Source organism: Mytilus galloprovincialis, chromosome 5 (assembly GCF_965363235.1).
Source record: "Mytilus galloprovincialis chromosome 5, xbMytGall1.hap1.1, whole genome shotgun sequence".
Taxonomy (NCBI): domain Eukaryota; kingdom Metazoa; phylum Mollusca; class Bivalvia; order Mytilida; family Mytilidae; genus Mytilus; species Mytilus galloprovincialis.
In genome coordinates, this window is record NC_134842.1 from 3,709,456 (window position 1) to 3,770,403 (window position 60,948).

Genomic DNA, 60,948 nt, shown 5'->3' on the forward strand with positions numbered 1-60,948 from the left:
AATACTCTTGTTTGTGAACTTCAAATTGAAGAATTAACTTTTTTGCAGTTCCTCCGAATGTTCAAAAACGGGTCTGAATAATCTATGGTTAGCAATATCCATCACCATGGCAACTATTTCATACTTCGTAGATCGACTATCTGTAGTGTAGTATTTCTTCACACGCTTTCAATAGAGAGTTCAGTCTAGAAAGTGGAATGACACTATAAAAAAGAAGATGTGATATGATTGCCAATGAGACAACTGTCCACAAGAGACCAAAATGACTCGGACATTAACAACTATAGGTCACCGTACGACCTTCAACAATGAGCAAGGTCCATAACGCATAGTCAGCTATAACAGACTTGAAACTTGACGCTATTATTCACAAGTTGGTAATCACATGTTTATGGATTAGTTCTATATTGGTTTTCCTATACTATATCGTACTTAAAAAAGTAAAATCACATAAACTGAACTATGAAAGTCTTTAATCAAATAGCAAAATTAAATGCTCAAAACATCAAACGAATGGATAACAACTGTCCTATTCCTACGGAAGCCGGTTAGTGTCAGGGTAGAGTTTTATTTTTAAGTCGTTATAACGACTTAGCTAACTTGTTTAAACGACTTAGCTAAGTTGTTATAACGACTAAGCATATTTATCTTGTTATAACAACTTAGCTAACTTGTTTAAACGACTTAGCTAAGTTGTTATAACGACTTAACATATTTATCTTGTTATAACAACTTAGCTAACTTGTTTTAACAACTTAGCTTATTTGTTTAAACAACTAAGCTAACTCGTTAAAACGACTTAGCTAACTTGTTATAACGACTTAGCTAATTTAACTCGTTATAACAACTTAGCTTACTCGTTTTAACGAGTTAGCTAAGTAGTTTAAACAGTTTAGCTAAGTCGTTAAAACAAGTTAGCTAAGTTGTTAGAACAAGATAAATATGCTAAGTCGTTATAACAACTTAGCTAAGTCGTTTAAACAAGTTAGCTAAGTTGTTATAACAAGATAAATATGCTAAGTCGTTATAACAACTTAGCTAAGTAGATATAACGACTTAAAAATAAAACTCTACCCTGACACTAACCGGCTTCCGTAGTTTTCATTCATTTCGTCTTTGTGAATATTTTTCTCTACAAATGATAAATATAAGAAGATGTGGTATGGGTGCAAAAGAGACAACTTTCCATCCAAGTCACAATTTGTAAAAGTAAACCAAATTTTCTTATATCTATATAAGTTGTTTGTACAAACTTCTACACGTATTAGAGAAGTACTGACACAAAAGACAAAGACAAAACAAATGATGAAAAAAATGACAAAAAAATCCATGAGCATCTAAAAGCTAGTAAATAGTTAGATTTAAAGTGCATATTACAGATAAGCAATGTTCGCCAACGCTAGTCTGTGTACCAATAAGTCTCAGAATGATTAAGTATAACGGAGTGGTGAAATTTCGTTTTAACGCTGTCCATTGGTCTTCTCATTTAAATTGTTTCTCGTTTTGTCAAGTCGATGCCTTTTATATCATACCATACACAATACAGTTTTTGTGAGGTTTTACGCGCCAAACAGTTAAAAGAAGAACAATGACTTATATTGCTTACTTCAAAGTCCGTCTTTTGGATTCGCGTTGACTCACAGGCTATCAAAACATATATATCCTTATTTCTATATAAACCAGAAGATCGCGGTACAATTGTGCAAGTGTTGAAACAAAAAGTTTTTTTAATTCCGCGGGCAGTATGTCGACTGGGCATGTAAGACACAGATCGATAACGGTTTCCGAATTGCGTTGTTTCATTGAATTAAAAAATTTCTTTGGAGAAAAAAATGTGTTAAGGTAGCACAATGCAAAGATTTGTTTACTTCCAATCACTAAACTTTAAAAAGCTGTAACTTTCTTATGAATGCATACAAAATAATAAAAGAGGTATATATAGATAGATAAAAGATTAAACTTTTAAATGAATGCAATATTTTTATTATGCAATCATTATGTAATCAATTATTATGTAATTAGTGGCAAAATCTCGGTCAGTTCACTTGAACTAATTTAGCTCTTTCATCTCTTTAACTATACAGAAAATTTTAACGAAATCTTAATCAACACATCATGGGATTCAAAAGGGTGTCTCAAATTGTCCCTATGGGATTCCATTCTCTCATAAATCCCTTATTAGTGTGAACATCCTAACCACATAAAAGAAGATAATGTTTAATTAGGTGTAAAGTTTGTTCTATACATTCTATCTGAAATCTGAGACACCCTTTTGTAGATAATGGCCATAGGAACAACATATAATAAAATCAATTCTCTAGGAATACCTATGAGGAAGCTAATTTCAATTGAAAGTGGAAATTTGAGGAAAAATATTTTAGACACAGTTAACATTATAATTGGTTACATAATTGTTGCATCATACTTATATTGCATTTATATGAAAGAGTAATCTGTTAGCTATCCATGACTACCACTTTTGTAAATTTTCAAGGATTATAAGGAAAGTTACAGCATTCTAAAACTTGGGAGTTGGAGTTATAAAATCTTTGTATTGTGCTACCTTAAGAGGAATAACCGTTTCACAAATGATATCGGATATGTTCCTTACGTCGTAACTACAATCCCCTTCCCTTTCATGAATATGACCTACCGAATTAGACTATTTACCGGATTTGTAATCACTTAAGCAACACGACGGGTGCCACATGTGGAGCAGGATCTGCTTACCCTTCCGGAGCACCTGAGATCACCCCTAGTTTTTGGTGGGGTTCGTGTTGTTTATTCTTTAGTTTTCTATGTTGTGTCGTGTGTACTATTGTTTTTCTGTTTGTCTTTTTTATTTTTAGCCATGGCGTTGTCAGTTTCTTTTAGATTTATGAGTTTGACTGTCCCTTTGGTATCTTTCGTCCCTCTTTTAAGACAAATTTAGGAAGTTCAAAACACTGCATTTATGAATATGTCATATCACAAATATTTCCGACTTCATATTATTTCAGAGGATGTCCGGCTCAATGAAAACTGTCTCCTTTTTTAGTTTTATAGATAAGAAATATATCTGAAGTATGTTTTCTGGATAAACCCTGTTCTATAGATAGAAACATGACTTGATCTAATTTGTCAACTACTAGTATGATACCTTCAGAAACACCTTTTAAATCTATAATCCGAATAAAGCGTCATTAATGATATGATGCCGTTATTCATCCCTTTCTCTTTAGTAACTGGCTTCTTAAATGGTCTAAAAGGTAATAATTCATACTAATTGTCTCGCTAACAAAGCCTAACATTTTGATTTATTCTTCGAAGTAACACGGTAACATCCGGGACACTGTACAAGAAAAGTAAAGCAAAGACAATACATAATTACTCATCTGATATTAATAGGACAAAACATCGTTGTTTTAATTCTTAATATGATTGAAATGTATTTTCATATTATTACATCTCAGAGAGATAACAATCCGACCAAGATCTAGAGCAGATAACAGTCGAAGGCCAGCAATGAGTCTTCAACGCAGCGGCAAAATCCCGCACCTGGAGGTGGGCCTCATCTGACTCCTAATTAAAAACGCTTACTAGTTCATTGAAAATGGCCGTCATTTAAACTTAAAAAATAAAAATGAAGTAAAATTTAAAAAAAAACATACAAGACTAACAAGGCCAGAGGCTCCTGGGCATTGCTTGTCGGGGTTAAGTATTTTTGTGAGATCTCAAGAAATAAGACAGCAACCAAACGAAAACCCCACCAATACAGATCTCGAGGTATACATGCATTTATAACAAGTACGTCTGTCGTGTAGTTGTCACTTGCTCAAACTTATTATCAAACACTTATTCATGTGACTGCATCTTACGATCCTTTACGACAGATAATTAAGCTCATCCGAAATAAATGTCATATTCATGCCTACTATATCATGAATTTGTTAAAACTCTAGATTCTTCTGACGAGAAATGATTATAAAAGCTATATATAGGCCATCGGCATTGGAATTTTGAGTTCAGTCTAGGTTGCCGAGAGTTCTGGTCATTCTGAAGATTACCACGATATGTCTCAAAGACAACTTTATAGATATGTGTTTAACTAGGGATCTCGATACCTTGTTTGCACTTGCTAAGATAATTTCATTTTTCGTATTTGTAATAATATGACACCCAATTCTTTTATTTTCTATTGTCATTTTGTCGTATCTCTACTTGACAATCATTCATTTTTTCTATCGTTCCGGAATAAAAATTTGATATAATTTAAGTTCTGATTTTACTGGAGGCAGCTTTTTCAATATTATTCTAACGACATTTCTTATGTTTGATGGTTAAAAATTGTTGTTCGTGACGTCAAACAAGAGCAGCAAAAGTAGACCATCATTCAATAGAAAAGTTTATGAGGTTAAGCTTGAAAGAAAAAATGTCTCCTGCTGAGCGTATTTTATCTCTATTTGAATTTTTTTTAAAGTCTAAATATAGACCATTAAATCACCAATCATATACAAGTACATTTACATTAATCATTTCCTTTAATTAATGGAATAAATGTGTATTAAAAATCCTTTATTCAAACCATCTTACAGAAAATACCATCGGTAAAACGACGAGCAATCATTTATTGAATTCCGAACACGCAACGATAAAGGATTACTGATCACGTTCACTAAAGACTCGTGTGCTTGTCACATATATCATACCGTGTTTATGTAACATATCTAATAAATTATAGTGCATTTCTCTTATATGCTGGAACTACTTCTTAAAAAAACGCACAAAGTATGCTTTAGGATTACCAATCACGTTCACTAAGACTCGTGTGCTTGTCACATATATCATACCGTGTTTATGTAACATATCTAATAAATTATAGTGCATTTCTCTTATATGCTGGAACTACTTCTTAAAAAAACGCACAAAGTATGCTTTAGGATTACCAATCACGTTCACTAAGACTCGTGTGCTTGTCACATATATCATACCGTGTTTATGTAACATATCTAATAAATTATAGTGCATTTCTCTTATATGCTGGAACTACTTCTTAAAAAAACGCACAAAGTATGCTTTAGGATTACCAATCACGTTCACTAAGACTCGTGTGCTTGTCACATATATCATACCGTGTTTATGTAACATATCTAATAAATTATAGTGCATTTCTCTTATATGCTGGAACTACTTCTTAAAAAAACGCACAAAGTATGCTTTAGGATTACCAATCACGTTCACTAAGACTCGTGTGCTTGTCACATATATCATACCGTGTTTATGTAACATATCTAATAAATTATAGTGCATTTCTCTTATATGCTGGAACTACTTCTTAAAAAAACGCACAAAGTATGCTTTAGGATTACCAATCACGTTCACTAAGACTCGTGTGCTTGTCACATATATCATACCGTGTTTATGTAACATATCTAATAAATTATAGTGCATTTCTCTTATATGCTGGAACTACTTCTTAAAAAAACGCACAAAGTATGCTTTAGGATTACCAATCACGTTCACTAAGACTCGTGTGCTTGTCACATATATCATACCGTGTTTATGTAACATATCTAATAAATTATAGTGCATTTCTCTTATATGCTGGAACTACTTCTTAAAAAAACGCACAAAGTATGCTTTAGGATTACCAATCACGTTCACTAAGACTCGTGTGCTTGTCACATATATCATACCGTGTTTATGTAACATATCTAATAAATTATAGTACATTTATCTTATATGCTGGAACTACTTCTTAAAAAAACGCACAAAGTATGCTTTAGGATTACCAATCACGTTCACTAAGACTCGTGTGCTTGTCACATATATCATACCGTGTTTATGTAACATATCTAATAAATTATAGTGCATTTCTCTTATATGCTGGAACTACTTCTTAAAAAAACGCACAAAGTATGCTTTAGGATTACCAATCACGTTCACTAAGACTCATGTGCTTGTCACATATATCATACCGTGTTTATGTAACATATCTAATAAATTATAGTACATTTATCTTATATGCTGGAACTACTTCTTAAAAAAACGCACTAAGTATGCTTTAGGATTACCAATCACGTTCACTACATATGGACTCGTGTTCTTGTCACATATATCATACCGTGTTTATGTAACATATCTAATAGATTATAGTACATTTATCTTATATGCTGGAACTACTTCTTAAAAAAATGCACAAAGTATGCTTTAGGATTACCAATCACGTTCACTACATCTTGTCACATATATCATACCGTGTTTATGTAACATACATGTATCTAACCGTGTTTATGTAACATATCTAATAGATTATAGTACATTTATCTTATATGCTGGAACTTCTTTTTTTTCAAAAACACACAACAAGTAATATTCTTGAGGACGACCATTTGATTTTCCTTTGGGAAGGAATTTTTTCAACAGAATATTTATGTTCACCTAAAACTTAAACGGGTTTTTGGTTTCGCGCGACGAAATCATGTTAATAAATATTTGTACAAATTTATTTACTTCATTCTGTTTGTAAGATAATATTATATTCTTTTCAGCAAGACCAGGATACTCATTTTCATATCCCCATATCTGTCTGGTTATAATTTAACCGAATAATTTCTTTGGGCGTATCTGCCAGCTTAGAAGTAATCGTCTACTCCCTTTGAACACATCTTATTGGCAATAAGCTTCTAATACATTTGTAGGGACTGACGTTGTTAATAATATCTATAACGTTTTATAGTTATTGTAGTCTTTTCTTTGTCTTTGTGAATATTAATTTTACTGTTTATTCCATTTGACGTGACTTGGTACTTTTACATCCCGTCATTTTGTTATTTTGCTATGGCGAATTTTTGTAATGTTATAGTTTGTTTTTGCTAGTTTGCTTTGTCTGTATACCTTTTTTGTGTTTTTTTTGGCGTATTTGTTCGTTTTTGTAGTGGTTAAGTTTATAACACAATGGTGACTGTTGTTCTCCCATTTTTAAGATGTTTACCTAATATGTCTGTGTTTTGTTCACACATCGTTGTCAATACAATAGAATTTTATGCGACTACCATACAAGTGAGAGGTTTATCTAGCTTCACGATTTTCTACATTTGAAAACGCCTGTACCAGGTCAGGATCATGGCTGTTGTTATCCATTCGTTTGATATTTTTGAACTTTTTATTTTGCCATTTGGGACTTTCCGTTTTGAATTTCCTCGGAGTTCGTTATCTTTTATCATTTTAACATTTTTCTGGCTATAAGTCTTATTCTTTTAAGAATACCTGTCAGGGTATAGTTTCAGCGGCTAATTTCTTTGGACATATTTGCCAGGTTAGTAGGTAAGCGTCTGATTCCTCTGGGCAGGTGTTTTTGAGCTTTTGATTTGCCATTTGATATTATAAGGGACTTTCCGATTTGAATTTTCCTCGGAGTTCAGTATTTTTGTTATTTTACGTTTGACAACACAAACTTCAACAGAAATTCATCTTAAGACCTAACGTGCACATGGTACATCTCCGAAAAATTGTATGCTACAACATTATTTGTAAGTAGTTTTGTCATTTTAAATTATTTTAGAACCAAACGCTTCCATGTGGTTCAGACAGTACAATTGTTAATCGATTTAAATTCTTATGATTTAAAGGAAAATCTGAAGTGCTTCCTCATTATCAGATGGATGTTCGTCTGAAGTGAATGCAGTAGTTGCTAAATGCATTCAAACAAAACTTCCGGTATTTACATGCAAATTGACTACTATGACAAGTTATATAAGAAGTGATTTAATCCATTAACAAAGAATTATTAAACATTATGAGATAAGATACATCAAGTACAAAGCTTCCTTTACAGCAGATTTCAGTCAGTATGTAGCTAATGGTAATATCTTTGGTTAGCTTGCTTGTTAGCTGAACCGTGAAGTCATTGTCAGGTAAGGTATACTAACCTCCTTTTAAAGTAGCTTAGTCCTACAGAGATAGATTTTTTTATCTGTTGGGCTAGTCTACTATTAAAGGAGGGAAGTTTACCTTACCTAACAATGACTTCACGGTTCAGCTAACAAGCAAGCTAACCAAAGATATTACCATTAGCTACATACTGACTAAAATCTGCTGTAACATTATGTCAAAGTTTTTCTTTGTTTATTAATTAAATGTTTTTTTGGCGTGTACCTTCTTGTACTTGTTTGTTGTTCTGATGGTTCAGATGCAGTTGACCTTCTTGTACTTGTTTGTTGTTCTGACGGTTCAGATGCAGGTGACCTTCTTGTACTTGTTTGTTGTTCTGACGGTTCAGATGCAGGTGAACACAAAGATGTCCAAATTATATAAACCTGGAATATTGGTAAAGCGCGAACCATACATTCCAGAACTGGACACTTTGTCTGAATGTATCATAGATATTCAATCTTGCATTCAGAAACTATGATGTTCTATGAGCACAAGGGTTTCTAACCTAATCCTCTTTGCATGACAAATATGTCGTTGTTCCAGCAGATAAAACCTCAAATAATGTCTCCGTATGTAAAAACAATTGTTTACAATGTCTCACAAAACAGCTTGGAATAAACAGCACAACTGTAATCCTACATGTTCTTTAACATCATTTATTTGGGAAGTAATTTTGCAAAATCACAAATCTGTCCTTTTTTCATATGTTATTAACATCAAAGAAAACGAAGAAAATCTGCCGTCATTATAGTGGATAGCGAAACTTCACAAAACCCCGTATACAGAGCTATACATAGCTGGATCATCAAGATGTTCGAATAAACATCTTTCTTAATTGTTGGCTTATATTATTATAGAATCGTATATACAGATACACATTACTTGCTTTGAGTTGTAATGATTTATATTTTGTGGAGAAGCGGCCTGGTTCTATCAGAAAATACGGTGACGATGATATTTTTAAAATATATTTGTTGAGGTTGGATAATTGATATTTCAACAGGCAGTGGGTTTTCCAATGGATACTAATTGTGCACCCCTTCTGTCTGACAAGTTTTTTTATGAAGCATAATTGATTCAGGACCTCTAGAAGACAAAAACAAAAACCACCTTGCAAAGTGTTTAAATTTACTTTCACATATATAAATGATGTCCTATCATTGAACAACACATATTTCAGTCAGTACTTGTACCTCATATATCGCCGTGAATATGAAATTAGGGATACTCCTGATGCAAGAAGGACTGCCTCATACCGTGATATTTTCCTCAATACTGACAGATGGACGACTTCAGACTAAAATCGATGACAAACAAGATGATTTCAACTCCCCACTCGTCAGTTTCCCCAGTTTCTAAGCTGCTCCGTCGTATAGGGTTCACAGATCATTGATCATGCTCGTGAATGTCAACTTTATACTGATTTCATAAACAGTAGTGTGCTCATTACGTAGAAACTGCTCAAAAAGAGTTGTGATGATTAAAGATTAAAAAATAAACACTCCGTAAATTTTATGGACAGCATCACGATCTATACAATGTATTTTTGTCTAATTTGACTAATGAAAATTTTACTCCGTCTTAGATGCGGTTAAACAAAACATGACCTATCCCTGAATATGACTGTCATATCGAGTATGCATTTGCATTGCTATACAACGTGTCTTGGCATTTTGCACATCCAACATTCATGTATTTATTGTTTATGTTTCTGTTATGGTACAGTTTAGATAATGTGTCTTATCGTTTGTAGTCCATATAATTTTAAAACCAAGTTTGAATACCAGCATTCCCATATTCCCGAATATGACTGTTTTACCGAGTGTGAATTTGCATTGCTATACGATGAGTCTCGGTATTGTAAACATCCAACATTCATGTGTTTGTGGTATGGTTTTGGTTTGAAAAATTGTTATGGCATTTGCAATCTAAATAATTAAGAAATTGCCTTTCCATACTATTATTGTCATGAAAATTGTTTGGACGAGTATTGTAAAAATATACATGTTTAGAGTTCGAGAATGCTTGTTATAAAATTAACGGTACCAATTTTCTTGCACCAGATGCGCATTTCGACAATACATGTCTCTTCAGTGATGCTCGTGGCCAAAATATTTGAAATCCAAAGCTTATATAAAAGATGAAGAGCTATAATCCAAAAGGTCCAAAAAGTATAGCCAAATCCGTGAAAGAAATCAGAGCTTTGCATGAGGGAGATACATTCCTTAATTTATAATAATTTCTAATATTTTGTAACAGCAAATTTTAATAACATAAAAAAATCCGTATTTTCATGCCAGTACCGAAGTACTGGCTACTGGGCTGGTGATACCCTCGGGGACTAATAGTCCACCAGCAGAGGCATCGACCCAGTGGTAGTAATGTTAGTTACGTTCGAACGTCACTACTGTTTGTGCTATTCCTTGGTGTCTGTCGTTGATGGAATATATTTGGATCTATTGTGTCCTTTTCTTTATTCAATATGAACACGTCTGTGGATCTTCCTTCCTGACATCCTGACACAAATGTTTAATGAATAACCATTAGGATATGTTTATCGCCTGTTTTATATTTCTAACCACCTGCTGTAAGTAATATTGATATAACATAGAAATGTTAAGTCTGAGGATTTACATTTAAGATCATCATCTTACAAGTTCAATCACATCGTTTGCTACATACGGAAATGTCTGTCCCTCGTCAGGAATGTGACAAGTGTTTTCCATATGTTTGATGATTTTGAGCTTTTGATTTTGCTATTTGTTAATGGCCTTTCTACTTTGAATTTTCCTCGGAGTTCCGTATTTTTTTCTATTTTACATTTTACAACACACACTTCAATAGAAATTCATATTAGATCAAACGTGCACAAGGTACATGTGCAGGTACTTTCTATAAAAAAAAACTCTCCGCGAAATTGTATTATACAACATTATTTGTAAGTAGTCGTGACATTTGAAATTATTTCAGGACCAAAAACTTTCCCATGGTTCAGATAGTTCAACTGTAAATCGATTTAAGTACTAAGGATTGAAAGGAAATTACCAAGTGCTTCCTCATTCTAAGATGGATGTTCGTCTGACGGAATGCAGTGGAAACTTAATGCATACAACAAAACTTCCGGTATTTACATGCTGATGGACAACAAGGACAAGTTATATAAGAAGTGATTAAAACCCATTAGTAAAGAATTATGAAATATTATGAGCTAAGATCCATCGAGTGCAAAGCTAAATTTAAAATAATTCCAATTTTTTTTCTAATTTGTTTTTTTGTCATATTGCTTGTTCTTCCTTGAAGTTTTTTGTTGTTCTGATATAATTTAGTGTATGATGTAACGCGTCTTCTGATTGGATCACAGTATTTAGTCTATCATCTTATGATTTAATTCAGTATGTAACGCGTCTTCTAATTGAACTAAAACTGCGGGAAACGCATAAAATATCAGACTTGAACTTTTACCTTATATTTGCATTGGTATTATTTAGGTCTCAAATCAAAAGAAAAAAATAAGAATCTGCTTAAATTTTGTCATATGACCTTTTATGAGCTATTTAGTCTAATGTTAAAAGATAAAGAGGGGTTATGGGGCAAAATATTTTACCTTGTATCGTATGGATAAACACTAAGGAGTCCGAACATGTGACACTTATTCCAAAACCTTACCTCAGTACATCCTTAAGTAAAACCTAAAAATAAATAAAAAAAAAAAGATAAACCATGTTTTTTAGACTATTTTTTAAATAAAAAAAATTTATGATTTTTTAAGCACATTTGAACGCAAAGATGTCAATTTGTTTCTATATTTTTGGTTCTTAATAAATCATTGCCGTGATGTTAAGTATGGTAATGGTACACAATGTATCATTAATCGTAACATGACGTTCTTAATAAAAAAAAAAATTCTGGTGTCTCATTGTAGATCCTATTCTGTACGCTATCCGGAAGTCTCGATTTTCGAAGCGAGGATTTCCAACTTGCTAACAGAACATGTACAGTTTTGCTTACTGTGCTTTTTCTCATCATTTGTTTACTCCTATATCTATAAAGTGCTTTGAACATCTTAAATGTATGTATAGCATCATAAATATGAGTAACTGTAACAAAACCATGAATTAGAATATAAAATATACGTGTGCATCACACCAACTTCATAGAAAAAAGTGAAATCGATGGACAATTTTGCTCTCGTAGTACAAAGCAAATAATCTTTTATTGCAAATATTTGCATCAGTTTATAGTTAAATATATACTGTTTAGATATTCTTACCGTATTTAAGTGAAATGTTCGTATTTCAAATAAAAAATATGTTTTCCTTGAGGATCCCAAAATAAATTATTGTACGATCAGTTTAAAACTGACTGTATTCTAGAGGCGATTTCAGATTTTTTGTCTGTATGAACAGTCGTGATTTTGAAGGAAAAAAAACAACGGCAATTTGAAGGTATAAACGTGTCTATGTGATATTATAAACTGTCCATGGAACTATAACGTGTAATTTCTTTCATCAGACAATACTAATATATTACTGATGATTTTTGTAGACGGCAAAATAATTATATTTTTGTTCCGTCAGTCTTTTTTAAAATCAAATGCCTTAAAAGCAATACATGATTCGCTTTTGGACTTTGTATTAGTGTGTCGTTGCAGTTATCTGTTTAGCTATTACATTTTGTAAGGCTATTTACACCGTCTGCCGTTGACCAATTGCTGATAACATAAATCAAGCTTGCCTCTTTTAAAATTACAAAAAATAGATAGAGAAAGCTTAATTTAAAAACTTGAGGTATTGAGGAAAGAATTAACGAAATTATACCCCGCCACTTCTGAAGTCCATGTTTTGGAAAAAAATAAACCGCCACAAAAAACTAACTTATAGGTGCATCTGTATAGTTTTAAAAGACCCAATAAATTCAAAAGTATCATTTACCAACACCTTAGGAAGCACAACCATCCTTTTAAATATTTAGCAGTTCAACCTTTAGAAGCAGTAAATAAGCAGCCTGGTGAATCGCATTCCAAGTTTGTACGATCACGGAAAATAATTGAATTAAATTGGATTAAAAAATTACAGACAGTTTACCCTCTCGGTCTAAATGATAATATCATGGGAATTGGTAATATATCTAGAACCAATTCCGTTAACATTTTGGATATAGTTTCTAAAACTGTTCGTAAAAATCGTTCTCACGGTCGTAGAACAAATCGCAATCAAAGAAAATTTCGGGCCAATCATACCAATATTTCGGACCTAATTTCTATTTCAAAAAACAACGGCAGACATTATCTGTTAACAAAACTCTGTTCGTTACCGGTTAATAAGTTAAATAAGATTTTGGAGGATTGCAACACAATTTCATATAACAGTCCTAAGTATGAAATTGTTCAAATTATTATTGCATATTGTTATTCTAAATTATTTCCCAAAATTGATAGCCCTGAAGATCATAAAAAAACATTTTATAAAAATTAAGTATGTCAATAAAGGCTTTGATTTTGTAAATATTGCCGGTATATTTAACGACCATTCTGTTAAAGAACAAATTCCTGGATATTTTGAGAATACTGAGCTACCTCTTATTTGTTATATGTACAAGAAATCTACCCGGAAATTTGTGTTTAATTATAGTCAATTGTGTAAAGATGTTAATATCAGTGAAAATACACCTACTTCATGTAATTGCAGTAATTCCGAATATATTTATGGACCCATTTCCCATGTGATAACAGGAGATCTTAACATCGTTCAAGACCGAGAGTTAAAATCATTCCTCAGTAAAGGACCTAAATATCGTCCCCCGTCTATTATTAATTGGAATGGGTGTCGTAATATCATCCACGACTCACTCCATACTTACTGTATGAAATGGATAAAACGGGGAAAAAACTGACAAAAAATCTTTTGACTCTTTTTTTAATTCAGTAATGAAGATAGTTGATATACGTATTCAACATTTTATAGAACATTTTACTATTAACAATAACCACAATAAACCTATTTCTCGTATCAAACATAAACTAAGAGAACTAGCCAAGGAATTTGTTTTTGTCCCGGCCGATAAAGCTGCTAATAATATTATTATTGTTTGACGTAAATTTTACATTGAGGTTCTGAAAAAGGAAATCACCAATTCACCAACATTCCAACTGATTCCATTTTCAGAAAACGAAATCTGTAACAAACATAAACTTTTAGCCACCGCTTTACAAGCAGAGCCAACTACAATGAAAGTCCCAACTATGTATTGGCTTCCGAAGCTGCACAAAACCCCTTACAAATATAGATTTATTTCGTCTTCAAGCCATTGTTCAACTACTAAATTGTCTATTCTTCTTACCAGCACACTTGGTACAATTAAAAACCTGATAATAAATTGTTCAAATAAGGCCTTCGAAAATAGTGGAATAAATTACTTTTGGAGTGTCAAGAACTCGTTGGAAGTACTTGATAAATTGCATGCTTATATTGGTGATTTTGAATCTGTTCAAAGTTTTGATTTTTCTACCCTGTATACCACATTGCCTCACATTCTCATTAAGAAAAAATTCACACACCTAATTAAATGGGCATTCAAAAAATCAGAATGTGAATATATATGTTTAAACTCTTTTAGGTCATTTTTAAGTAGCAATAAACAAAAAAACTATGTTAATTGGACATGCTTTGATACTATATATGCCCTTGAATTTTTACTAGATAACATTTTTGTTCGCTTTGGGGATTCCGTATATCGTCAGATTATCGGAATTCCAATGGGGACTAACTGTGCACCACTTATTGCGGACCTGTTTTTGTATTGTTATGAGTTACAATTTATGACAACAATAACCAAAGACCCATCGAAACAACATCGGATAAACAAATTTAATAATACTTTTAGATATTTGGATGATATTTTGGCTCTCAATAATGACGACTTCAGTATGTATATTGATGAAATGTATCCTGTTGAACTTACTTTAAATAAAGCTAATACTAACAATGACCACTGCCCTTTTCTCGATCTTGATATCTATATCACTAATGGAAAGCTGAATACTAAAATTTATGATAAAAGGGATGATTTTTCATTTCCTATCGTTAATTATCCGTTTTTAGATGGTGACGTTCCCTTGTCACCATCTTACGGTGTTTATATATCTCAACGTGTACGATTCGCTCGTGTATGTAACAATGTTTTAGATTTTAACGAGAGAAATGTATGTATTACTGAAAAATTATTACACCAGGGTTTTCGATATCACAAACTAGTCAAAACATTTACTAAATTTTATCATCGGTATAAAGACATCATTCGTAAATATAGCTCAACATGCAGACTTCTAATACGTTCAGGTATTTCACATCCAATTTTTTATGGAAATATTCTTTATAAAGCACAAAGGTGTCAGTATTCACCTCAGAAACTTACAAAACCTTTGAATAGACTTATTAAGAAGGGATATAATTACGATACTGTTGTCAGGTCATTAAAGATTGCATATTTTGGCGTTAATATTGAGTCACTGATAAGGTCTTTGCATCGGAACTAAACACATTTATTCTAAAAACAGTTGTTGGCATGACACGGGTTGTGTTCTTCTCATATATGTTATGATGGTATGATACTAAACCCCTAACGGGAAGGATTGTGCCTGATGTTCATATGATGAAATCATAATCTTTCAGTCAGTTTAATTGAAGTCTGGAGCTGGCATGTCAGTTAACTGCTAGTAGTCTGTTGTTATTTATGTATTATTGTCATTTTGTTTATTTTCTTTGGTTAAATCTTCTGACATCAGACTCGGACTTCTCTTGAACTGAATTCTAATGTGCGTATTGTTATGCGTTTACTTTTCTACATTTGTTAGAGGTATAGGGGGAGGGTTGAGATCTCACAAACATGTTTAACCCCGCCGCATTTTTGCGCCTCTCCCAAGTCAGGAGCCTCTGGCCTTTGTTAGTCTTGTATTATTTTAATTTTAGTTCTTGTGTACAATTTGGAAATTAGTATGGCGTTCATTATCACTGGACTAGTATATATTTGTTTAGTGGCCAGCTGAAGGACGCCTCCGGGTGCGGGACTTTCTCGCTACATTGAAGACCTGTTGGTGACCCTCTGCTGTTGTTTTTTATTTGGTCGGGTTGTTGTCTCTTTGACACATTCCCCATTTCCATTCTCAATTTTTTTTTTTTTTTCGTCAATTCAAATTACAAAATCAAAAGCTCGAACACATCAAACGAATAGAAAAAACTTGTCATTTCGCGATAGAGTAAAGGCATTTTCTTACATATAATATGTTAGATTAATCAGGATGTTATAGCTAGCGAAACCTTTGACAAGGCAATCAGTCAAATTAGGTTTCAAATGTTAAACATTTAAGGAATGACTGAAATATGTGTTCGGTCTATGACGAAATAACATAAAATGACATAACTGAATAACGCGGGTAGCGGGCTATTTAACAGTGTGCACCACATTTTTTATGTTATTTCAAATAGACTGACAAAATATTACTGTAATTTCTTATAATTTAATTCTAAATTTCATTCTAAACCGGCGAAAATCATGAAAAAACGTTGATGACGTCAGGGTCACATGACAAAATTGTCTATGATATGATAAACAAAACGACTCAGCCAATCAGAAGACGCGTTAAATCCAAATTTAATTATTGGGGTATATCAGTCAACTTTATGTTTTTATTCTAATAACTATAAAACAATTAACTATTTAATAAAAAAGATGAATAGATACTCGAGCTCGATAGTCGAAATACGTTAGCAAAAATTAAAGACAAGAATACAATAATGAACAACTACAGCCTTTGGCCTTTGTTAGTCTTGTATTATATTTAATTCTAGTTTCTTGTGTACAATTTGGAGTTTAGTATGGCGTTCATTATCACTGAACTAGTATATATGTTTGTTTAGGGGCCAGTTGAAGGACGCCTCCGGGTGCAAGAATTTCTCGCTGCATTGAAGACCTGTTGGTGATCTTCGGCTGTTGTCTGATGTATGGTCGGGTTGTTGTCTCATTGACACATTCCCAATTTCCATTCTCAACTTTATTTCATGTATAAATACCGTGCAAAACCAAGTAGACTAAACTGTTCAGGTTAAATATCTATGCAAAGACAAACAAAGAGAACACTATAACACATCATTAAGATGACAAACAACGACTCTACCTACAATGTATTGGCTAAAAACTATACTTCAAGACCATCGTGTATTATTTGTGACGTTGATACGGATATTTTTCAACTATTCATGATATCTTACAATGAGATTTTTGTAGAAAAAGAACTTTGAAATAACCCTTGATCATTATCTTTCTGCTAAGACACTGGTGACGTTTTATAAAGTGTGATAAGCAGATGCTTCTTGAATTTTGAATGAGTTTGGAGATGTATATTTTATATGCAGATGAAGTTGATATATTGCTGCTAAGATGGGAGGAACGGGGTGGATTTATTGATTTAAAATTTCAAATCGTGTTGTTTGTCATAGATTCTTGAACTGAGATGATGTCAAATTCGATGAATAAGTATAAAGATGAGTTGGAATGACGCCGTGTCGATTTTTTCTTTATTCTTCTAGCTGGAATCAAATAGATCAAATTTGTTTGTAAATGGAAAGAACATTTTTTTATCTTCTTATGATCATTTGTTCTTCAGTGTAGCATGTCTAACTGTTTTGAATTAAGCAATAAATGTATCGCGTATGCTATCATTTACTTTTATGGATGATATTTGACTTTCACTTTGGGAATAGTGGAATACAGGGTTCAACAAATTTACAGTTACTTGTTGTCATGATGCCATGATTTTAAAAACTCTAGTCCCCACTGATGATATAGCATCTTTAATGTTGTTTTTTTGTTTTCAGAGGAGGTAGTAGAAAGACCCTGGCTATGAGTATGTAAATCCCATTACTTGGTACATGCAAGAAATACTAAAAGCTAAGCTTGGAAAGGTTGATCTTTACTGATATTTATTTTTGCTTTCTGCTTTTTTTTTTAAGTAGTGATTCTAAAAATGAAATGACTGCAAAAAAAGTCGGAGTAAGCACACACATCTGGTTTTCTATAATATTAGTTGTGATACCAGATTTAGGATACGTATAATTCTTTTGGACAATAATTAAAAAACAAATAATTAAGAGAATAACTGACGCATCCTTAGATAATTCTTTTTGCTTTGTTTTTTTTAATTTTCACTAATTTTTTGTTGTCTGATCTATTGTCTTTTTCTTTATTTCGATATGAACATGTCTGCGGATCTTCCTTCCTAACATCCTAACATCCTGACAAAAACAAATTTGCATTATGATATTTTAATCGCCTGATTTATATTTCTAACCACCTGCTGTAAGTAATATTGATATTACATAGATATAGTAAGTCTGAGGATTTACATTTAAGATCATTATCTAAATTCATCAGCCCAGAAGTCCATTAGAACACATAAATAAGCCATTAACTATCTGTAAGTAGTAATTAATTAGTATCATCACATGAATTCTGTGTTGTTCATTTCATCAAGAAATATCCACTCCCTAATAATTTCTTTAAAAATATTAAGAACCAAAAATCTGAAATGTCTAACAAATAATTAGGTGAAAACGGTTTAAACTCATAATGAAAACTAGGATAAAAACGTTGTTCACTAGACGCTCGTTTCGTCTACAAAAGATTCATCAGAAACACTAGTTTCAAAAGACTAAAAATGGCAAAATACAGTACGAAGTTGAAGAGCATACATGTGGACAGGACGTTAAAATATCGAAATGTTTTTGTGAAGAATAGGTCGCCCTTCTCTGTGTATGCCCGCTGAGTCAATAGGGCATTGCGTGTTACCCTTGTTCGTCTGTACGGTCATTTCCTTACCTTAGTTTGCCTCAACCAAATGTAATGAAACATAATTATGCACAATGCTTATTATCATAAAAATAACTAATTTTGAAATTCGAGTCAGTTTTCAGTTCTTTTTTATTGTTATATGCAAGCATGGGCATCTGCTATGTCCCGTAGACACATTCTCCACTTCTTTTTACCTTAATAATCATATTCATATTCTTCATATATTTCATCCATATTCAAAAATGATAAAGATTTTACATCAAGACATTTCAAGCTTAATATGCAGGTCTGTTTGACTTTTATGAACAGTACATTTTCTAAGAGTATGAATCAATAATACTGAAAGTCAGCACAGGTGTATCCTCCGAGACAAAACACCGGTGGCATCAATTGGTCATCCCCAGTTTTTGATGGGGTTCGTGTTACTTATTCTTTAAATATTTATGCTGTGTCTTGTGTACTAGCATTTGTCTGTTTGTCTTTTATTTTAGCCATGGCTTTGCCAGTTTATTTTCGATCTATGCGTTTGAATGTCCATCTTGTGCTTGTTGTCCCTCATTTCAGGTGTATTTGTAAAATATTCATCAGAGATACCAGAATTTTAACTCAGTGAGTATGATTATAACACAATGTTGACTGTTGTTCCCCATTTTTGACATTTTTGTCTATTATGTCTGTCTGTTTTCTACACATATTGTTGTCAATACTTGTGTATAATGGAATTTTCTGCGATTGTTATACAAATGAGAGGTTTGGCTAGTCTAAGAAAGGTTTTAAAACCAGGTTTTGTCCATCATTGTCTACACTGGAAAATGCCTGTATTTAGTCAAGAATATGACAGCTGTTATAAATTTGTTCGGTGTGTTTTGACTTTGGATTTTTCCATTCGATTTAGTACTTTCCGTTTTGAATTTTCCTCGGAGTTCGGGATTTTTGTTATTTTATTTGTTAGGAGTCCCGTCAACATAAAACTCATTAGTGGTGGTCACAGTTGAAGGAAAAATTCAAAAGCATTAACATAATTTTTTCATCATAGTTTATTTTCAAACATAACTGGTTTGTTTAAAGCTTTCTCATCACATAAACAAAACTTAATAAATACATATAGCATATGTATCAAAACAAAAGGTTACATGTCATCAGTTAAAATGAATTGTATAAAATTGATAAAATGTTTACCATAATTGATATAAAAAATGATTATCAGTGCCCTAAGGTAAAATTGAGATTGGAAATAGATAGTGTGTCTAAGAGACAACAACCCGACTAAAGAGCAGAAAACAGCACAAAGGGTCTACAACACAGCCAGACAATCCTGTAACATGAAGCGGGCTTCAGATGGCCCCTAAACCAAAATCTGTACTAGTTCAGCGAAAATGTACTCAACACGTGTATGATATATACAGGGGCAGGTTAAGGGTAATGGTCAAGCATGTATATATTGTTATTTTCAATCCTTTGTTTGACTGTGGAAAATTACAAAACCAGAGAGACAGGCTTTATAAACTGATAAGTCAATTTGAAGAATAAAGATACAGCCTTGCTTTTTTCAAATGAATTTTCATGAAATGCTATAATTAAAATTATAACTGAAAATATCAACTTGAATTATATGTCTTTATATAAAACTTTTTAACACAAAGTTCTTTCTATTCTGATTTGAGTTTCGCTTTAACATAACTTACTTCGTGTAAAATATATGTCCTAAATGTGTTTGCCTTAAAGTGTTTTTATATAGATTAGACCGTTGGTTTTCCCGTTTGAATGGTTTTACACTAGTAATTTTGGGGCTTTTCATAGCATGTTGTTCGGTGTGAGCCAAAGCTCTGTGTTGAAGGCTGTACCTTGACCTATGATGGTTTACTTTTATAAATTGTTATCTGGATGGAGAGTTGTTTCATTGGCACTAACACCACATCTTCCTATATCTATTAAAGACAAATCCGATTTTTAAGTTTTTGATAATTTAGTGAGCAAAAAAGTTGTGTCTACGGGTCCCGTTTCTGGTGCATATGAAGCCATGGAGTGAACGACTAGTAATGTTTCAATTAATAGTATTGTTTTTAATTATCAAAAGTTATTTTTCTTATCTTAAAACTAAATGACATTTTTTTTTCCGGACATTAAAACAGAGGGATTGAAAGATAATATTACCGTAATTAAGTAAAGTTGCCTGATGAAAACAACTAAATTAGCAGAAAAAAAGAAGGTTGTAAAGTATCAAATTTATCAATCTTTTATGGTTTGTGGTACTTTTATTGGCATGAATTTGTGTGATCACATCACCTAATAGATGACTGATGGGGGTGAAAAAAATGTATGATGCATTTTCTGTAAAAAAAAACATTTTATCCAGCAAGAGTTTTGACTGTAAGCTAATGTAGCTATTTATAACAAGAATGATACCTAGGGAGGCAAACCTTATTTTCTATCCCCATTTTACACAATAATTCTATATATTACTAGATACTAGTAAGCAATTATTCGTTCCCCATAAAAAAAATATCAAGCAAAATACATAAGAGTTACAAAATATCAAGGAACCAATGAAATTGTGAGTAGCGAAGTTCCTTTTATCAAGGAACCAATGAAATTGTGAGTAGCGAAATTCCTTTCATCAAGGAGCCGATGAAAATGGGAGAAGCAATTTTCCTCGATACAGCTTTATGCCATTTTGCAGAAGAGACGTGGAAAGCTTGCCCAAATCTGATTAAATTACAGATGATATATGTCCAAGCTTTGCTTTAAAGAATCTTTCAGTTTCAAGTACCTTTTGGAATAATCTGGTTTTGTTAGATTAATACACTTTTAAAGATTTGAAGGTTGAAAATTCATTGATGTAGTAATTACCAGAACAGAAATACACCGGATGTTATCAGATTCTTGTAAACAAGGTTTTACACAGTCTCTGTATTTATATTAGATTTTGTAGTTCCTTCAATTAACTAATAAAAAAGCATCAAACAAGAGATAAATACAATTCATTGCATCGATGAATACGATCTACCTCATACGCCATTGATTTGTTAATGTTCTCGAAATATCAGAAAGCTAGCACAAATCCCCTTCACATTTTAGACTGTTTCATCTTCTTTCATTACATTGTGCACCCTTCGTTATGAAGTTGATTTGTCAAAACAACGAGTGTTTAATATAAACTTAACCACTCTTACACATATTGTTTTCCGGTGCGAAGAAGTAAATGTTTGAAGTACAAATTTATAGAATTATGAATTAATGCCCAATGAAATTTAAATAATTTCCGTTAACGTTGTACTGCCATTTTCAATTATTATAGAATCTTCCCTGATTTCTTTCATTGGCAAAACATTTTGTTTTTGCGCATGCCCGTTTTGATGAGCAGTTCCATTTTTGAAACTTGTGGTAACTTTATCATTGTTTTTTGATGACACAGTAAATATTTTGGGATAATTTGTTGCTGATTTAGGAAGAGGTACAGGATGGTCATTGTCCTCCATTTTATTTCCATTTAGTCTTCTCTCAATCTTTGGTATAATATTTGAACTTGTTCCCTGTCCGACAGAACTAGTACCATCTTTCTTCGGCAACAATACCTTTATTGCCTTAAAAAGTGAACCGCCTTTTGATTTGTCAATGAACTTCTTCCATTTATCCTTGTTGAACTTCCGCTTCCGTTCTCGTAGTTTCTGTCTTGATTGCGCATGAGTATAGTAAAGAGTGAAATTGTTTACTATGGCGGGTACCGACAAGGCAATCGTAAGCACTCCACTAATTGCACACATTGAACCCACAATGTACCCTAGAGCTGTTTTCGGTACGATATCTCCGTATCCGATTGTTGTCATGGTGATGAGAGCCCACCAGAAAGCAAGAGGAATATGGTCAAAATCAGAAGCCTGGTCCGAAAATATTTCCATATAATATTCCATACTGGCAAACACAAGCACTCCTATAATCACTACTAGAAGTAACAAAAACAGCTCTTTTGTGCTAGCTGCGATAGTATACATAAGTATTTTAAGTGCTAGAAAATGCTTCATTATTATAAAGATACGGAAGATTCTGAGAACTCGTAACGCTACTAGTACCCGTATGAGCTCGAAGACTTGTATTGGATCTGGATGAGCAAAAACAATAACTATCGCTATATAGTATGGTATTAAACATGTCAGTTCTACAATAGACATTGGCGACCGGAAGTAACGCCGTTTTGAAGGTGCTGCTATAAGTTTGATTAGGAATTCTGTAAAGAAGAATAAGTTGCACAAATTATCAATGATTAAAAGAACATCATATGGGCTGACGTCATCAAATATGTCGAATTCCTTTCGAAGATCGTCACTTGTAACATTACTGTTTTTGGCATGCACTGTTATGGCGCCAAAGAATGGCAATGTCTCCAGAACAAACACTGTGATGGACACTAGTACGACAAGCAACGAAATTACGGCGTAGACCTGAAAAAATAAAGAACAACAATGTAAGATTTTTTACGAAAATAAAAGCAATGATAACAAGAAGAATACGCATTAAGAGGGATAAGTTCCCAGCTCTTCTTACTAAGATAAGTTTCAAAGGGAAGGAAGTATGAAAAATCAATCGGAAATGTATAAAAACGAAAATACCGGATCCACAATCATATGATCAAACGAAAATACAAATTATGCAGTTTTAGATGTCAATTTGTAATAAAATTGTGTATAACTTTATAACAAAATGTTCAGATACTTGGGACATATTTTGTTGTGGTTATATATTACTCATAGTGACCTGAAGTTATTTCAACATCGGCCCTTTAAGTTTTAACCTTTGTTGTATGCTTGTCTCATATTACATCTCTTTATTCTATATTTGCATAACAAGATAAGCAGTCACTTCTTTTTGTTCTGGTCATTTATATTTTAAACATATCTTATAATATTCGGATAATAAAAGAAACGGATAAAAATACAGTCAAATCCTTATATAGGTCCCGGTCACTCAGTGGTGGTAGAACTCGAACTACTATATCACTAGCCTAGTTCGAATCCCGCACGTGACAGGTGCATTCGACTTTAATCTAAATTCACTAATAAAAGTTGTTAGTTTCCTACTGAAGATCTATTGTTCCCTATAGGAACTCCGGCTTATTTTAGCCATAAAAACTGGCCACAACAAAGTATCAGAATTGTGCTTAAAGTTGCGTTTAATACCAACCAGTTAATCAATCTCTACTCCTTCATACATCCTCACCAATAACATGTATAAATACATTTTTTAAAACGCTTTCGTTTTGGCCTTTCTTTAATTTATTGTTGTTTTGTTTCTTATATGCCACTTAACTATTTTTTTTATTCTATTATCTATGTTATCGTAGATTTGTACCTGTAACTTATTCCGATAAATACAATTTTCTTTTCTGTTTCTTTGAGTTAAAAGTATTCTTACCCAACAAGACATTCGGAAATAGGCAACTCCTTATTCATTACAGTTGAGTAGAACATCATTCAAATAATGTTTAAATCTAGAAACATTTACGAATGTATATATTGAACTAATTTTAAGATTTATCACCTGAACTGAACTTAAAAGAAGTGATATCAGAATCAGGTCATTTGAAATTTAGCGTGGTTAAACAGCTTGACAACACTTCGGTTGATATGTATAACTAACAAAAGACAACAGACACCGAGTCGATGAACTGAAAAATGAACATTTAAACACAGTTAGCGTCTTTAATTACTTGACAGTATAGGAGTATTTTATAAGGAACATTTATTGGATCATTACACATATTCAACTTTATCCATGTGTAATTAATGAAATCTGTGTCATGGCAATGATGGTAGAAAACGCCATTTATGAGTCTACTCCTTTTTTCTGTTAATTTCCAAAGAATTAATATCCTAGTATGTAAATTCTTAAAAATTACCAATTCCAAAACGACACCCACGCTAATTCGTGGAACGTTATTCATATCTTTTCTGACTAACGATTTCACGGAATTCTACTTGAGCAAGAGGGAAACATCAGTGGGAATTTGGACAAAATAGCCTAAGAATTATCTTAAATTCACTTAGAGTCAATGTTATTAAAGCATACGGCTCATCGCTATGATCATAAATTCACATGACGATATGTCATTAAAGCTTAAGTGTACGCATAAGGCTTTAGGCTTTACTCCTAAAATCGTGTGACGCTATGACATTAAAGCCCAAAGTATAAGCATAAGGCTAAGGGCTATATGATCCTAAAATCCTCATAAGGCTTTGTCAATCACGCCTTCAGAACAGTTCCCCTCCGAACACAATATAGGCTCCTCTGTTGAATGCCAAGATTCATTTAAAATAAAGTAAAATATCATATATAGATAAAGGAATATGTGGTATGAGTGACAATGAGACAACTCTTAAACCAAGTAACAATTTATAAAAGTAAACCATTATAGGTCAAGGTATGACATTCAACACGGAGCCTTGACTCACACCGAACAACAAGCTACTAATTGGCCCCAAAAATTACTAGTGTAAAACCATTCAAACGGGAAAAGACTGAGAAAAGAGAGGGACAGTCAAACTCATAAATCGAAAATAAACTGACAATGCCATGGCCAAAAATGAAAAAGAAAAGCAGACAACAAAATCACTAACAACATAGAAAACTAAAGAATAAGCAACACGAACCCCATCAAATAACTAGGGGTGATCTCAGGGGGTAAACCTACAGTCTAATCTAGATAAAAACGAGAAATGAAAAACACGTATGAACTATACACAAACAGACGACAACTACTGTTCATCAGATTCCTGACTTAGGACAGGTGCAAACAATTACAGTAGGTTTAAACTTTTTAATGTTACCAAGCCGTCTCCCATTTCTGAAACAATAGTTTAACATCACAACATAGAAAGACACACTATAAAATGTCAATTGATTAGGCGCTAACACATGCATAATGTTCGATTACCGGATGAATATTAAATTTTATAAGTTGCATGCTGACATATTTTTTTTTTAAAGCATAAAATAAATTCTGCTTATCAATTACATTTTTCAGTCGTAGACCTTGCTTTATATGCGACTTTTTCATTTAAAGATACTCATCGATTTCTGTAAGTCATAGGCTGGTGAAATATTTCATTAAGAATTAAAATAAAAAAAATAGAAAAAACTTAGATGTAAAACGTTCGTTTTGTTGTTTTGTGTTTCTATAGAGTAACGATACAATTAAGTTGTAATTGTTTTGTTTAGTTAAGCCTAGAGATCTATTAATGGACAACTATAGGCCCATCTAAGTAATAATAGTTTTATTGATTTGAGTACATTCCCTTCACCTCTAGATATTATATAATACTTGATAACTTGAATAACACTAAAAACTGTTCGTGTTGCTTATTCTTTAGTTTTCTATGTTGTGTCATGTGTACTTTTGTTTGTCTGTTTGTCGTTTTTATTTTTAGCCATGGCGTTGTCAGTTTATTTTGGATTTATAAGTTTGACTATCCCTCTGGTATCTTTCGTCCCTCTTTTAAAAAGTACAACAGACCCAACAAACCATTAATACCCAACTACTCAGAAAATAAGATTCACACAGAGGGACAACCGACGACGAAGAAGGATAGCCAAGATAGCTGGACAATATAAAAAAAATGAAGATGTGGTATGATTGCCAATGAGACAACTATCCACAAAAGACCAAAATGACACAGACATCAACAACTATAGGTCACCTTACGGCCTTCAACAATGAGCAAAGCCCATACAGTCAGCTATAATAGGCCCCGATAAGACAATATAAAACAATTCAAACGAGAAAACTAACGGCCTTATATATGTAAAAAAAATGAACGAAAAACAAATATGTAACACATAAACAAACGTCAACCACTGAATTGCAGGCTCCTGACTTGGGACAGGCACATACATAAATAATGTGGCGGGGTTAAACATGTTAGCGGGATCCCAACCCTCCCCCTAACCTGGGACAGTGGTATAACAGTACAACATAAAAACGAACTATAAAAATCAGTTGAAAAAGGCTTAACTTATCAGATTGACAAACATAATAGCTGGACAGTAAAAACTTTAGCTGGACAGTAACAAAATGTTGAGAGTTAAACCAGTTTGAAGTGAGTCTGCTTTATTAAAACAACATTTTACTAGCAATCAAGTTAGGTCTTTTCTTTCGAATACAATGAAATTTGTTATGATTGTCAATACCCTCAATGGAATGTATGACAAAGTGATGTCAGTTCGTCGATAAAGCATCTAATCTGTCTTCAACAACAATATCTGAATGTTGAATGATATTATGATTTTATGGACATATAGAGTATTGTTGTGTAATCCTTACTATATACATTATTTACACTATTCAATATACAAATCCCAGTAGATTTTGGCATCTATAAATAGGTTTTTTAACTACTAGTAACAAGTGAAGACACAACGAACCATATCCATACCTCTTTTCAAGAAGATCTAAACATTTAATTATGTATGATAATTGAGGTACAACATTATATTTTTGGTGTAGATATCCTTGAATATCCAGACATGTTTTGATAAGAACTGTTAAAGTTCAGAACAATTTCTATTTAGTCTATGCATGGAAGTATTTTTATTGATATGTTTTGAAGAACAAAAGATAAAAATAACATTAATTATCCTTTCATCCTGCCGTATTGGTTACCTTTATTGGACAAGAAAGACGCAGATACTTTTTTGTTTATCTCAATTTAATATAGTCATCTGTAACAGTCCATTGTCAATATGTATTGCTTACTATGACAATATTTATAATAAGATGATATCACGGTTATGTTTCTAAGCAACAACACATATTTGATTTGATTGTAGGAATTCGGTGCGTCTGACTAATTTTTGAAATAAAGCAATAAAATAGATAAACTTCGAACAGAGATTATAACAAAAAATACATTTCCTTTGTACCCGTCGTAAATATGTTACCACCAATCGCTGGTTACGACATTTTCACTGCGTTCCTGAACTGATTTATTTGTTTGGACAACCACCACCCGATCAAAGATGAGTTTGATTCTAAGTGAAGTAAAATTGATTTTTTCTAAATGTATACCAATAAAAATTGGTTTTATGTTTCAAATGACAGAATTTTTCCATTAATTACTGAATCCCGTCAATTATTTTGATATTTATACCGAGAATTCCGTCGTTTAAGGTAAATTAGCTTATTTTGTCTGTTCCAGTTAAAGGTATATTGATTATAAGACTATATTTCATTTGTAGCTTTAATCAAGGACCAGATACATAGTTTTATTGTACCAGTTATTGTGACCTTTTATAGAGTTTCCTGGAACGCTATAAAAGCAGTTTCAATCCACCATTTTCTACGTCTGAAAATGCCTTTACCAATAACTTCATCATAGATACCAGAACTGAATTTAGTATATACGCCAGACGCGCATTTCGTCTACAAAAGACTCATCAGTGACGCTCGAATCCAAAAAAGTTAAAAAGGCCAAAGAAAGTACGAAGTTGAAGAGCATTGAGAACCAAAATTCCTAAAAGTTTTGCCAAATACAGCTTTATAATCTATGCCTTATTATTAGATTTTCAAACCCCCTTCCTCGATCCAACAATGGACATTCAAATTCAAAATCAAGTGAGGAGTACGACAGTTGTTGTCCATTCGTTTGATGTGTTTTATCATTTGATTTTGTCATTTTTAAATTAGGGACATTCCGTTTTGAATTTTCCTCGGAGTTCAGTAATTTTGTGATTTTACTTTCCAATAATCAAGTTATACAATGTATCTGTTTGTGTATTTTGCTATATGGCAATAAAATTTACAACTTATTGTGAACTTTTCAAAGAGTTTCAATTATTGAGTTATACAAAGTATTTGTTCGTGTGTTTTGCTTGAAACAAATTTGTCATTAAATCAATTCATTACCATCTTAAACAGATAAGTAGAACTTTGAATTTGAATGCCCAATGTTGGATCGAGGAAGGGGGTTTGAAAATCTAATAATAATAAGTCTCAAAATTCTTAATGATGTTGTTCATATATTTTTCTCATTTCTCTTTTTTATATTTATTATACCATAGGCTTTCCTGTTTGAATTTTGGCTTTCCGCTAGTCATTTTTGGAGCCCTTTATATACTTTTTACAAATTGGAACTTAGATGGAGGATGTCTCGTTGGCCCTCGTACCATATCTTCTTATATCTTTAATAGTATTAGACATATTGTAAAGATTGGCAGTTTCCAATACCGCCAAATAGGATATCATCTAACATTTAAAAGGTTTGTTATCTAGACACTTGTGTGAATCTTAAAATGCATTCACTATATCATAAACCATCCTCCTGTTGTTTCGTCATCCAATTGACAACCTAATGGTGATAAGTACTACGTATTATTAGAATAAATGCCTTTGATCTTAAACTAAAAAGAGACAGATATAGAAAGGATCTCAGAGGCTTTGTAAATGTACTCGGAGCTGCATTTGATCAATGTGTCAGAATTCTCAATAATTGAAATAACATAAGTTCAGAACTCCAAGAAAAATTAAAAACAGAAAGTCCTTTATTAAATGGCGAATCAAAAGCTCAAATACATCAAACGAAATGAACACTGCTGCTATATTCCTGACTTCATATGGCATTTCCATATAAAGCTGAATAAACGCACCGGGCATAGTGCAAGGCGAATTGATGCCAAATTTTACCAGTATCATGATGGCCAGGTAAGAACAAAAATTTGCGGAAGATCTAACATTGTTGGGCTGTCATTAAGACGCATTATATATACACCTGGAAAAAATTATTGCAATGTAAAATGGATAGGACATAACAGCTGCACGGAAATAGTGTTTTGACCTTTTCACAAAAAATGCAAATTTTGCAGGACTAATTTTTTTCTAAAACATGGTTCTGCAATAAATACAGATTTTTTAGCAATAAACTCATTCAGAACTGTTTGAAATGGCTTGTTAAACACACATGTTCTGTATCAGATGTTTAGTTTGCTGTAAAAATTACTTTTATAAAATGTCGGTATAGAGGACCAGACAAAGCTTGGATATGTTTTTCAGTACAGCTCTTATGATGCATCTCTCTAGTCTTAAGTTTGCTTGTAAGTTAACAACACAAATTCAATTTTAAACCATAAACGGATTAAAAGTTTTTGATAAAATCCTAATCATACACATTTTCCAATCATGTTATTTGACATTGTTTTCAATGGAAGTGTTGCAATACTTTTTTCCAGGTGTATATATACAGAATGTGTGTTCAGCCTTGTAACACCATCACTGGTGGTCCGATGAAAACAATATATGTCGTACAATTGTCGCCGATTTATACATATTGTATGAATAAACTATCCTTATACTTTACGTGTTTAACAGTCTCGGTTTTTATTTATATTTTTGGTATCATGAGTCACATTATTTACATTTCTAGTCAACAAACAACAGAACTTTAATTGTTAAAACCAATTATATTATATATTTTGAAGTGTGCTTTTAGCACGTTCTACCAGACTCTATAAACGTTACTCACATGGATCGTCAATTGTGTCGTCAAAACTTTAGTTAACCTATAGCGAATTGTTGCAGGACTGTTTCATCAGGAAATGAAGATTTAGATTAGAAGAAAATGAGTTTTAAGACAGTCGTTATGTTAACTCTAGGTGTGAAATAAAAACCATGTATTTGTTGTTCTAAAGAACTCAATATAGCATCTCTTTTAAAATTCACATTGCGATAAGACGTGTCACGGTACTAGTCTATCCCAAATTCATGTATTTGAATTTTTTTTTGGTTTTCATGTTATATTTGTTTTTCTCGTGGGATTTTGTCTGATGCTTGGTCCGTTTCTGTGTGTATTACATTGTAGTGTTGTGTCGTTGTTCTCCTCTTATATTTAATGCGTTTCCCTCAGTTTTAGTTTGTTACCCCGATTTTGTTTTTTGTCCATGGATTTATGAGTTTGAACAGCGGTATACTACTGTTGCCTTTATTTAATGTGTACAATTAGTCACGAAAGGAAATTATAAGCATGATCCTGGATCGTAAATTAAAGTAAAAATATGTTTTTATTCTTTTTCTAAGAAAATAATTGTACTTCTAGTATCTTATTGTTACGTCATAGATGCCAGCATCACATTATTATTAAACAAGGCTATTCTACACCTTATAAATTACTAAAATAATATATAATTGGATTTCAATATAACTTGGTACGCAGATAATATCAGGCTACGATAATTACTGCTTTATTAATAACGGTGCTATCTTAATTTGTTATGAATTATATCGATATGGTGTGGGAATATATTGGAATTGTTCAAACCACAGCAGGCTATGGATGTCTACTATACTGTGATCGAAGTAAAAACTTATTTTTTATCTTTCATTGTTGATCATTGATTCTCGCGTCGGAGCGAAAATTATGAATCCCATTTTTGCAATAAATGATAATTATAAAATCATAACAGAATTATAAAAGAAATTCCAATTAATATGAGAAGTATCGAACTGACCTTGAATTAAATAATACACCTGAAACCAGTGTTTCCGTATAATTATGTTGACCTTCACAAGGATGTTGACATCTAAATCAACACATTACAAACATTAAGAGAAGACACCGACGTTGTCAAAACACAAAAAAAATACACAGATGATTTTTTTTTTCATCTACAAAAAGACGTGCTCTTTTGAAAAGTGATTTTATGATGTTTCAAAATAAACAAGCTTTTCATAACGCTACTATATATTGATAGGAGATGTAGAAAAATACCAAAAGAGGTTATCAAAAACTCTTAAAATATAACAAAGATTAAATAAGACTTTCACAGATGGCTTATAACATACATGTAAAAAATTAATAAAAAGAAAAATACGGGTCAATTGGCAAATTTTTAAGGCATTCAAATAGATAAAACCAGAGAATTCCTAAATTTTGACAAAAATTCTAAAATATAACAAGCGAAAATCCTCAAGTTGTTTATTTTAGAATTCTAGTATGATATAATTCAAATTTTGGAATTTGAGCCAAATTGGTGAACATGAATTAATTATTTGACAGCTACATTGCAATGTCCCTTTAATGATAAGCTATACGTGTATCATTATATACAGACCATATCAACCCCGTACAACCAACTTCACAGCCTGTTATTCAGAGGTTGTCATTTGTTTATGTGTTACATGTTTGGTTTTTTTTGTTCATTTTTTTATACAAATAAGGCAGTTAGTTTTCTCGTTTGCATTGTTTTACATTGTCATTTCGGGGCCTTTTATAACTTACTATGCGGTATGGGCTTTGCTCAATGTTGAAGGTCGTACGGTGACCTATAGTTGTTAATTTATTGTTGGCATGTTTTGGTTCATTTAAATAGTTTCATTTTCCTGTACAGAAAAATGTCGATTTCATTAATCAAAGAGTACTTTAAAAGACTAAAGATAAAACTTAAAAATACATTAAAAAGGCGAATGTCTGCTGTTTGTTCTAATACATTTATAATTGTCGTCTACACGTGCTTTTCGAATGTCTCATTTGCTTTTTTCAGTTCCTGTCGTCTTAATGAATATTTGTAATCAGTCTGTGAACAAAACAACGTTTAAATCTCATTTGAATGAGATTTAGTCACTTTATTGCATGTCTTACGACCATCTTCAATCAATATGTCAATGCATTTATGAATGTTTTCCTTTGTGTATCCTGGTTGCCAAACAATCATTTGCAGTATGTCGTAAAAAAGAAATAACACGTGAAGTGCAGTTAGCCAATCAGTATTACGTATTGTAGTGAAACATACATCTAATGTAATTATTTGCAGTATGTCGTAAAAAAACTAATTTATATCAAAGTAAAGTTCACTGGCACTTATTTGTCATTCATTAAAGGAATAATAAACATTAAGCGGCTTTGTGCAACAACCTGTGTGAGACTGCATAATTTTTCCGGTAGAATGTTTTGCATATTTACTAACTCATTCTCCTTTAATAACAAGCGGATCCCCCGATAACGTGTAGTCAAACAATGACGTTTTGTCTCATATTTACCAATGAAATGAAATGGAAGGAAAATGTATGCTTTTCAATTTTCATGAACAGGTTACCCGTGCCGACAGTAAATTAAAACTGCATGTTTCTATTTACAAATCGCTTAGCGAAATGTGTTTATTTACAATCTATCAAGTTTTCCATTCTTTTAATTTGTACAACTATTCGCGTATAACGAAACGGTTTGGACTAATTTTAGCGGCAAATTAATTAACGATATTGATGTTGGAAACAGGCGATTTGAAACTTGTTCGGACAAGTGCACAGGCACTTGGTTCTATTCATTGCAAGGTGGACTAGATATGTAATCTCGGCAGAAACTTTTTTAATTTTCCTAATTTAACTTAAACGCTCAGTATTTCTTTTTTTGTGAAATTTCTTTTAGTCCCAGGAAAATATTATTTATAAATTTCGTTTGTCTGGAACGATTTTTTGGACCGCTTTTCTGGATATTCTTTCATCAAGAACGCACAAACCTACACATTTGAAAACAAGAAATGTATAAATATGCGACAACTTTAGATGTTATCAGTCCAAATGGTAGGAACTAATTTAAAATATAAAAGCTATAATTTAAAAGACAGTAGTTTGCTTTATTAACTGACATATAAAAAAGTCATTTCGGTCAAAAGTTGAACGTTAAATGTAACTATAAAACTCATAAAATCATTGTTTTATCAATCTATTTCTTGTTCATGTCCTATTGAAATTATAAAGAAAATAACATCTTTTCAAAAACACTCTAACAATTTCAATAAGACTGTTGTGATAAAATAATATTACATTCCTGAATTTAAATTTCTTTCTGGCCTTAGACAGTTCCATCTCAAACGACAAAATCAATTTTGATTTATTTAAAGAATCGCTAAAGGGGAAATAATTTCTCGTGATAAAAAGTTATCAATATCACGTGATTAATGTAAAAGAAGGTGAACAGGTCGTTTAATACAGTCGTTCACGATTTATGTTTGTATTATTAGAAGCCATATTTTATCAAGTAAACCGCACGTGATAATGCCATATATTTAATTGGGTTGCTGTTGACGACAAATTTCATCAGTCTTATAGCGTCAAGCACATTTTAGTCAAGCTTAAGTCATGCACCAATTCCATGCGCTTAATTCGACAAGAGGTGGTATTGATGGCGATTCATGTGTTAGCTACTGTGGCGAGTTTGGAGTTAGCAACGGTGTCTAGTTAGTAGATGATTATTGTGGCGACTAAGATGTAAGTTACATTGGCGAGTCAGGAGTTAGCAACGGTGTCTAGTCAGCAGGTGATTATTGTGGCGAGTAAGGTGTAAGTTACATTAGCGAGTCAGGAGTTAGCAACGGTGTCTAGTTAGTAGATGATTATTGTGGCGAGTAAGGTGCAAGTTACATTGGCGAGTCAGGAGTTAGCAACGGTGTCTAGTCAGCAGGTGATTATTGTGGCGAGTAAGGTGTAAGTTACATTGGCGAGTCAGGAGTTAGCAACTGTATCGAGTCAGTAGGTGGTAACTGTGGCGAGTCAGGAGGTAGTAACTGTGACGAGTCAGCACGTGGCGAGTCAGGTTGTGGTTACTGTGCGGGTGGCGAGTGAGGTGTTGGATGCTGTGCACGTGGCGAGTCAAGGGTGGTAACTGGGAGGTGGTAAGTTACTGTGGCGAGTCACAGTCAGGAGTCTACTTCGTCAAAATTATCTCCCCATTACGCCAGTTCATTTTCACAATCGTAGAAATGGAAGCCATTGTAGGGATGACGCGCTACCAATATTGCTTTTGGAAACCGATAAATTTATCCACATTGCACCATTACGATCCTTATATGTTAGTTGTATTTTAAAAGACAAATGTATCAACTAGCTAATGAGCATCAGTTAATAATCTTGTCTGCATTGATTCAACTTAAAACTATTGTCTGATCGGTTGTCAGGTGGAATTTTCGAAAATTCATAAACATTTAAAAAAATTTTAATTAAATATTTCGTGGAAGGGCAGACTAGATTTTTTTAGTGTATGAAGACTATAAACACTAGTAATCACACACAAAAAAATTAGAATTTTTCGAAGATATGCATTTTCATCATCCAACTTGAAAGACTGTCGTCAAGTACTTTCAGTAAAAAAAAAGCTATTCGAACACACCTTCTCTGTTTTTGTGACTCATTAGATAGGTATTTCACTTGACCCATATATTTCATCTTTTAGTACTGTGATTCTTTTGTGTTATAAAGTCAACCTGTAGCTTTAATATATAAAAATGATAGAATCTGAAGCGAGACGATGTATGAAATATTCTTACTTTGTACGATATCAAGACAAAATACTCAACTCAAACACGCCCTAACATAAAAAGGTGCATTCGATTTTCTCTTTTTGTTACCCCTTTTTTGGAATTTTTTCTTCAGTCACATAATGGAAGGGCAGACACGAAAATTACTGAACAAATAGATTGATATGTTTTCCGTCCGTGGTAATTTTTTCATAAAAATCGGAGGTTATGCATTTTCTTCATCCAACTTGAAAGATACCCATGTCGTCGACTTGATATCTAATTGTTCTGCTTAATTAACTATGTACTAGATAAATTGAAAACTTATGCAAATGGTGTTTTTAAAATAAAACACCTCGTAATTGAGAAGAAAACTGCAATTTTGTTTGTTTCTATTAACTTTTAAAAATTTGGTCACTATAGTAAACAATACAGTAAACATTTTCGCCTTCTCTAACAAAGAGCTTCGATTCTTTTGTTCTATTTCAACCTGGTTTCCGACTGGTCAGGAGACAGTGAACCAGGCTTTTCATCCAGGTTTTACTTTTCTCAATAACTGTGCAGTCACTACAGTCTAGTAAAGAGATAGCTGGTTATTTTGGAATTTATATGTCAGTTGGATATTCGGTTTGTTCGGGTTTATGATACACAGAAACCCCAAATAGATTGATGTAACCATGGTAAAGACAAACACCATACCATTACCGATGAGTTTAGCCCTTCATGAACCTTTTCCTTTTAAATATGCTTGAATATCTACTACAAGTCTTTTACTAACAATTTACCATTTAAGCACTTATGTACTAAATTCTGAGAACAATTTATAGTCCGAACCTTTCTGTCATTTTGGAGTTGTCTTATTGGAAAGGTATGTGTTCCTGGATCATTTCGGAATCAGTCCAAATTTTGACATTACAAACTTTATATTGACTGAGGCTACTCATTAGTTTTATTGATTGTCCTATATTAATACTCAATGAGATACGTTGTTTTCAAAGGACATTTAAAGCCGCCACTGCATCAAAGGTATTGTGCTGGAAGTATTATTCAATACTAATAGGATTAAGTACTACCAATTTGGGTTCGTCTGATGACCATTACAACAACAAATGACTATTAGATTATATTTGAAGAACAATATATTTGAGAGTTCAGTAACAGTAATGCTAAACATTGGTAGAAAATAACAGTAAAACAGTGGAACACGGCCACTAGAATTATACATGGTCCACTGAAATGATGCATGCAATATAAAACTTTTGGCTATTAAAATATATTAAATTTATAACTTGGCTGCTTTATGAATAGTTCAAAGTTGGAGCCATTCTGAAGAATAATTCAAAGCTGCTGCCATTCTAACAGATAAGTATCAGTTGCATCATTGTAATTGAATATTTCTTTGTTTTCTTAGTAGCAGCTATTTCCATCTATAGCTTTTTTTATTCTTCTATAAATTAAGTTTTTTTTAAAAGAGGCCTGTTTTATATTGATGTGACAGAGTATATTTTTACGCATTTCATTTATTAGTATTTTACATTTTATGATATGCCAGATATTAGACTTGATTACTTCACTTTGATTATTTGATCTTTTGATTTATAGTTCATTATCTCTTCACACCTTAAAATGTATGAAAGTTCTAGTCAGTCATACTTCATTGGGCATAGTTGTAATAGTATCTGCCTGTCCAACTCATTAGTAAATTAATTGTCACACCTTGTTTACCTTTATGGTCAGTTCTTATTGGTCATTCTGGACACACCTCAGATTTTGGAAATAAAGTAATGGTGGTTCACTCTTGAAAATTGGAGACATACAAATTTAATATATACTTATTGTTTAAACCATATATAGTGATGAAACTTATATAGAGACATTATATTTAGTGCTCGTTATTACCCACTGAAGTTTCCATACTTTGGAACAACTGTAGTTATTGGAAATTACATTCTTTATATCTGGTAAGTAGATTTTATGTTCTTTGTGGTGTATGAAAGGCGTATGCAGTGCATGCTATACAATTCTGCCCGTTTATAGGTAAGTATGCCCATAGACCTTTAGATATGATAGGAGTAAGATAGTTGATGTATTAATCTGAGAATATATGATTTGAATCTGTAGTTTGAATGTAGAAAGGGAGATTTACGAATGATTTTGAAAGTGACCTTGACCTTTCGGTTATGGATCTATGACGTCACATTGACAATTGCATTCATATTGTCATATATGGTTATTCTGTGTAATAGCTTGATTTTATTATATCAGTCTTTAATATGTTGTATTTTATATAAGGGATTACTATTTTCCTAGATTCTAGTATTTACTATTGTGTATTATTTTCAGGACACATAGATTATGATGTCCCTGTAGCATACTGGTTGTACTGTAGATGTTAGATTTATAACCTGGTTCCACAGATTGGTAAGGGTCATATTATATTATGTTGTACCTACATAGATATTTCACATTACAGTAGTGCATACGAACTTAATAGAATACTATAGTGAACAGATAATAACCTTTGTATGTTAAAGGTTTTATGAATGACACTCGTTTATGAAGTACAGTACATTCAACTTTTTAATAATACGCTTGGTTGATTATAATGATATACTATTTGATACGACTTATCAAAAGCATGCATTTGTATTTAGAAAGATATAATTTTGATACTCAGTATAGTTTATTGTATACGGAATAGAATATTATATGCGATCTTGTAACATTGTTATTACGCCAGTATAATATTTATATGTTTATAGTATAAGACTTTGATAAGACTGTGATATTGATAATTGTAATAACTATATGCTATTGTTATTGCAGGGTTATTTATTTATTCCTATGTTAACTTAATAAAGTGATGTCAAAGAACCCTAGACTTGTCGTTTATGGAACCCCGTAAAACACGACTTTCACAATGGCGCCCACGTAGGGACATATTTTTTTTTCTTTTAGGAACTTAACATTTCTTTGTTTCAGAAACTTTTGTTTATTTCAGATTTCATCTCAGCATTTTATTTTTACAGTTTAGGTATTATCATTTTGTACAGCCATGTCGGATTATCTATCTAAGGATGAGATCAGCAACATAGTTATGGCCTTCAAGGAGATGGATCTAAAACCATGCGCACAGACACCAGATGATTTTAAGACATGGATGGAAGATTACAAAGAAACTGATGATGATTTATGGAATGCCTATTTACCACGGATATCAGCGTTTTCCGGAGATGCAAAGACTGGTACACCATACGACCTATGGAGATATGAGGTACAATGTCTCATCAAGACAGGACATACACATGAAACCATCAGGATGGCTATAAGACGTTCTCTACGTGGAGATGCTAGCAAGGTTCCCATGAGACTTGGTCCGGAAGCAACCATTGACGACATCATTGATAAGATGGACAGTATATACGGATCTGTTGATCAGCCTGAAGCTTTACTTGGCCAATTCTACACGGCTAGACAGCAAGATGATGAAGACGTTGCAACATGGGCTTGTCGATTAGAGGAAATACTAAGCAAAGCCAAAAACAGAAAGAATGTCACAGAGGAAAACATCAACGATATGCTTACGTCAAAGTTCTTTGATGGATTAAGACCGGAGATGAAGAATATTGTCCGCTACAAGAAAGATACCATCACCGATTTTCACTCCTTACTGAAAGCTACAAGAGAAATAGAGAATCAACATAACCTCAAACCATCTTTGAAAAAGAAACCACCTACACAGGCTACGAGTAAATCAATGACAACAACAGTAGAAAACAGGCAAATTCAGCAACTTACAGCATTGGTGAAACAACTCTCACAAGATGTCAAGGCTTTGAAGGAAGATAGAAATTGTGACCAACCATCTACTAACATTCAATGGTCACGAAGAGATACATCATGGACACCATATCATCCAGATGAAACAACTATATATAGACCAGTAGAACAACATAGAAGACGCAAACAGAATGATTTCACATGTTGGCGATGCAGACAGCCAGGACACTACGCTATAGACTGCACTGTACGACTTGATCATTCAAGAAAGACACAGCGTGCTCTGAACCTCCAACAATCATTCATCATGAAACAATCAACACAACAAACTGAACAGAAATCACCTATATCAGGATTACTTGGTTCATCAAATGAAGTTCCTATTACTGTTAATGGAATTAACACAACAGCACTTCTCGACACAGGTTCAACTGTATCAACAATAAGCGAAAGTTTTTACAATCAACATTTTTATTCGACACCATTACAGTCACTCAGTTTTCTTTTGAAAATAGAATGCGCCGATGGACAACGTTTACCTTACAAGGGATACATTGAAGCTGATTTGCAACTTCAAGGAGCAAATGACAACAAGATACAACCTGGTTTATTTCTCATCATACCAGATAGCGAATATCATCAAGAAGTACCACTGCTTATCGGAACAAACATCTTATCTGAAGTTATGAAGGACATCAAACAAGAACATGGTACACGTTTTCTACAAGATGCTACTCTGATAACACCATACTACTTAGCCTTCAGATGTATGACATTAAGAGAGAAAGAACTTGAAAGACAACATAACCGTTTAGCACTGGTGAAATCAGCAGAAACAAAACCGATTATCATACAACCTAACACCGAAGTAGTTATCAAAGGTTATATGGACAAGATGTTACCGTATCCATCCACCGTTTCCATGCTTCATGCAACTTCAAACTCAGTAATACCTTACGACCTAGATATTGTACAAGCTATTATCACCTACGATCAGAATCAAAGAGATGATATTCCAGTTCACATTTCGAACATTTCTACAAGAACCGTTACCGTTGCACCTAGAGCTCTTTTATGTGAACTTCAACCAGTACCCATAACAACAGAACAAGTAAAACCAGATGACAACAATCAGATAGATATTCTCAAGGATATACACATACCAGACGATATGAAACCAGATGAACTTAAACGAGGAAAGAAATTGATAAACCGATATAACGATATATTCTCCAAGAGCGATACAGACATTGGTTATACGTCGTTAGTGAAACACCGGATAGATTTAACAGATAACACTCCATTTAAGCAACGACACCGACGAATTCCACCGTCAATGCTAGATGAAGTCAGAGATCATCTTCAGCAACTACTGTCAGCAGGTATCATTAGGCGTTCACATTCACCATGGTCGTCTAACGTCGTCTTAGTACGGAAGAAAGATGGAAAACTGCGCATGTGTGTTGATTATCGACAACTGAACAATCTGTCCATCAAAGATGCCTACGCACTTCCGAGAATTGAAGAAATCCTTGACTCGCTAGGTGGCAATAAGATATTTACAGTGCTTGATATGAAGTCAGGCTATCATCAAGTGGAGTTAGAGGAGGAACACAAGAAACGAACAGCTTTCACAGTAGGACCACTTGGTTTCTTCGAATTCAACCGATTGCCATTTGGGTTAGCAAATTCACCAGCTACATATCAACGATTGATGGAAGAATGCCTTGGTGATCTACATGCAAGAATTTGCTTCATCTACTTGGATGATCTAATCATCTTTTCGAAAACCTTGGACGAACATCTAGATCGCCTCGAGAGAGTTTTCCAGCGTCTCCGAGAAGTTGGCCTAAAGTTATCCCCAAAGAAGTGTTCTTTCTTTCAACGAAAGGTGAAGTACATTGGTCACATCGTATCAGAGAAAGGAGTTGAGCCAGACCCAGATAAGATCAGCAAAGTCACTAATTGGCCAAGACCAACAACACCTGAAGAAGTGCGCCAATTCCTAGGCTTCGTTGGTTATTACAGAAAGTTCATCAAAGACTTCTCAAAGATTGCTCGTCCTTTGACGGATTTGATGCCAACAACAGGGAAAAAGATTAGAGGAAAGAAACCGAAAAAAGACCACAAGCAACAACCATGGCAGTGGAATAAAGAACAGGAGAAAGCCTTTCAACAGTTGAAAAGTCACCTTGCATCACCGCCGATATTAAGCTTTCCCGACTCCGAACATCCATTTGAGCTGCACACCGACGCTTGTATTAATGGACTTGGAGCTGTTCTTTATCAGACACAGGAAGGAAAACAGAGAGTTTTAGCTTATGCCAGCAGAGGCTTGTCAAAATCAGAGAGAAACTATCCAGTACATAAACAAGAATTCCTTGCGTTAAAATGGGCCGTCACAGAGAAATTTAAGGATTACTTATATGGCCAGAAGTTTACAGTCTACACCGATAACAACCCTCTGACGTACGCACTTACCACAGCGAAGTTAGATGCCACAGAACATCGTTGGCTTGCAGCGTTAGCATCCTTCGATTTTAACATAGTTTATCGACCAGGCAAAAACAACGCAGATGCTGATGGATTGTCACGTCTTCCTGGTATTCACACCAAACCAGATAACATCTCAGAGGAATCTGTCAAGGCCATATGCAGCTTAGTACAACCTGTTGCATACGTAGAATCTTTATCACACCAACCAGATGCGTTAGACAACATGCCGGATATGCTCAAAGAACACCAAATCAACATCAGGGATGAGCAGATGAACGACTCTACAATAGGATACTGGATAGACAAAGTCAGTAGTAAGATGAAACCCAGAAAGCATGATGTACCGTCGTTACCATTCCACAACATGCTGTATAATAATTTTGACAAGTTGAAGATCAAGCGTGGAATATTATACAGAACAACTACTGACAACGACACTACTAAAGATCAACTTGTATTACCAACCTCTCAGATCTCAACAGTACTCAGATCACTGCATAACAATATGGGACACCAAGAAAGAGACAGGACAATATCATTAGTCAAAGATCGCTTCTTCTGGTATGGTATGACTAGAGATATTGAGCAGTGGATCCAGAGATGTCCAAGATGTATATGGCGTAAGACTCCAACCAACGACAGAGCTCCATTGACCAGTATCAGAACTACTCAACCCATGGAGATAGTCTGTATGGACTTTCTGAAGTTAGAAGTTTCCAAGGGCGGATACCAGTACGTATTGGTGATCACAGATCATTTTACTCGATACGCACAGGCCATTCCAACGAAGAACATGACAGCACGAACTACTGCTGAAGCTTTCTTCAAGAACTACGTGGTACATTATGGACTTCCAGAAAGAATACACAGCGACCAAGGTGCTAACTTTGAGAGTCGTCTAGTCAAAGATTTATGCGATATCACTGGCATCAAAAAGTCTCGTACAACGCCATACCATCCACAAGGCAACGGACAATGCGAGAGATTCAACAGGACACTCATAAACATGCTTGGAACTCTGGAGAAAGACAAGAAAGCAGACTGGAAGTCTTATATTGGTCCTATTGTTCATGCCTACAACTCGACCAAGCATGACACTACAGGCTTTACACCGTTCCAGCTGATGTTTGGTCGACAGCCGAAGCTTCCAGTAGATTTAGCTTTCGGGATTGACAGTGATAGAGATCCGAAAAGTATGACGAAGTATGTTGAAGATCTGAGACAGAAGTTAAAGACATCTTATGAACTTGCATCATCAGCTGCAGTAAAATCACAGGGTAAACAGAAGCAAGCTTATGACATCAGAGTTAAAGGAGCGATTTTACATAAAGACGATCGAGTACTTGTGAAGATTCTTGCCTTCGATGGAACCCACAAGTTACAGGATAAATGGGAAGAAGAACCATATGTAATCCTCGATCAGCCTAATACAGAACTACCTGTCTATGTAGTTAGGAAAGAAAATGGTCATGGAAGAAAACGAACGCTTCACAGGAACCATTTACTACCTATTGGAAGCATCAACGAGGAACTTGTGGAAGAGAACACAACTCACCAGATACCAGTTCCTTTGCCAAGAAGAAGTAAACGAAAACCAGCATCACCAAAGAAGAAACCTGCTCCAGTAGAAGTTTCAACAGACTCCAACACAGAGAGTGAGGATGAATCAATGGTATATGTCGTGGTTGAAGAGCCTCAACAAGAAGTTCAATCAGATATTCAACCGGATGATGTTATCCAACCAGATGATGAAATAGCATCGGTTGAGGAGGAGGCTACTGTTCCCGGTAACGCTGATGACGATCAGGACCGCACCGAGGAACATTCTGAATTAGAGGAGGACGCTTCTTTGCCTGAGGAATCAGGAGGTTCAGAGCACGAAACATCACTAGATGATCAAGTACACGATTTGGCAACAGATGCTTTACATGATGTAACAGATGATGATAGCAAGGAAGATGAGAACATTGATGATGACGAGAAAAATGATGATGATATTAGTACACCAGAACCACAGCAAAGACGATCTACTAGAACTAAGACATCAACAGCTACAACCAAGTACAAGGATTTTGTTGTACCACCAGTCTCAAGAGGGCACAACCAGAATGGATGGTTCGTGCTGACTACCTTAGGACTGCAGCATCCTCTGGAATGTTTATCAACATGGCTGATGAAGTATCTAGAGCGATGTTGAAGCTGATCACTAAGCCAGATGATTAGATGATTTTTGTATTTCAGTTTTGTCCAGTATTAGACGAGGACGTCTTTTCCTCACACAGGGGGAAGATCATTGTTATATATTTTTGTTTATTGTCACTATGTTTCCAGTTATGTCTTGGAAGACATTCTCGCAGCAGGGGGAGAATGTGACAGAGTATATTTTTACGCATTTCATTTATTAGTATTTTACATTTTATGATATGCCAGATATTAGACTTGATTACTTCACTTTGATTATTTGATCTTTTGATTTATAGTTCATTATCTCTTCACACCTTAAAATGTATGAAAGTTCTAGTCAGTCATACTTCATTGGGCATAGTTGTAATAGTATCTGCCTGTCCAACTCATTAGTAAATTAATTGTCACACCTTGTTTACCTTTATGGTCAGTTCTTATTGGTCATTCTGGACACACCTCAGATTTTGGAAATAAAGTAATGGTGGTTCACTCTTGAAAATTGGAGACATACAAATTTAATATATACTTATTGTTTAAACCGTATATAGTGATGAAACTTATATAGAGACATTATATTTAGTGCTCGTTATTACCCACTGAAGTTTCCATACTTTGGAACAACTGTAGTTATTGGAAATTACATTCTTTATATCTGGTAAGTAGATTTTATGTTCTTTGTGGTGTATGAAAGGCGTATGCAGTGCATGCTATACAATTCTGCCCGTTTATAGGTAAGTATGCCCATAGACCTTTAGATATGATAGGAGTAAGATAGTTGATGTATTAATCTGAGAATATATGATTTGAATCTGTAGTTTGAATGTAGAAAGGGAGATTTACGAATGATTTTGAAAGTGACCTTGACCTTTCGGTTATGGATCTATGACGTCACATTGACAATTGCATTCATATTGTCATATATGGTTATTCTGTGTAATAGCTTGATTTTATTATATCAGTCTTTAATATGTTGTATTTTATATAAGGGATTACTATTTTCCTAGATTCTAGTATTTACTATTGTGTATTATTTTCAGGACACATAGATTATGATGTCCCTGTAACATACTGGTTGTACTGTAGATGTTAGATTTATAACCTGGTTCCACAGATTGGTAAGGGTCATATTATATTATGTTGTACCTACATAGATATTTTACATTACAGTAGTGCATACGAACTTAATAGAATACTATAGTGAACAGATAATAACCTTTGTATGTTAAAGGTTTTATGAATGACACTCGTTTATGAAGTACAGTACATTCAACTTTTTAATAATACGCTTGGTTGATTATAATGATATACTATTTGATACGACTTATCAAAAGCATGCATTTGTATTTAGAAAGATATAATTGCGAGTGTATTGCATATTGTGAATGTCACCGCATTCTTGATACTCAGTATAGTTTATTGTATACGGAATAGAATATTATATGCGATCTTGTAACATTGTTATTACGCCAGTATAATATTTATATGTTTATAGTATAAGACTTTGATAAGACTGTGATATTGATAATTGTAATAACTATATGCTATTGTTATTGCAGGGTTATTTATTTATTCCTATGTTAACTTAATAAAGTGATGTCAAAGAACCCTAGACTTGTCGTTTATGGAACCCCGTAAAACACGACTTTCACATTGATAAATTGTCTTGTTTCTGCATGTTATTGGAAAACAATGTTTGAATTTGATTGAAGTCGAAAACAAGTTTGTGTTCCCTAACCCCAATAAAGAAACAACATGCCCTACCCCAAGGCATAGAGAAATGGTCAGGGTATTCTTGTCTTCTGTTTTATCTTTTGATATGTAGCATTTATAATAATGTCTGTTTATAATATGTCCTATATTTTACAATGAATACAATAAGCGCCTCATGCATCAAATCTCTAGTGTGTCATTTAGATGTTTTTTTAGATTTTTAATGGATAATACATACTAAAATATTAATTAATAACTTGTAACAGTGAGTGTACTTTTTATTCAAACGCATGGCTAGGGAATATATTATATTATATATATGTTATATAAGAACGAATGATAGGCATTGATTGTCGTCACAATAATTAATAAATTGAAAAAGTTTCCATTGGACACGTATGATGCCCCGCTTGTATATAACGTAAAAAAATGGGCATATAACTTGCAAAAATGGTATAAATAATGCTACCCAAAATGAACTTGTGTGAAATTTTCATAACATTTCGTCAAGTTAAACCAAAATAGACATAAAGGATAATGATTGCTATGTTTCAGAATAACAAAGTTAATTAAAAAATAATAAGAGTATATACTAGTATATCAATAAATGGAACAAAAAATTCCGTTTTTACTAATAGAGATATAAAAAGTCGTTAATTTGGCGGGAAATGATTAGCTCTAAATTGTTTATTCGACAATTTTTTTTTCCAAAACTATAAAAATTACCAATGATTTGATAAGAATTTCTAAACGCAAAAAAAAAGAACATCTTTAAAGTATTTATATGTAGTTAACTCTTGGCTGCTCAATATTTTTTAACAACGCAAAAGATGTTTATACTGTTACGGCTATGTTTATTTGAAACACATAACTTTTTTTCCTTTTTGTCATTTTATTTCAAGTTTAACTCATTCAACTGGTAAACAAATTAAAAAGAACTCAGTACTCATTTGTATATTTCAATTCACAGAAGAATTATTGGTATGAAAGGAATTAAACTAAAGACATCAATATGTTAGCATACAGCCTTCAACAATCAGATACAAGCTGAATTTTAAAAAGATCAGCAGTCAACGCCTTATTCGCTGAAAAACAAGGTTTCCGAAATACCCACAATACACCGGAAACGAAAAGTAGTCATCAAAAGATCATTAAGCTAAGTATTGCTTGGCAACCAATGTCTCAAAGAAACAAAATTGTCTTATAATTCATTATTGACGTGAAAGTTTAGTAGTGAAACAGTTCTGATAAATTCATAAATAACAAATAGAAATGTATATCTTATTACTTTGAATAGCATCAGGAATTCATAATCATATAAATGTTTAAACGATGTACTCATAATGAAATAATTATAGTGCTCTCAAAGGACCAAGAATTAAAAGAACAAAAGATTTGTAACACTTGGCTATTGTGGGAAAACAATTAACCTATTTATAACTATATATAATAGTTTATGTCAAGTTACATTTAATCATTTATAGTATTGATACACTTGTAAAGCATTGATCTACTTGTACCTTTGTCTGGGGTATCTTTATAATAAATTGTACAAAACTATCATCTTAAGACTTTGTTTATCTCTTTACTCTGATTGGCTGACATTTGTTTAAACGAGACACGAAGCCTTTCTTAAATTTGCAATTTTCGTCATTTGAATTTTTTTCGTATTCCATTTCAAAATTATGTTTTCTCTTTAATACTCTGATATTAAAGTTTTCTGAGGTATCAATCTTTATTTATTTCTCTTTCTTTTTTTTTTTTTGGGGGGGGGGGGGGGGGCTAGACTCTAGACTTATATTTGAAGGATACAAATTAAAGGCAATTTTGTTATATTGGTATACAGGCCATTCATTCTTATAAAATAGTTATACATTCTTATTAGTATCTTCTTATAAGTAGCTTACAACAATCGTGAAAATGTTATTTCAAGCATTATTACGTAGTGTCCTTGAATATCTATTTTCATTATTTTCACCTTTATTATTGACCAGATAACAAAAATGAGGATTTAGAAGGGGTTCATCGAGAATAGAGTATTAACATGAAAAAGTGAAAACGGATAAACAAAATAAAAAATAAAATAAGTAAAGGGTTCGAAATTTAAAATAACCGGCAAAATACAGAATATAATTTTGTTATCATGATTGTCAGCAAAAAAAGGAACTCAATACATAATAAAAAAACTCAAAGTAAGACCCTCAGCTAAACAAACATCGTAATTAGTTTTTTTTATCAAACGAATTGTCGTGATAGTTGTAAATAAAAAGAACTTTCTCTTTAATCAACTGGTCATAACTAAGATTACATTTCCGGAGATAAAAGCTCTTAATTGGTAAAATTTCAATAGTATTTCAACATGTTTCATAAAAAAGCTGTCATGAGTTTATCTTCTGTATACAATGATATCGACATTTTTGTACAACGGATTTTAGTCCACAGTTACGATTAATTGTTTACTGATGAAATGTTTAAACAGTCACCTAGGAAACAGAAATGGCTGTCATAATTTAGTAAAGTCATTATGATAGTGACATTTTGTAAGTTGTATTTTCATTTATGTTCATTTAGAGTTTTAATTAAAGGAAAATTGTAAACAAACTAAATGACGGCACTGATAACAACAAATCTAACAGACCGGCGTAGTTTAAGGTCATCCCCATCTGGGTCATATTGTGAAGTGGACGTATCAATTGAAAATCTCGCACGATAATTTGAAAAAAAAATGCAAGAACGCTATACCCTTAAACGAGAAGGGATAGAAATAAATTGAAATAAAAGTTACGCACGGAAGCCGGTACGTGTCATGGGCAATTGTTTTGTTTTAAATTTTAACTCCTTACAAGTAACTCGTTATTTCAACTTATGTAAGTCGTTTTTTCAACGTATGTAAGTCGTTTTAACAAGCTAGTTGAGTCGTTATAAAGAGTAAGATTAGTCGTTAAAACTACTTACGTACAAGTTTATGCTTTTCTCTGATTGTTAATGACGTCTGTACGCTAAATCTATTGGATGTTGAATCTGTACCGATTGATATTGAGTCTAAGATGCATGCATATGATTGTTTTTAATTTTAATAGTTGTTATTGACTATGAACTTGGTGTCAATAACTACAAGTACACCTATATCTGTACTTAGTGGGTTTTTTGTTGTTGTTGTGGAGATGTATCAGTACGTTGCCATAAAATTCCTCAGTAGAAAAATAACACTTTTCCTTATATATATTGAGTTATATCAGAGGCGTTAAGGAAAATGATACCAAAGGAATCGATTGATATGCAGAAATATAATATCAAAAAGTGCTAGGAATAGGATATCGGCTTATAATGATTTGAATATATGTATTTCACAATGTCAACCTACATCAGTGTCATTGGGTTATATAAGATCATTCCATAATACTTCCAGTATTTCTTGCAAAAACAGAAATGCGTCAATAGTACACAGTTGCCCCATCCGCACTATCATTTTCTATGTTCAGTGGACCATGAAAATTGGGTAAAATCTCTAATTTGTCATTAAATTAGAAAGATCATATCATGGGGAACATGTGTACTAAGTTTCAAGTTGATAAGACTTAAACTTCATCAAAAACTACCTCGACCAAAAACTTTAACCTGAAGCGGGACAGACGGACGGACGAACGATCGAACGAACGAACGGACAAAGGAACAAATGGACGAACGGATGCACTGACCAGAAAACATAATGCCCATGAATGGGACATAACAACCACATGTTAATTCTAGAAAATCTATATTAATCATCATTGCCCCGAGACACAAACACAGTTAACATACACAGTGTTTCATGTGACTGTTCCAAATCAGGAGCCTATAAACTATTTAGTAGTTGTCATTTGTTGCTGTATATCATATTAGTCTTTTGCTTTAGTTTTGTACGTAAATCACGCCGTTATTTTTCTCCTTTGAATTGTTTTACATGTTTTCATGTCAGGGTTTTACATAGGTAGCAATGTGTTTGGGTTTTCCTCATTGTTGAAGGATCTACGGTCAATATAGTAAGTTGATAATTTCTATGTCATTTGGTCACTGTTAGAGAGTTGTCTCAATGGCAATCATACCACAACTTATTTTTATATGAGAACTGCAATATCTACGATATAAAAAATTAAAAAAAAAATTAAAAAACATCTACATGTACTAGTAAAATAATCATTTAACTAACCTAATATGAAAAAAATGTGTTTTTTTCCCCAATGAGACCACTCTCCACAAGAGAGAAAATGACACAGAAATTAACAACTATAGTGCACCATACGACCTTCAATAATGAGCAAAGTCCATACCGCATCGTCAGCTGAGAGCAATAATAGTACTTTACTCTATATTTTTGGTTAATTTATTTCTATGCCTTTATAGAAAATTAATTCCTTTTACATCGATCTTAGTTATAATATACACTCGTTATATACATACATGTACATTTAAATTCATTTGTTGTTCATTTTAAAGTCAAATTTGTGAACTGTGTGACGACACTTTTCCACCTCGTTCAATTAGTTGTTATCTGCGTTTTTTCCAAATACAACTTAATTTTTATATTTGGTGAAGTTTATTGTACCGAGCAATGCAATGCGTTTTGTGTATCAAAATACTTCTATGAACCCGTTAAATGAAGCTTCACTTTTATTTCAAGCAAATCAAAGGTCCCAACTTTCCGTTCATATAGGTTAATTGTAAGTCCAACCAACACACAAAGTGTCCGTTGGGGAGTTGTTATAAAAAAAAATGTCCAAAGTGAACAAAGTACAGATTTCTTCAAAGAACAGCTTTCTTTTGGTTAATTAAATTTATTTATATCTTTTTATTCGTATTAAATTAACTGGTGTAAAGACGTCATTAGTTTCTAGATATCAATAATCTCAATCATAACACGTCTTTTTAGAAGCCCATCAATGTTTACTCATTACAAACGCACGGGAGACATGAATGATACATACTGTCCATCTTCCTATTTAAAAAATGTCGGCAAACAACTGCGATGGCAATTGACTTGTTATTGAATATTGATTATTTGAATTAAAATGATATCTTTCTTTGATTATGATTTACATTGGGATATCTTGATTTATGATATACTCTCGTCCTCGTTTCCAATTCAAACATCACTGAATGATCCGTAAAATTGAATTTGTTCTTACCCAGTCTATGAGCAACACGACGTATGCAACATGTTGGACAGGATCTGATCACATGAGATCGTTTTTCCATAACTGTTTCGGTTTTTCTCTGACTTGTGAATTTTAAATCTACCTTTGATATATCTTTCTTCTCATTTTACACATTTTCACTTTTTAACCTTATTAATGTGGAAAAGAAGATGTGGTATATGATTGCCAATGAGACAACCGTCCACAAGAGACCAAAATGACACAAAAATTAACAACTATAGGTTACCTTACGGCCTTCAACAATGAGCAAAGCCCATACCGCAAAGTCAGCTATAAAAGGCCCCCAAATGACAATGTAAAACGATTCAAAGGTGAAAACTAACGGCCTTATTTATATAAAAAAAAAGTGAATGAATGTGTCCGTGAGGGTGCTTTCATTTCAGGTATCCATTATGGATACGTGTAGATTCTACCACTCCATCAAAATTGTGAATCATATTTCTCTTCTCGAGACAGTCAGTCATTTATCAAATTTTGAATAAAAGCTGCTAATTATTTCTAAAAAAAAAAAACAGTATATTACCCCGTACTTGCATTATTTAATTACGTGCAGTTGCATGAATAGTTCTAGCCATAAAGGTGCAACAACCATAGCAATGCCAACCATTTATTACGTGGTGACATGACGAATATCATACATGTGCATGATACCGCCAAGATTACATGACGGCATTACACAACTGAAAGCCGGGTTGAAGTCATAAAACTTTGCTTGGAGCACAAACATCATGCTCGAAACATGAAATCCAGCATTTTGATTGGTTGATTTTGGAGTATGAGTTAAAAAAAACTGACTCCAAAGTTTTATGACTTCAATGCCAGACTTGAGTTGGCAAAAAGAGTGAGTTTCAAGTTAAGTTTTCATTAATAAAACCAAGTACACTTGAGTTACCTTTTATATAACATTTTTTTTCTCGAATTGGTAATTAAGTATTAAAATCAAATAAGATACATCAACAACAAACGCTACTAACATGATTATTTGAATAATGTATAACCATTTAAAATGATACGATAGCGTTGTTTTCATTGTTTATTTATTTTTCATTGACGTTTATTATGAAATATTATTGATCATTTTATTGAGAAAAAATTAATGGCATCCATGCTTTATCAGAAATTGACTTAATTGATGAATACAATTTACCCATTATCAACTTTTGTTAGCGTGTATAATATGTAAATTATCGGGTCAATCAAAGAATTTTTAATGTTAATGTCATCTTCAGAACGTGCTTCAGAAGAACATTCGATTAGAATTTTATTGATACTGAAATTCACACACTGTGAGGAAACATTCTCACTAAGTCATCAAAGACCAAGAAAATTTCATTCTTTTTGTTCACTATCTACAAATGTAGCTAGTCATCTTGCTTTGATCTTCTTTTAAATTAAGAAAAAAAGAAACATTCTTTTGAAAATAAGGTGCAAATTGCAGTTCTTTAGAAGTCTCTGTTAAAATGATTGCCTTATCATTAAAGGGGCATTATCAACGATTTTGACAAACAAACCATTATAGGTCAAAGTACGACCGTCAACACGGAGCCTTGACTCACACCAAACCGCAAGCTATAAAGGGCCCCAACAATGACTAATGTAAAACCATTGAAACGGGAAACCGACGGTCTGGTCTATATTGAAAACGAGAAATACTTATGAACCACACCAACAAACGATAACCACTTAACAAAAGGTCTTGGCTTAAAACAGGTGCAAATGCAGCGGGTTTAAATGTTTTAACAGGCGTCAAACTTCACCCTAACCTGAAGTAGTGGTGTGACATTACTATATAGAAAGACACACTATGGAATATCAATTAATATGGATTAACGCAATCAAATAATTATTAGCAAAAACGGAAAGTATTTTTACAAAATAAATAAATTTGTCATTCAAAGTTCTAGAACAGATTTGAAAATTTATCAATCAAAAATTAAAATGAAATATTGCAGTACTTGTAATTCGCATTTACAAGCCAGTTTTGTCCCAAACAGAAAACCCTGGCCGTTTTTACCACAACTTTTTTGAACTTTTGGTCCTCGGTGCTGTTCAACTTTGTACTTGTTTTGGCTTTCAAACTTTTGTATCTTGGTGTCACTAGTAAGTCTTGTGTGGACGAAAAGCACTTCAGGCGTATTAAATTTTAAACCTGGTGCCTTTTGTTAGCTATTATTCGTGTGTTTCTTTGTCAAATATGTTCTCCTATTTGTTTGTATTGTAGTCCTTTTGTTTTGTGTTTGTACCGGCCGACAAAGCAGCCAACAATGTGGTGGTGGTATGCCGTAAATACTACACGGACGTTCTTAAGAATGAAATTTTTTAAATTCATCTACATTCAAGTCCATCCGCTCCACAGAGAGTCATATAGTAAACAAACATTTCACAACCGCATCAAAGCTTAAGGCTTCTTCTGAACATTTGAAGGTCCCTACTATGTATTGGCTACCTAAACTACACATAAAACCATTTAAATATCGTTTTATCTCGGCCTCTAGTAAGTGTTCTACAACTAATCTTCAGTGCTCTTAACTAGTTCATTAACTACTATTAAAGAGCTTATCATAAACTATTGTAATAAAATATATGAACATAGTGGTATAAACCATTTTTGGAGTGTAAAAAAGTCTTTGGATGTTTTAGATAAATTACGTGCTTTTGATGGTCCTTTTGATTCTGTTGACAGTTTTGATTTTTCTACTCTTTACACAACACTTCCACACTATCTTTTTAAACAAAAGTTTTCCTATTTAAATAAATGGTCGTTTGGTTAAGCTGAATGCAAATATATTTGCTGCAACTCATTTAAAGCCTTCTTCTCTAATGAGAAAGGTAAATATACTAGATATACTTACTGGAGGTGTGATGAGATGATTGAAGCTGTTAATTTTCTCCTTTATAATATGCATGTACGTTTCGGCAACAAAGTTTACCGACAGGTTGTAGGTATCCCCATGTGCACTAATTGTGCCCCTTTAATAGCAGACTTGTTTTTGTACTGTTACGAATCAAAGTTTATTACTAAACTCAGTGAAGACCCTTCGAAATTGCATTTAATTGATGAATTCAACAACACCTACCGTTATCTTGATGATATTTTTTCGTTGAATAATTAAGAATTTTCTCAATATACTGCTGAAATTTACCCCAAGGAACTTACTTTAAATAAATCAAATTTATTCGGTACTAACTGTCCTTTCCTGGATTTAGATATATCGGTTTTAAACGGGAAACGCCACACTAAAATTTACGACAAAAGAGACGATTTTTCGTTCCCTATTGTTAATTTTCCATTTTCAGATGGTGATATTCCTTTGGCACCATCTTACGGTGTTTATATTTCACAGCTCGTTCGCTATGCCCGTGTCTGTTGTTACGATTTTGATTTTAACAATTAACTACAATCTATGTATTACTGGTAATTAATCAAATCAGGGATATCGTTACCATGAATTACTTAAAACCTTTACTAAATTTTTCCATAGATATAAAGATTTGGTTTTGAAGTTTGGTTGTACCTGTAGAAAGCTTATTTCAAACGGGATAGCACATCCTCATTTTTACGGAAATGTTGTTAACCCTGCCCGAAAATTTAGAAATGATCCATGTAAACTTATCGCTCCTTTAAATAAACTTATTTTAAAAGGCTGCCTATTCAACACTGTAATAAGATCATTGAATATTGTTTTTATTGGTATAAATATTAATTTTGTTATCAGTAAATTAAAAGCTAACTAAATATTACTAGTATGTTATATACATATACATATTCATGGATCTACAATCTGTCGATACCTGTAACTTGGCATTGCACAAGGTCATGTTTTTCTCTGGCTGTTTAAGACGTCTTTACAATAAATCCATTGGATGCTGGATGAGTACGGATTCAATTTGATAGTTTAGTCTTAGATGCATGATTTTTTATTAGTTGTTAGTAACTTTGAACTAGCTGTCAGATAACTGCGTGTACTCTCAGATCTGCTTTTATGTCTTTTTGTGTCGGGATGTATAAGTACCCGGCCACGTCCACTTGTATTTTTGTCCACCTGATGAGTTAAGCCTTTTTCAACTGAATTTTATAGTTCTTTCTTGTGTTGTACTGTTACACTGTCCCAGGTTAGGGGAGGGTTGGGATCCCGCTAACATGTTTAACCCCGCCACATTATTTATGTATGTGCCTGTCCCAAGTCAGGAGGCTGTAATTCAGTGGTTGTCGTTTGTTTATGTGTTACACATTTGTTTTTCGTTAATTTTTTTATACATAAATATGGCCGTTAGTTTTCTCGTTTGAATTGTTTTATATTGTCTTATCGGGGCCTTTTATAGCTGACTAAGCGGTATGGGCTTTGCTCATTATTGAAGTTGTTAGTTGTTATAGTTGTTAATGTCTGTGTCCTTTTGGTCTCTTGTGGAGAGTTGTTTTAATTGGCAATCATACCACATCTTCTTTTTTATACTGTCATGTTATGTTGTCGTTTTAATGTTATGTTTAACATTGCCATAAAAGCTGGAGGTTTGGCATGCCACAAAACCAGGTTCAACCCACATTTTTTTTTTTTAAATGTCCTGTACCAAGTCAGGAATATGGTCATTGATATATTATAGTTTGTTTCTGTGTGTGTTACATTTTAACGTTGTATTTCTTTTGTTTCGTTCGTTTCCTCTTATATTTGAGTATGAATTCACATTATTATAAGACGTGTCACGGTACTTTTCCATCCCAAATTCATGTATATAGTTTTGATGTTATATTTGTTATTCCCATCGGATTTTGTCTAATACTTTCTCTGTGTGTTACGTTTTAATGTTGTGTCGTCGTTCTCCTCTTATATTTAGCGCGTTTCCCTCGGTTTTGGTTTGTGACCCAGATTTGTTTTTTTTTCTATCGATCTATGAGTTTTGAACATCGGTATTCTACTGTTGCCTTTATTTGTTAAGTTTTGTAAAACTTAAAATATAAATGATTTATTGATGTCTTGCAAGACAATAATTGACTTCATCTAGTTGCAGATGAATATGATTCCAAGCTTGTCTTGTTATAGACGCCTATCGTGTGTAGACCTCTAGATTTCTTTTATCCGTTGTGTTGTTGGTTTGCTGTTTTATTGATATGTATCCCATATTCCTTGATTTCATGCAAAATTTCGAACAATTGTAGTATGCCCTTTAGTAAAGTTAAACATAGTATGGTCAGTATATATCATATTTCCAAGTATTCATACCCAATGCTGTAAATAAACAAAAATTCACAAAAAGAAAAGTTTATGTCATGCGAAATCTTTAGTAACACTTTAACCCTCATCTTGCCTTCTCAGCTTGTAAATGTAGATCTATACATATCTTTATATTACACAAACTATTGTCTTATTTTGCCTAATGTCTTGTCTTTAATGTTTTCCTTAAATTATTAGTCTGCATGTGTTTCTCTTTTATTGAGATTTAATTTGAGATAAAGCTCTTTACGGTAATGGACTTTTTATACAAAAAAAGGTAAAAGTCATTATGAAAGAAAAAAATACAAAATAAGCAATCACTATTCTGAGCTATGAATATTTGATAATTATTGAACTTTTAGAATAAGCAATACAATATCCAACAATTAAATATCGGCATTTTTCATAATTGAAACCTTGTACTATTGAATAATTAATTAATTACGAAGTATTCTAAAAATAAGCTGTTATAATAATTACCTAATATGGCAATTATATAACATACACTTGCATTGTTGCTAGATATTTGTGAAAAGTCAATTATGGAATTTCAACTAAAAATGCATTTGCAGATATTTTTTGTTGTGTATATAAATTACAATGAGGAGAAGTCAACTATCCACCGGAGACCGAAGAACGACGATGAGAACGACTTCAGTTCTCCGTCCGGTACCAGAAATGTATAACACACATACTGCATGGTATACAATAATAAAAGGCCTCGACGTATCAATAATGTGAAGAATTAAAAATAGAAAAGACCCAACTGTTACGGTTAATGGAAAAGTAGAGGTAAGACGTATGTATTCCTGATTTATAATCTCAAGCTACTCATGATAAAATAAAAAGCGACCCCCTAACTGAGGTCTTGAACACAAAGTAAAAGCTTACACCTTACTGCAAGTTCAAGAAGCCCTTACGCCGGTTTGAAGGAAGTTTTATTAGTATAGCTCACAATACAACCGTCAGCAAGAAAGCATGTTACCTAAATTGAGACAAATAGTTGACACCGGTCCCTTTCTTATACATTGAAAATTGGCCATAATATAATTTAAACCTCAAAATACACTCATGGAGCTGTGAAACTGCTTATTTCAGAAATAGATAAAAGGACTTATTGAAAATGAACCGAGTGTGACATACATTCAGAGGATTTCTTTTTTACTCTTTTGGTGTTTCTTACGCAGGATCGAAAAAAAAAGATGAAAGGAGATATATTGTACGATGAGATCGTGATATAGAATTAGTTTCTATTATTATTGTAGTATGTACATATATTGGAACAGATATTTGACATATATTTTGCATAGATGACGTCACAATTGTTAATCAAATTCTTATTGATTTTATTTAATTAAATTCAAAAAAAAGTTTGAATTTTGAAACTAATAGGTGTCAGTCGATCCCGGCCTGCCTCTACATCGACAAAAATGCCCGGCTTGACTTTACATCGACAGTAATGCCGTACATCATCCTAGGCATTGTTCACATCAAGTTTCCCACAAAATGTAAAGCTATAATTGTTAATTTCTGTGTCCTTTGGTCTCATGTGGAGAGTTGTCGCATTGGCAATCATACCACATCTTCTTTTTTTAAAGACCCAGAATCAACTCTCACAGATTGAGATGTAGTTCTTCTGTTGAGAGTCCGAGGGAAAAGAACTGTAAGCAGACCATGTTACATTATGCGAATATCAACCTTCTTCTTATAACATTAATAAAAGCACAGTTTGATCTCGTGAGATCAACTACAGCACACACTGTTACCTTTTTAGATTAATATTTTATATAAAAAAGAAGATGTGGTATGCTAGCAAATGAGAAAAATCTCCACAAGAAACCAAAATGACTCAGAAATTAACAACTATAGCTCACCGTACGGCCTTCAACAATGAGCAAAGACCATACCGCATGGTCACCTATAAAAGGCCCCGAAATGACACATGTAAAACAAACCAAAATGGAGAAAACTAACGGCCTAAGTTATGTACAAAAAATGAACAAAAAACAAATATGTAACACATAAACAAACGACAACCACTGAATTGCTGACTTGGGCAAGACACATACAAACATAATGTGTCGGGGTTGAACATGTTAGCAGGATCCCAACCCTCTATATTACGCAAATATCAACCTACTTTTTATTACAATATATAACATAAATAAAGGTACAGTTATAGTCAGTGAGACCATGGAAGAATATAATACAATTCCATGGTGAGATTAACTACAGTACAATGAGATCATGGAAGAATATAATACAATTCCATGGTGAGATTAACTACAGTACAATGAGATCGTGGAAGAATATAATACAATTCCATGGTGAGATTAACTACAGTACAATGAGATCGTGGAAGAATATAATACAATTCCATGATGAGATTAACTACAGTACAATGAGATCATGGAAGATCATGGAAGACTATAATACAATTCCATGGTGAGATTAACTACAGTACAATGAGATCATGGAAGATCATGGAAGACTATAATACAATTCCATGGTGAGATTAACTACAGTACAATGAGATCATGGAAGATCATGGAAGAATATAATACAATTCCATGATGAGATTAACTACAGTACAATGAGATCATGGAAGAATATAATACAATTCCATGATGAGATTAACTACAGTACAATGAGATCATGGAAGAATATAATACAATTCCATGGTGAGATTAACTACAGTACAATGAGATCGTGGAAGAATATAATACAATTCCATGGTGAGATTAACTACAGGACAATGAGATCGTGGAAGAATATAATACAATTCCACGGTGAGATTAACTACAGTACAATGAGATCATGGAAGAATATAATACAATTCCATGATGAGATTAACTACAGTACAATGAGATCATGGAAGAATATAATACAATTCCATGATGAGATTAACTACAGTACAATGAGATCATGGAAGAATATAATACAATTCCATGATGAGATTAACTACAGTACAATGAGATCATGGAAGAATATAATACAATTCCATGGTGAGATTAACTACAGTACAATGAGATCATGGAAGAATATAATACAATTCCATGATGAGATTAACTACAGTACAAACTGTTATATTTTACAATATATATTATGTCAATTAATCATTCAGAGCATGTTGTTAACACAATTTTTGTTATTGTGTCAAATATAGAACAATGAATAATCCATATATATTAGTACAGGGCACATTAAATGGAATAGTTTGACGTTTATTGACGGCGAAACATAGAAATTCACGTGTTTTATATTAAGAGATTTTAACTGTCACGTTTATAACAAGAAGAACATTTTCTATACACGTAGTACTTCGCAATGTGTTACAAGAAACTTATTCCACAAAGTTATCCATACCAGTTTATTGTTAGTAACTTAGAGAATCTTGAATAATATAGAATTAAGAAAAATATATTGGTAATCGTGTAGTTAGTTTTTTTTTATGTGCTCTGACTTTCAAATATATGCAAAACATCATTCGCATTTTATTCTTCTACCGGGGGAGTTTTATATTTATATAATATAATTCGGATTCACTGATGTCCGCAATCACCTTTTTTACGCCCTCTATGACAATAAATGTCGTTCATAGCAGACGTGTTTTTATAAGCTAGTTCCCAAATTCACATAAATAATAATAAAAAAAGACGAGGTCCATTTCGTCACAATCGGAAACTAACTGGTCATTTAGTTTATAATTATATGTGTCGGCTAACAATAACAAAACAATACATTTAAAAGTATGTTCTCCAAAACAATAGTAGTCAATAGTTTGTTTATTTCTTTTTATATCGTCTTCAAATATATTCTATTTTACAAAATAGTTCTTCTTTGAAACACCGAGTATGTAGGCTGAAACAAATATTTTGAATTGACGTAAAAAATCATTTGATCACGGTCATTTTTCAAGTGTTCTTAAAATGGTTTTCACTTCTTAATGTGATAAGTCTTTTATGGGGCTAAGCACAACCGTATAATTCAGAAAATTTTAGGACGGTCGTATTTAAATAGCTAAAACGTTAGTCAGAACACCTACAAGCTTTAATCGGTTTTAGTTTAATAAATATTTGTTCCCTAAGCTTGCTAAATTCAAATATATATCAAAATACATTTTTTTTCTCTATATTTCATGATTTATTATGATCTTACCATGGAAGCTCTGGAACTATAAGGATCTTGCAATCCTCGCCACAATTTTGGTCTATAACGTTGCCAAAATTTAGCATTGTCCGGCACTTTTTGAGAAGCAAGTCTAGTATGGCGATCATCTTTCTCAAAGTGTTCTATCATTTCTAAAGTTTCTTCATAGCTGATATAATGTACCCAGCAACATTTTTGTATATCCTTGTCATCTATCTTCCAGAAATCGAGTTCACTTTTCCACAACGGTCCACAAACATGCAAAGGTACATGGAGTTTACCTGTCCGATGAAAATTCAAAATGTAAGGAAATAAATCCGGATGTCGATCAAAATAAAATTCCCTCTTTCCTGATGCTCTGGCTCTCTCTGCTAGCCGAGCGAGGCGAGTCGTGTGTATTTTTGACAGTGTTTTCATCCTCGTTTTGTGTTTTGTACCTCCGACGTCGATGATAATACAATCGTCGTCGTCGTGTTCTTCATCTTCTTCTATATCATCTTCCTTAGATGAATTTTCATTATCAGAAACATTGGAATTTTCATCCGTTGTAATATTTACAAATTTCTTTTGGGAATTTCCACCCTGGCCCTCAACTAACTTTCGCAACATTTTGAACAATGTTGAAGTTGCTTTTAAAAATTACATAATTTGATTTTAAAATATTAAGAAGATTAATCCATTTTAAAGTCCACAAAATCGCTTTAAGAAATCACCGTTGATTTAAATCCGTTTCACGTTTTTCTTTCTCCATATTTATTCCTTCTATTCTATACCTAGGCACTCTGTAAGTGGTCTGAATCAGCCGATAAACGTACAGAACGTTGATTAATTATGTGGCGTGTTCCGCTAATGCTGAGTGTAAGAATAAAAGCCGCACACCTGCCCACCGGAAAGATGCTATATTCTACCTGAAGTAAATAAAAAGTTGATAATCATTTATACCTTGTATTGATCACATGTAATCGATGGTACAAAATCCGATTGATTTTCGATTAAATGTGAAAATTAACTCGCAGTTAAATGTAATAAGTTGTGTTTCATTGGACAAAACTTTCATTATTGAGTATTTATCAAGTTTCTAGCGATGATCAACTGTTTTGTTGATACAAATTGTATTGGGATTTATAAACTGAAAATAATAAGGAATGCAATCGTATATAGATAATTGCAACATAGAAAAAGCTTAAGGTTGAAGG

At 33.0% G+C, this 60,948-nt stretch overlaps 2 protein-coding genes across 2 annotated transcripts; one reads left to right on the plus strand and one right to left on the minus strand.

Annotated features, from left to right (window-relative positions):
• Positions 1–19,783: 19,783 nt before the first annotated feature.
• Positions 19,784–60,696, minus strand: LOC143074975 (voltage-gated potassium channel KCNC1-like). Its single transcript, XM_076250176.1, has 2 exons — positions 59,762–60,696; positions 19,784–23,198 (listed from the first exon to the last, which is right to left on the minus strand). The coding sequence occupies exons 1-2, from the start codon at positions 60,359–60,361 to the stop codon at positions 22,011–22,013; spliced, it is 1,788 nt and encodes a 595-aa protein (XP_076106291.1). The 5' UTR covers positions 60,362–60,696; the 3' UTR covers positions 19,784–22,010.
• On the plus strand, positions 37,981–44,685 carry LOC143074973 (uncharacterized). Its single transcript, XM_076250175.1, has 2 exons — positions 37,981–44,143; positions 44,526–44,685. The coding sequence occupies exon 1, from the start codon at positions 38,084–38,086 to the stop codon at positions 43,499–43,501; it is 5,418 nt and encodes a 1,805-aa protein (XP_076106290.1). The 5' UTR covers positions 37,981–38,083; the 3' UTR covers positions 43,502–44,143; positions 44,526–44,685.
• Positions 60,697–60,948: the final 252 nt, after the last annotated feature.

Excerpts from the sequence above, each read along its gene's own strand:
- LOC143074975 (XM_076250176.1), bottom strand. The coding sequence starts at position 60,361 with ATGTTGCGAAAGTTAGTTGAGGGCCAGGGTGGAAATTCCCAAAAGAAA. Across the intron at positions 23,199-59,761 it reads ATAGTTCCAGAGCTTCCATG|GTCTACGCCGTAATTTCGTT; the intron begins GTAAGATCATAA and ends TTATTTTTTCAG.
- LOC143074973 (XM_076250175.1), top strand. The coding sequence starts at position 38,084 with ATGTCGGATTATCTATCTAAGGATGAGATCAGCAACATAGTTATGGCC.